A 72,089-nucleotide genomic window follows, 5' to 3' on the forward strand; every position below is an offset into this window, starting at 1 on the left:
GATTATCTTTTTCGTTCCTGTAAACCTTCTAACCCTCTACAGTTGATGTTCTTTGTCGAGCTCTTCTGAGGGTTGTTTTATAATCATTCGACACGTTTGATTCATTCTTGAGTTATTTATTGTTTTCGTGTTTTTGCTGTTTGTTCTTTATATCGCCTGTTTAAGATCTAATCGATCTTCTAGATTAAGTTTTAATCTTATCAATTGGTATCAGAGTAGGAGGCTGTGTAATCGATACACTTCTATTCTGTGAAAAAGGTTTCAATTAGGGTTTTCCGCAATTACTGATATTTATTGAGCCGTCATCTCATTATTGACGTATCTTGATATTTATTGTTTTGCCCTAATTTGATTTATTACAAGTCTGATCTTTGAACAGGTTATTTGATCATAATGGACGAGTCACAATCGAATCCCATCAATATTTCAAACAGCATTGGATCAACAACGAAGATTCCCATCCTATACACCCACGATTATGAAGTCTGGGCGCATCACTTTGAAGATTACGTTATAGGATCTGAGGATAATGGATACCTCATCTGGGAAGCAATTATTTCTGGTCCGTTTTCCCATTCTGCAACTTCAAGGATTATTAAAACTCAAAAGGAGTATAATGATCTTCTGAAAGATGTTAAAGATATTGCGCAAGATGAAAAAGATAAATTTCAGTGTAATATCAAGGCGTTAAGATTGATCAGATTCGCCCTTCAGTCCGACACTTTCAGGTTGGTAAGCTCATGCACGACGGCAAAGGAAATTTGGGATAGGCTACGTGAATTGTACTCTACAAACGAGGATCTTGAACACTCTATCCAAACCTTACTTTTGTCTGAGTTTGGAGAATTCAGGCAAGGAGCCGAAGAAACTGTGACCCAAACGTTTGATCGCTTCAATCATCTTCTCAGTAAGATGATCAAACATGACATTGAAAGGAAGCTTATTGAACAGAAGGTTACATTCATGAATGGTCTTAGACCAGAGTGGAGAGCAGTTGTGTCCACAGTTAAAGCCCATGAGCAATTTAAATCATATTCCTTGGCGAAACTGGTGGGTATTCTCAAATCTCAGGAGAAGATTGTGTTGCAGGAAAAGAATGTGGTTTCAAGCCTAGGTTCGTTGGCCCTCCTGTCCAAAAGTAAAGCTGTAATGGAGGACGAAGACCTCAACTTGGAGGATTATGACCTCACATCTGAAGATTATGCTATGATGGTGTCTAACCCCAAGAGGTTCATCAAGAAGAGATTCCCCAACAACAAAAACCGAAACTGGCAGGGGAGTTATAGCTCAGAAAAGGTTAAAGATGAATCGAAGGTTGAAGAGTCTAAGACGGAACCGAAGGCAGAAGGTGATTCTGGAGTAAGCTGCTACTATTGCGAAGGGAAAAACCACTATGCAAAGGATTGTGTACTCAAAAAGATGGCTGAAAAGGATGAGGATAAGGATGAAGAAGCTTTGCTGCAGAAAAAGCTTGATGAGATCAGGAAGAAGAAATCTACCGCTAACCCTTCTATGAATGCTCTAATTGTGAAGGGTTCGGTTGCTGATGACGAGTTCGGTGGCGTAGAGGTTTGGTCAACCGACTCTGAAGACGATGAAGTGAGGAAGCCTTCTCATGGAAAGGCTTGTGTGGCAAAAGAGGAAAGCAGTGGAGGAAGGTGCTTGATGGTGTCTGACGTATCTCAGATGAGGGGATACAATACTGATAGTGGGAGCAATGAACCGAAGGAGCAACAGGATATGTGCTTTACAGCCAAACCGCTCAGCGTACAGTTCAACGAGCTCGATGAACTAATCAAGAAGGTACAATCGGTTTTTGTCTCATTTAAAGTTCCACAATGCTCATATGAAAAAGAACTAAAAAATGTTAACTCTCAAATCTCTCATCTAGATAGTAGTTTAACTCAAACTCGAGTCACCAATTCTAACCTAACTGATCAATTAAGCAGGGTGTCTTCGAAGAGTGAGGAACGGCGCATGTGGATCGAATTGAAGGAGTCGGAATTAGTCAAAATAAAAGATGAAAACATTTATTTACAAAGAGACAATTTAAAGCTTTTAAAACAGCGAAATGTTTTTTGTTTGATTGCAAAACGTCTTTACACTAATATTACTCAGCTTCATTTGGATTGTGAAATAGGACAAAAGATTCATCGCATGATTTTGCCCTTCCTTGAGTTTAAGGGGGACGAAATTGATGCTGAAGCATGTAATTGTGAAAGTGTGATATCATCTGAGGACGTTAATCCGACTTATATGTATGGACTGGACAAAATAGAATCTTTCATTAAATCCAAGGACCATAAGGACATGCTCAAAAACCTTTTGGATGAAAATGATAGACTTAAACTGAGAACCGAAACCATACAAAAATTTGACTCTTTAAACTCCAACTTGAGCTCAGAAAACAAAATTGATGTTGAAAATGCATCTGAGCTTAATGAGGATGACAATATGAGTGAAATTTCTGTAGAGGACACGGTTGACTGCTCAGAATTTGTGAAAAGCGAACCTGAAAACCACAAGAATCTAATTTCAGAAAATTCAGTAGAGTTCGCTCGATTGTCCCAACAAAAGTCCCCGATCCTAGCAGAGAAGGCTGTTGTATATCAAAAGGTTAGGACCACTCCAAATCAAGTGTACAAGGTCACAAGAGTAACCGAACATCAGACTGCTGAACTCACAGCTATTGTAAACGAAGACAATGCTGATGGCTGTGATGAGTTCTTCTGGTCAGCTCCAATCGATAATGCTGATGAAACGGTTGGCTTATCTGAAAGGACCTCATGGAAAAGTAAAGGTAGATATGTGCCAGAACCCTTGAACAAGCCAGATAATTTTGATGTGCCAAGTACCAGTGGTACGAAAGACATTCCTCAAGAAAATGGAAGTTCGGCAAAAGAAGACATTCCCTCTAGTTCCTCAGTTCAAAGTGAAAAAGACACTCCCTCAGTTCAAAGTGAACCAGCCAAAGAAAAACCGAAACCAAAAGCCAACATCCATCATCAACCGAAGCAGATGAGAAATCAGAAACGTCAAAGGAATCAGAGATACAGGAAGAATCTCTCTGAAAGAAAACAATTCTGGCAATCCCAGAATGCTTATTTCTCACATCAAGACAAGAACCTAAAGTTTGAGAATAATCCTGTTGAAATGCAAGAGAGCAACAACAACCGAAAGCAGAGGTTAGGTTCGGAGAAAAACATCAACCGAAAGCAAAGGTTCGGTTCAGAAAATAATTCCAACCGAAATCAAAGGTTCGGTTCTGAGAATGACTCCAACCGAAAGCAAAAGTTCGGTTCAGAGAACAAAACCAACCGAAAGCAAAGGTTCGGTTCTGAAATCAAAAGAGATCAAAACTCTAAGGTCGGTCCCACCAATGATCAAAAGCAAAAAGGCCACCTAGAGTCTTCAGCCAAGAAGTCATCCCAATTTAAGCTCTCTCATTCTCACTCATCTAATTCTTCTAATTCTTCCAATTCATCTTCATCTCGCTCTAAAGTCCATTCTGTTCATTCTCAAAAATCTCATTCGTCAGCTGAACAAAAAGGCAAACAGAAGGTTTCAGCATCCAAACCAGAGTCTAAACCGAACGCACCTAATCCTAATAAAATCAAAGTTTTTACCATCGAAAAAAAAGATGAAACAACACTAATAAAACGAACATATCTTGTTGACATCTCTCTTACTATTCTTGTACCTGTGAAAGGCTCACGTGGACCCAAGAAACTTTGGGTTCCTAAATCTGCTTAATTTTTGCAGGTTATCAGTGACGAGCAGTTTGACGAAGAATGGTACATAGATAGTGGCTGCTCGCGTCACATGACAGGGAGGAAAGAAGAGCTCAGGGAATACAGGTCTCTTACAAATGGTGGCAACGTCAAGTTTAGAAACAACTCCTTCGGCACCATAAAGGGATACGGAATGATTACTAATGGTGATTTCACGATAAGAAAGGTTGCATATGTGGAAGGACTACAACACAACCTCATCAGTGTATCTCAGCTTGTTGGAGGTACCGGTCTCAAAGTCTCATTCGACGATGAAGGTTCTGAAATTATTGAGAAGAAGACAAATAAAGTTATTCTCAAATCAGAGCGTAAGGGTGAAATGTTTCCTCTAAACCTCAAACCCATCAAAGGAAACCCAGCTATATGCCTGTTATCAAAAGCACAATCTGACGAAAGCTGGTTGTGGCACCGAATACTATCTCATCTCAACTTTAAAGACATCAACAAACTTGTCACTGGAGGTCATGTTCGAGGTCTTCCATTGCTCAAGTATGATAGAGATCATTTGTGTGCTGCATGCGAAATGGGGAAACAGAGTCGTCAAAGTCATCCATCTATAATAAACACTAAAGTTGTTGAACCACTTGAATTACTTCACATTGATTTGTGTGGTCCATCATCTATCAAAAGCATCGGTGGTAGCAAGTATATTCTTGTTATTGTTGATGACTTTTCGCGGTTTACATGGGTGTTCTTTCTAAAGCTTAAATCTGAAGCGACTCATAAGCTGAAAGTGTTCATCAAGCAGATTGAAGTACAGCTGAAGAAGGTGGTTCGCAACATCAGGAGCGACAATGGTCTGGAATTCAAAAATAGAGAATTCGAAGAATTCCTGGCAGAAAAGGGAATAAGTCACAACTTCTCAGCTCCCTACACACCTCAACAGAACGGAATTGTCGAAAGACGAAACCGATCTTTGTGTGAAGCTGCCCGAACTATGCTAAGTTTCGCTTCCTTACCTCTTTATTTTTGGGCTGATGCTATTTTTGCTGCTTGTTTTACACAGAACAGGTCATATCTCAACAAACGATTCACGCTCACTCCTTATGAGATTCTCAACAATAGGAAGCCCAATGTGAAATTTTTCCATGTGTTCGGCTCACGGTGTTTCATCTTTAACTCTAAAGAACACCGCAACAAGTTTGATGTCAAAGCCGACGAGGGAATCTTTCTGGGCTACTTTCTCACCTCCAAAGCATACAGAGTATTAAACAAGCGTTCGAGGAAAATCAAAGAGACTTATTACGTGACTTTCGATGATAGTTATGTCAAAAAGCTACAGGCCAAAGAAGACACAGCTGGGGAAATCTTTCCTCAAACTGGCCAAGTCACAGTCTCGATCGCTAATCTATTCGAGAAGTTTATGGAACTATTTGACGAACCAGAGAAAGCTACTCTCTCAGAAGCAGGCGCAGCAGACAACAAGGTAGACCATATGAAGCAAATTGTCGAAGAAGCTGCCAGGAGAATGAATGAAGGGGGATCGAATTCTAACGAACCTCCGTCAAACAATGCTTCAATCGAGGGGGAGGATCAACCGTCATCAACTCAGTCGACCTCACATGTCGAGGGGGACCCAAGGTCTCCAACTGCTCCCGAAAGCACTTCTCCAACCGAAAGTGCTTCACCATCCGAAGGTGCATCAACGCCTGAAAGCCCAACACCACAAGAAACTTCTGAACCTCAAGTTTCTCAAAGCATTCCAGAAAGCTCATCTATCGAGGGGGAGCAAGCTGATATGTCATTCGACTACGAAAGCCAGTCCGAGCCAGAAGAAATGATAAATGCTGAATTAGATCCTACCTTTGATCCTCATTACCCACCACTCACCAAATGCACAAGAGACCATCCTGTCTCTCAAGTGGTTGGTGATGTCTCTGAAAAGGTTCTGACCCGATCACAATTAAAGGTAAAACAGACATCCTTATTTTCCAAAGTTGAATTTTAAATGTTTAACTCATTCGTATCAAAAGTTGAACCGAAGACTGTTAACACTGCTCTCGATCACTCCGATTGGGTTCAAGCGATGCAAGATGAAATGAACGAATTCGAGAGGAACAAAGTCTGGCGCCTCATTCCAACTCCTCAAGATGCCTCGGTTGTTGGTCTCAAATGGGTCTTTAGGAATAAAATGGACAAGGAAGGGAACGTTATAAGGAACAAAGCTCGTCTGGTAGTAAAAGGATATTGTCAGGAGGAAGGGATTGATTATGAAGAGACTTTCGCTCCTGTAGCTAGGCTGGAATCTGTAAGAATATTTCTTGCTTATGCTGCCCACAAAAACTTTGAAGTTTTCCAAATGGACGTCAAGTGTGCATTTCTTAATGGAGAACTCGAAGAAACAGTGTACGTGGAGCAACCTCCTGGTTTCGTGAACGAAAAGTATCCCAATCATTGCTACATTCTGGATAAAGTTGTGTATGGACTCAAACAAGCTCCGAGAGCCTGGTATGAAACGCTAACTAAATTCTTAAAGATGTCCAAATTCAAACAAGGTTCGGTTGACCCAACCTTCTTTCGCAAAAAGGAAGGTAACCACCTTATGATCGTTCAAATTTATGTCGATGATATCATCTTTGGCTCAACGAATCCTAGCCTAACAGCTGAATTCAGAAAGCTGATGGAGACTAAATTTGAAATGAGCTCAATGGGTCCTATTAATTTTTTCCTTGGTTTAAATATTAGACAGGGACCCGAAGGCATCTTTATCAATCAGGAAGCTTACATGAAGACTCTCTTAGCAAAATTTGGCATGATGGGAGATTCCAAAGTCAAAGTCCCAATGGCATTCGGCACCAAGCTAACTCCATCCCTGGACAAACCGGCTGTTGATATCACGCTCTATCGTCAAATGATAGGCTCACTAATGTATCTTACTGCTAGCAGGCCTGACATCATGTTTTCTATGTGTTATTGTGCTAGATTTCAGGCAAACCCACGCGAACCTCACATGCTTGCAGTGAAGAACATTTTACGATATCTCAAGCGAACTGCCTCCTTAGGTCTATGGTATCCTTCCAACTCAGGCTTCTTCGTTCAAGCCTACTCAGATGCAGACCTTGGAGGATGTGGACTCGACAGAAAAAGCACCACTGGTGGCTGTCAATTCCTTGACGGGAAGTTGGTTAGCTGACAATCAAAGAAACAAACGTGCGTGTCGTTGTCTACTGTCGAAGCTGAATACATAGCCGCTGCATCCTGCACCTCTCAAGTGATTTGGATCCAGAGTCAACTTTGAGACTATGGACTCAATATGAAGAAGATCGCACTATATTGTGACTCTGAAAGTGCAATTAGAATCTGTCATAACCCAGTGCAACACTCTAAAACCAAACACATAGCACTGAGGTATCACTTCATCAAAGATCATGTGGAAGATGGAAACGTTGAAGTGCACTTTGTAAGAACCACTGATCAACTGGCTGACGTCTTTACCAAAGCTCTTCCTAAAGCATCATTAAACAGAATTTTACAAGGGCTAGGTATGATGGAATCAGAGTCAGTACCTCAAACTACCTCTCAACCTCAAACGTAAGAAGCGAAATTGACCGAACGTTCAGGTTCGGTTAAATAATCTGACTCACTCATCACCACAAAGGTAGTTTTCTTGGTTGTACATTTCATGTTCAAAGTTGTTTATCTTATTGTCAAAAGTATTTTCTGATTGCATGCCTAAATTCCATGGTTTTCTAAAATTTTTCAAAACCGAAACCTACTGAAGGTTCGGGTTCGGTTTCTCAAAATTTTCCAAAACCGAAACCTACCGAAGGTTCGGGTTCGGTTTCTCAAAATTTTCCAAAACCAAAACCTACCGAAGGTTCGGGTTCGGTTTCTCAAAATTTTCCAAAACCGAAACCTACCGAAGGTTCGGGTTCGGTTTTTCAAAATTTTTCAAAACCGAAACCAACCGAACGCTCGGGTTCGGTTTTTCAAAATTTTCTTAACCCGAAACCAACCGAACGCTCGGGTTCGGTTTTTCAAAATTTTCTTAACCCGAAACCAACCGAACGCTTGGGTTCGGTTTTTCAAAATTTTCTTCAACCGAAACCAACCGAACGCTCGGGTTCGGTTTTTCAAAATTTTCTCAACCGAAACCAACCGAACGTTCGGGTTCGGTTACAAATTTTTTCCAAAGTTTTTTTAAATAGTTTTTAAGTCTTATTTTTTTCTTGCTAATTTTTTTTTATTATTTTATTATTTTTTTGAATATATCAAAAACTCCAAAAATATTTTTTATCTTTGATTTTTTTTTTGTGTGTTCACTCGTTTATGGGGATAAAATTGTTGGATTAGTTAAGTGTCCCTAGAAGCATGCTGTTGTATGTGTCCCAAGCCTCATAAGATTCTGAATAATAGCCTTAATGACTTCGTATACACAAACCTTGTCTTCCCAATTAGGCTATCACATTTATTCTAATCGTGAGCTATCTCACTCTCTTCTCACATGAGATAAGAGTTTTCTGCTTGGTCCTTATTTTCGCAGCAGAGGTACTTTAATTTCTTACACCATCTCCATTACATTTCTCCATTACATTCGTTTCATCAACGTAACCCTTGAGACTCTCAGAACTTACCACTGAGGTTTATGGTTACACAACAACTGTGTTAATGATCTCAGTTTCGTGCCACTACGAGCTGAGTGAAACCCAAAATTCAACACCAAATCTGAATTGACGGTGAACAATTAATTTGCTCAAGTTTTCACCAAAGAATTGACGGATGTATCATGATGAAATCTCAAATTTTATTTTGTGTGATTCCTATGAAATTGTTAAACACCATAACATTTCTTCCCTTGGGATCCAGTTTTTAATTTTTTGTTGAGATTTTATTTTTTCCAAGCCAATTTAAAATTAATTCCTACCTACTTGTTCAACAGACTACACCGGTCTCACAAGTACTTTGTTCACTTTCTATCTTATTTCAAGATTAGAATTGTTGAATCAAAGATAAAGCCACCCTAAGAAGCCTAATTAAAAAGAAGCCTTTCAACACTTATTAATAAGTGTTTGATCGTTATTCAACGGGAAACCACACTAACACTTTAACGTCTCTCTTGACTTTGAAGGAAGAGATCGTGCCCGGGATCATTTGTTTCGTGTCATTATTGACATCACATTTATTCCTAAAAAGAGTTGCTTTATTTCTTTTCTTTTTACACTCTTAGCACGAAAATCTTTGATTTTCCAAAATTCTGGTACTAATAATTACAGGCTGTTTTATGGCATTGGTGGTTAATTATTAAGACGTGGTCAAAAATCATCCACGTGGCAAATTTATTCAAAAGATGCCATTCAAAAGATAAGATGAAAGGGTTGCTGACTCAGGCGGGAGTTAAATGGATTGAATTTCAAACGGCGGTAAAAAGGGACGCATGTGAATTTGAAACGCCCATTCTATAACTGACATAATGGACGCGTGTGCGAATTTCAAGCGGTTCCTCTCTGGAACTAAACAGGCGCGTGTGGATTTGAAACGGTTTCTTCTAAAACGGCGCTTGTTGGGCGGCGTGTTCCAAGGAATCTGACACTCTCTCTCCTACGTTATCATCGCATGCCTTAACTGTCACGCATCTGTCATTCCGGAAAACCTTTTCGTATTTCCATAGAAGATTTGAACATATTTTTCTCTCTCCTTTCACCCACTATAAAAGGCAGTCTCCTCTCCCATTTACCTCTTTACTGCATCCGACTTCCCAAGAGAGCAAAAATCCCTAAAGCCTTTACTGTTCATCTTCTTCTTCCTACCTTCAACAATGGCAGAATCATCCTCAGTCCATGCCACCTCACACATCCTTCCCATTCGCCCTCAACAGTGTTTGGTGATTGACCTAACCCCTCAGGTGTACGATTCTTACATGTTTCCGATCATCGAGTGCCTGAAGTACTCATAAATCGCTCCTGCACTTTCTAGGGTTGAATCTGTGCCCATGGAGCTCCTATCGTAGGTGTATGCAACTGCACATTACGATAAAGCAGTCGATAGGGTTTTCTTCGAGGTTTCTGATCACAAGACCTCCATTTCAAGGCAACGATTTGGCGCATTGCTAGGGTTTGCTGCTGACCCTTCAAGAATTAATCCGGAGACGGTTCCGATTGGGCATCTTTACAACATGTTTTATAATATGGGGTACACGGAGGCGCTCACCTCCGTAGCGAAGTTTAAAAAATCCTGCTTGCCGCCACAGTGGAACGGCATGTTCACAGTCCTCTTCAAGGGCTTATCTGAACGGAGATCAGGATCCGACGGTTCTAGTCGACTCTTCTTGTCGATAATGTATGGCGTCTACAACGGTGTCAATCTTGACTATGGGTTTGTTCTCTGGCAACAACTCATCCAGAGCCTCTCTTCTTCTTCACGACATTCTGAGGTGTCGTATGCACGGTTCTGGACTCTAATCACCAAGTGGGCGATGGATAAGTTCGATGTCCCCACTGCTGTCGGTGCATCGATGTCTTCGATCGGTACTTTTCATACCACGAAGATCATCGTCTCAGATGCATCCAAGTTCTCTTTCATTGGCTCAATTCCGGAGACAATGTACGACGATGTTCCATCTGATAGCAGGATCATCAGGACTATTAAGGAGTTCAAGCAGTCAGGACCAAGGGAACTCACACAGGAAATGCTCAAGTCCATCCATGACGCTGATAAGCCTGTTAATAGGGGCAAAAAGGCAGATAAAGGGAAGCAAGTGACCAAAGGGGCTAAAGGTCCTTCCCCTAGGAAGAGGAAACCATCCAAAGCTGCATAATCCCCGTAGCCGAAGAAACGAAAGACTCAACCGAAGCGAAAGCTTATAATCGCTTCCTCTTCGAGTGATTCAGACGGTGAGAGTTCGGATTCGGACGACTCTCAAAGAGGCGAAACCCCTCCCAGAGGCAACACCCCACCCCGATCACCTACCACAGACATGGAAATCCATGTCTCACCAATTCCCTCTCCTACTCATACAATCCTTATTTCCATTCCCACCATAAACCCCTCTACCACCATTCCTAAAACCTCTTTCCCTATACCACCACCCATTTTCACTGATACAACAACAACAACTGCAAAGGTTACAACCAACGTATCTGATACGGGGGTTCATACCGATGCAACCGAACCACCTGTAACCGAACCTCCTCATACAACCGAAACCCAACATACAACCGAACCTATCCACACTCAACCACCACCCGAAACTACCCCCACCAACACTCAACCTGAACCTACACAAACCACCACACCCCCAGCTTCCCCACCCCCAACATCTCTAGATCATGCCTCTGATGGAGATAACCCTTTCCTTGGCGGGGAAAATATGACCTTTGATTCGGTCTACTTTAGTCCGTTTCAGGTCCAAAGCGACGACGAGGACGATGCTCCAGTAACAAAGAAGCATCTTAAGGAGCTAAATGAGAAGGTTGACTTGCTTCTTGCTTCATCCTCCAACACTCAGTCCTCTCTCTCTGAAGCCGCTCTTCAGAAGATTGTTGATGCCTTCTCCAGGGCTCAGCATGATTCCGTCGCCTCCGCCACTGCAGCAATAGACGCCTCCACAAAAGCTTGTGAGGCTGCGACCGCAAAAGTCGATAAACTATTCTCTGAAGCCTCTTCCCTGTTGAAGTCCTTACAGGAGAGCGCTGATGCTACAAAGACAACGTTGGAACCAATCGTTCAACAATTGGCCACGTTCGTCTCAACGGAGTTGAAGTCGTTCGCTACCCTTCGCCAATCCATCAGCGACGACAACTTGGCCCTTCGTGCCTCCATTGACGAGCGCCTCGCTAAACTTCAAGAGGATCTCGCTGCCGAAAACTCGTTAATGGACGTTCTTGCAAGTAAAACCACCGCCCTCAAGGTCAAGAGCGCTCAGCTTTCCAACTCTCAGCAACAGATTAAAGCTCTTCGATCTGAACGGGAGGTTATCAAAACATGTGTTTCGGATGTACACTCTGCCCTATCCAACATCCTGGAAGCACACGATCCGATTCTCAATCATTCGGTGAGGCGAACCCTTGCTGAAAAACTTGCTCCTACCCTGGACCTTCTCAGCAAAATTGAAGGGCTTCCTAGTTTCGTGTCCACTCCGAAACAAGGGGGAGAAGTGAAGTCCAGATCGAAACCACCTCCTTCCTCAAAAGCTGCTCACACAACCGAAACTCCTCCTACTGGTCAAACTTCGGGTTCGGGTGTGAAGGATAAAGGGAAGAAAATAGATGAGGAAGAGGATGAAGATGATAAAGAAACCATTGCTGACTTGCTGAAACGCAAAAATAGTCGCAATGTTGAAAATGACAACATTCGTGTGGCGCGAGAAGCTGAAGAAGCCGAACGCAAGAAGAAAGAAGCCCACGATCTCCTCGAGAGCAGGAAGACTCTTTTCCCTGCTTGGACTCGGGAGAGAATGATAAAGGAGGCCATAGATACTCCAAGCATCCCATGGCTCGAACCGGTGATCTCCTTCGACTGCTACAATTCTGTCGATTCGCAGTTCGATATGCCCTTGACCCGAAAGGCATTTATCTTCCACGCCTTCTCCAACATTTTTGAAGTCCCTCATCCTAATCCTGAGGTTGATAGGGAGTTAATCGAGTTCTATCTGAAGGCCGCTCAACCACAGTACCAAACATGGAGCGCTCAGAAGATCGTTAATGTTCGGGTTTTGAATCCATATACCGAAGGTAGATTCATCAACGTTCGGTTCAAGGTGATCAGAGGGTCTGCAAGAACCGAACATCTTATATTGTTAGCAGATCTACCGAACCTCAACCCCCATGATTGGATCGTTCTGCATAACATCCTTTTGACGAATGAAGCTGAATATGGTCCGATTATAGACCATCTCAAAAGGATGATAGTTTGTTACATCATGGAGGTCGCCTTGATGGATCAGGAGATAGCCACGGTCTTCAAGAAGAAACCTAAGATCTCTCCTGTTGGATCGGCCAGTGATCTCAATCAGATGAAGATGGGCAAGATTGACCCGAGGCGTAATTCGGTCATGTTCACTAGAGCAGAAGAACAGAAATGTCTCTTTGCCTTAGCGGATAAACATCTTTATACCACTGCTTGTCTAGAGCATGTGTTGTCGATCATCCATCGGTGTAAAGAGAATGCAGCGGATGATATCAAATACTTCAACGATATGATTCAATGGTACATCAGATTCAGACAAACGATACTCGCTCTTATCTCTCGTCTGTTTCAGACTGTAAAGAAGAAGGTACCTGCCGCTTCTGCTGGCCCAAGTAAGAAGTGAAGATCTCGCTCCAATTGACGCAAAGGGGGAGATTGTTGGGTTGCAGATTCGTTTAGTATTGAGTCATTGGGCTCGGTTAATAGTCTAATAGTTTTGTACTCCGGTTTAGGCCTGTCCAACCGTGAGCTGTTAGGTTTACTATATAAGTATATGCTTGCATGCATATTAGGTTAACGATCTAGAATACAATAGAGAGAATTACGATAGCTTTGATTATCTTTTTCGTTCCTGTAAACCTTCTAACCCTCTACAGTTGATGTTCTTTGTCGAGCTCTTCTAAGGGTTGTTTTATAATCATTCGACACGTTTGATTCATTCTTGAGTTATTTATTGTTTTCGTGTTTTTGCTGTTTGTTCTTTATATCGCCTGTTTAAGATCTAATCGATCTTCTAGATTAAGTTTTAATCTTATCAGTATGAAGAAGATATGATTTTTTGAAGTTTATTAAATAAATTATATATAAAAATAAATCAAAAATCCGATAATATCCGAAGGAGGAGTCAGCGTCCTCATCCGAGGTACGCGCCGCGTAACCTCGTACGCCCAGCGTACCCGAGGGCCTTGGTCTCGGACCGTCCACGTCGCCCCTATGCGAAGCTAACCCCTTTCCGTCCCATCCGAAGCCGAGGCAGTCGAGGACTCAGTCATGCATGACGTACGCGTACGCGCTGCGTACGCCCCGCGTACCGAGGCTTCTCAGACCCCTATAAATAGAATGCGAGGATTTCCGAAAAACTTGCTCATTTCTTCTCATTTCCCTTGCGTTTTGCCTCGTTTTCCGTGCCCGTTCAAACCTGAAGCCCTGGTCATTTTTACTCAAGTCCCAAAGGTCGATTTTACTCCCGAGATTCCCGAGAATCCCGAGAAAAATCCGTTTCCCGAGACGAAACTCTGCCCGATTTTCCATCTCGCTATCTTCAAACTTTCAAGTGAGTTCATACCCCTTAATTAACCTTTTTAAATATTCTAAATGCTTTTATATGCTCTCAAGGGGGGAATACAAGTAAAACACACGGGTATTATCGTGTGTTACATAAAGAATTATTTTATATGCTTTTATATATCCAAATCACATGTGATTTATAAACTTTATAGGGAACTTTCATATATATAAAATATGTTACAATAGCATTCTATCTTTTGAAATATAAATTGTTGTAATGCATGTATAAACTAAACATTTTCTTAGATTATATGTATACTTGCCTATCTTAGACTCTACACAAAAATATATGCTTTCATAACAAATGATTCCTTTTCTAGGTATTTCTAAACAAACGAGACACACTTTTAGAAAGCTATAATAGGTATAGTTTTACGAACAAATTCCTAACACTTATGTACTAGAAACATGAATTTCAAGAAGTCACTTTCGTATACAAGAACAAACGTAATATTTTAACAAGTAGATCTGTTTTTATACCATGGTTTTTGTGAGACACTAACTTCACGTACGTTCGAGTACACATTTCAAGTCCTGTATTATATACCAGAATCCCTTGGAGGGGGAGCATGGTGTTTGTGTATAGATCTATACGGGCTTGACAACCCGCGCCTTGACTGTTAGCTATAGTCCACCATTTGGGGTGACAAACGTCATAACATTCCAACGCCTGAAGAACGTTGTGTATAGGCATTCCGAGTCAATAGTATGGTTATAAAACTCACATGGGGTATTAAAAATGCATTGATTTACAAGGTTTTCAAACACATTGGTTATTTTACACTTACATACATTTTAGAAACAAACATTGGTCTTGAGAGAAGGCTACTTTTATACTAATAGAAAATATAGGATTTTCTAAACACAAACAAACAAAGACAAAACATTTCATTTCATACAAACATTGTCATTTAAATGCTTATGAAACTCACCAGCTTAAATGCTGATCTACTCTTTCAAAATTACTTGTATGTCCCAGGGAATCAGTAAATTTCAGGCATCATTATGCTTTTGATGAAGGGATGCTGCGGCGCCAGTTTAATCTCATATTTTGACATCATATTGTAATTGGTTTTGAACATGTAACTCTTGACAAATGTAAACTTTCAATTATGTATATGATGGTTGTATTGCTTTCTTTACTATGTATTCATTTGTTACGTTACCACATGAAGTCATCCGCCCCCAAACGTTTCCGCCGTTCAGGTTTGGAGGTGTGACAGATTGGTATCAGAGCAATGTTTATAGTGAACTAAGTATATCGAACCACATAAGATATACAAACTATAAATGCTTAAGGGACTAATACTCTCTGACAAAACATTTTCTTTTTACGCTTAAGCAGCGTTACGTTTAACTTAAATTGATAGTTCATTTAAGTACAATTACATGCATACAACAAATTATTTTCATGATATGTAACTATACAACAAGTATTTAGACAAGTTGACACTATGATTAAGACTCGATATATGTAATCAGATTTTGGACAAATATAGCGTGATCAACTATATTTGCCCGAGATCGGACCAATATATATCGAGGATTACTCGTAGTAAGCACCAAGTCAAAACTTACCAAACCGTTGCTAGAATCAAACACAAGAATTTAAATACTATAGGAGTATTTGCTACCTAAACTAGTTTAACTTACATGTTTTGCATGTTTCAACTTTATTCAATTCTTATAACCCTATTTCTCGTACAGTCAAATGGCTGGATTTCACCACCCTGGCGACCCCTACTTTCCCAACCAAGGCAACGGAGGATGGATCGAAGATGATCCCGAAGAGGACGAGGAACCCATAGAAGTGGGTGATGACTCCGGTACCGACTCAGAGCCGGAAGTGATCGATCCACCACCCATTCAACCTCCCGTCTTCGTAAGGAACTTTCAAGGACCGACTCCCGTATGGGGAAGTCACCTCCATCATTGGAGCCAACAACAAGGCATACGCCCTCCCTATGGCATGTGTCGGGACTTCTATGATGTCCGCGATGGAGGTTTGGCTGATCGGGCACTCTCGGTAATGGTGGGTAAGCTAGCCAATCAGTCCTATCAGTCCGGAGTTCAAGCTAGCCGACTCCGGGATGTCAACGTGGAAGTGCAGGTTCACACTTCTGACATCCGTAGGCTGGACAAGATACAAGACAATGCTCAACTCCAAACTGAGGCATTCCAAGCACAAATAATTGCAGCCCTCGCTGAACTGAGGGAACAACAAGCCGCTTTTGATAGGCGTCTAATGGAGTCGAAGCAATCAGATGCGGAGTCAAGCTCCAAGCGCAACCTACGTCACAAGTAGTGCTTGTCAAAGACTCAAATTTTGTTATAGCTTAGGACCTCGGCTAAAAGTCTTTAAATTTCTCGAACTTTGTAATCGGAGACCCTTATAGGGGTCAAATTTTCATGATCGTTGTATCAACTTTTATATTAATATAAGTGACACTATTATTACTACGTTGAGTATTTCGTTCAAACCTTGAAAGGTCTTTGAGAAACCAAATACTTGTTTCATACTTTCAATCTTACAAATAACTTTCATTCTTCTATTTTAAGACTCATACTATCATCTGTTGTTGAACTATAGCAATTTGGTTCATGAGACACATACATTTTCTATTCTATGGAATTCTTATCTTTACCTTTTCAACCTATAGTTGAAGGATGCCTCCGCATAGGAACCCAAGGCGGAACAACGGTGGGGAAACACCTGTACCACCACCTCCACCACCTCAATTTGATGCTGTTATGTTCCAAGCAGCAGACACCGCAGCGGTAGCAGCTGCCATGTCACAGATCAATAACTCGAGTACTAATGGATCGGGGTCTGGCACACACCCATCCAACCATGGCGTGAGTCATGGACCACCCCGAGAATGCACCTAAAAGGACTTTACTAATGCCAAACCTCGGATGTTTTATGGATCTGGTGGTGTGATAGCCCTGAGGCAGTGGATTGAAAGGACGGATGCAGTCTTTGAAATCTGCTCCTGTCCCGAGCACAGCAAGGTCAAGTTTGCAACTTTCACCCTTATCGATAGAGCTTTAACTTGGTGGAATGGCCATGTTAAGGTACTTACCCTGATTGTGGCAAACTCCATAAGTTGGGAGAGCTTAATGGTTATGCTGATGAGAGAATACTGTCCAAGAGGAGAGATTCCAAAACTCGAACACGAGCTCTGGACTCTTGGAATGGTTGGTAATGACATCGCTACTTATACCAACAGGTTCTGCGATCTGGCAATCCTTTTCCCAGATATGACTGCTCCTGAGAGCAAGAAGATAGAGAGATACATTTGGGGGCTGTCTCCCCAAATTAGGTCCAGCGTGTTAGCTTCAAAACCTGACACCTTTGAAAGTGCTAAGGAACTGGAACAATCTCTTGTTGATTATGGAGGTCATCAGAACTCAACGGTTGCTACACCAGAACCACAGAAAGGAAACAACAACAACAACAACAACAACAACAACAACAACAACAACAACAACGATAACAATAATAGCAAGAAGAGGGTGTGGAATAAAGGGAAGGGTGGGTCTTCCCAAGAATCTGCAAAGAAACAACTGGTTTCAGTGAATGCTGCCACTGTACCTACTACAGCTCCTACAAATCCCTACCCCACAAAGCCTTATGTAGGTAACCTTCCAAAGTGCACCAAATGCACTTACCACCACCATGGACCTTGTCGAGAAATGCAGTGCGCCAACTGCAACAAAAAGGGACACACAGCCCGTTTCTGCAAGGACCCCGCAAAGCCGATCACTCAAGTCCCTAGCGCGGGTGTAGGCCAAACTTGCTACGGTTGTGGCGAGGTGGGCCACTAAAATAGGAACTGCCCTAAGGCAGCAGGCACTGGCGGTGTGCGACGAGTTTTGGCTATAGGCCACGATGAAGTAGTAGCTAACCCAACTATAGTTGCTGGTACGTTCCTTCTCGATAATTCATATGCATGCATATTATTCGATAGTGGAATGGAGAGAAGCTTCGTGAGTCAAAAATTTATTCACTTACTTAAACCTAAACCTAACATGTTAGAAAAATCATTCACTGTAGAGATGGCCAATGGGAAAACCGAAAACACTAACTGCATATACATGGGCTGTGCGATAATTTTAGACGGCCATTCTTTTCCAATCAATCTCATGCCGGTCCAAATTAAAAGTTTCGACGTCATAGTCGGCATGGATTAGTTGAGTCTTCTTCGCGCCGACATCATGTGCTTTAAGAAAGCAGTCCGTCTTAATCTCCCTAACAACGAAACTTTAGTTATCTACAGCGACAAATCAAGTACAAGCCTTCGCATCATTTCGTGCATCCAAGCTCGAAAGTGCTTGCGGAAGGATTGTCGAGCATTCCTAGCGCACATCGTTGATACAAGTCAAGAACTGCAGGACATCAAGAACATTTCAGTAGTACGCGACTTTCCCGGTGTCTTTCTAGAAGAACTACCAGGATTACCACCACAATGCCAAGTCGAATTTAGAATCGACTTAGTTCCAGGGGCTACCCCAGTAGCGAAGTCGCCTTATCGTCTTGCACCAACAAAGATGCAGGAACTTTCTAGTCAACTTAATGAACTCCTTCAAAAAGGATTCATAAGACCAAGTTTCTCACCTTGGGGAGCACCGGTCTTGTTTGTAAAGAAGAAAGACGGATCGTTTCGTATGTGCATCGACTACAGGGAGCTGAACAAACTTACTGTTAAGAACCGTTATCCTCTACCCCGCATTGACGACCTATTCGATCAACTTCAAGGAGCAAACTACTTCTCAAAGATAGATCTACGATCCGGATATCACCAATTACGACTTCTAGAGGGGGATATTCCAAAGACAACTTTCTGAACTCGTTATGGACACTACGAATTTGTAGTGATGCCGTTCGGATTAACCAATGCACCAACAATATTTATGGACCTAATGAATAGGGTATGCCGTCCTTACTTGGATCAGTTTGTCATCGTCTGCATCGATGATATACTTGTCTACTCCCGAAGTAAGGAAGAGCATAGTCAGCACCTACGAAAAGTCCTAGAAACACTGCGAACGGAGAAACTCTATGCGAAGTTCTCTAAATGCGAATTTTGGATCCGAAGAGTCGAATTTTTGGGCCACGTTGTTAGCGAGAAAGGAATACACGTGGACCCCTCCAAAAATAAGGCCATTGAGAACTGGTCGGCACCAAAGACACCTACAGAAATCCGTCAATTTCTAGGTCTCGCTGGCTACTATCGCAGATTCATAAAGAACTTCTCTAGCATTGCGAAACCTCTCACTACATTAACCCAGAAAGGCGTGGCCTTTGACTGGGAAGCGAAACAAGAGAAGGCGTTCCAAACACTAAAACAAGCCTTATGCACCGCACCGATACTATCCCTCCCCGAAGGGATAGAAGACTTCGTAGTGTATTGCGATGCGTCAAATCAAGGACTAGGTTGTGTTCTTATGCAGAGAGGGAAGTTTATTGCTTATGCCTCCCGACAGCTTAAGACACACGAGGTGAACTATACGACACACAATCTCGAGTTAGGAGCAGTGATATTTGCTCTGAAGATCTGGAGACACTACTTATACGGAACAAAGAGTACTATTTTCACCGATCACAAGAGCCTTCAACACATTTTCGATCAGAAGGAACTCAACATGCGACAACGACGATGGGTTGAGTTACTAAATGACTACGAATGCGAAATTCGTTATCATCCTGGCAAGGCCAACGTGGTAGCTGACGCCCTCAGTCGAAAGGAATACACTGGTCGGAGGGTCAAATCTCTGACTATGACTATCCATTCCCACTTATCCACACAAATTAAGGAGGCACAAATGGAAGCTTTGCAACCTGAAAATGTGGCGGGTGAATCCCTGCGAGGAATGGAAAAGAATCTAGAAGTCAAGGGTGGCGGAGCCTATTATCTCATGGACCGAATCTGGACACCGAAACATGGTGGTTTTAGAGACGTAGTCATGACCGAAGCACACAACTCAAGATATTCCGTTCACCCAGGTTCAGATAAAATGTATCTGGATCTTAAGAAACTGTACTGGTGGCCTAACATGAAAGCAGAAATTGCTACCTTCGTAAGTAAATGCCTTACTTGCGCTAAGGTTAAGGTCGAGTATCAGAAACCGTCAGGATTACTACAACAACCAGAGATACCAGAATGGAAATGGGAGCGGATTACTGTGGACTTCATAACCAAGTTACCCAAGACGATGAGTGGACTCGATACCATATGAGTCATTGTCGACAGATTGACCAAATCCGCGCATTTCCTACCCATCAAGGAGACTGACAAAATGGAAAAGCTTACGAGAACTTACTTAAGGGAATTAGTGCGACTGCATGGTGTTCCGATATCCATTATCTCCGATCGAGATAGTAGATTCACTTCAAGATTCTGGCAGTCACTACAAAATTCCCTGGGGACTAGGCTAGACATGAGTACAGCCTACCACCCACAAACAGACGGGCAAAGTGAGAGAACGATACAAAATTTAGAAGATATGCTGAGAGCCTGTGTGATTGACTTTGGAAAGGCATGGGATATCCATTTACCCCTTGTCGAATTTTCATACAACAATAGTTATCATACAAGCATAAAGGCTGCTCCGTTTGAAGCCCTCTATGGTTGAAAGTGCAGATCCCCTCTGTGCTGGACTAAAGTTGGCGATACCCAGTTAGCTAGAGGAAGAGTTCCTGAAAGCACTCTCACCGGTCCGGAAATCATACGAGAAACGACAGAGAAGATCGTTCAGATTTGTGAACGATTGAAAGCCTCTAGAGACCGTCAGAAAAGCTACGTTGACCAAAGGAGGAAACCTTTGGAATTCCAGGTAGGAGACCACGTTTTATTAAAGGTCTCACCGTGGAAGGGTTTAATACGCTTTGGAAAGCGTGGGAAACTAAATCCAAGATACATAGGGCCTTTCGAGATTCTTGCCAGAATCGGCCCTGTGGCTTACAAGCTTAACCTACCGCGTGAACTTAGTAACATACATCCAACCTTCCACATCTCAAACTTGAAAAAGTGTCTGTCCGATGAGACTCTTGTTATTCCACTCGACGAGATTGAGATCAACGAAAGCCTCAACTTTGTGGAAGAACCAGTAGAAATAATGGACCGAGAGGTCAAACAAACAAAACAAAGTCGCATACCCATCGTGAAGGTTCGTTGGAACGCCAAGCGAGGACCTGAATTCACATGGGAACGCGAAGATCAGATGAAACAAAAATACCCTCATCTCTTTCATGTTCACTAGTATCTTTACTACTTTAAATTTCGGGACGAAATTCCCTCTAACGGGGGGATGATGTGACAACCCGATATTTCAACTCTTTGTAATGACCTAAAATGGTCAAGTATTGTAACCACTTTTGAGTTAATAAAATTAACTTGATAATAAAATATCCAAAAAGTTTCTATTTAAATTCCTTCTATGTTTAAATGTCATTAAACCATGATCGTACGTAAAAAGAACGCCCAAACCCGACTTCGTATATTGAAGTTATGATTTTTCCAAGTTCGGCTTAGCAACAGACAACTAAAAACTCGAATCAGAGATCGAGCGACTTTTGGCCGGAATGACCTAAACGAGAATCGAAGGTCTCGACAACGGTATTTCAGCGGTAAAAAGTCTGGCAAAAACCAACGTCAGATAAAGAAGTTATGAATTTTTAAAGAAATTCTTTAATCACGTCATTTTAATAAATAAATAATAAAAATAATTTCGGAATTTGCCAACGGAATCTAAACGAAAGTTGTAGAGCGTAGTCTCACCTACGTGTGGATATAAAGACCATCGAAAAGGGAGTTCGTATGAAGAAGATATGATTTTTTGAAGTTTATTAAATAAATTATATATAAAAATAAATCAAAAATCCGGTAATATCCGAAGGAGGAGTCAGCGTCCTCATCCGAGGTACGCGCCGCGTAACCCCGTACGCCCAGCGTACCCGAGGGCCTTGGTTTCAGACCGTCCACGTCGCCCCTTTGCGAAGCTACCCCCTTTCCGTCCCATCCGAAGCCGAGGCAGTCAAGGACTCGGTCATGCATGACGTACGCGTACGCGCTACGTACGAGCGTACGCCTCGCGTACCGAGGTTTCTTAGACCCCTATAAATAGAATGCGAGGATTTCCGAAAAACTTGCTCATTTCTTCTCATTTCCCTTGCGTTTTGCCTCGTTTTCCGTGCCCGTTCAAACCCGAAGCCCTCTTCATTTTTACTCAAGTCCCGAAGGTCGATTTTACTCTCGAGATTCCCGAGAATCCCGAGAAAAATCCGTTTCCCGAGACGAAACTCTACCCGGTTTTCCATCTCGCTATCTTCAAACTTTCAAGTGAGTTCATACCCTTTAATTAACCTTTTTAAATATTCTAAATGCTTTTATATGCTCTCAAGGGGGGGAATACAAGTAAAACACACGAGTATTATCGTGTGTTACATAAAGAATTATTTTATATGCTTTTATATATCCAAATCACATGTGATTTATAAACTTTATAGGGAACTTTCATATATATAAAATATGTTACAATAGCATTCTATCTTGTGAAATATAAATTGTTGTAATGCATGTATAAACTAAACATTTTCTTAGATTATATGTATACTTTGCCTATCTTAGACTCTACACAAAAATCTATGCTTTCATAACAAATGATTCCTTTTCTAGGTATTTCTAAACAAACAAGACACACTTTTAGAAAGTTATAATAGGTATAGTTTTACGAACAAATTCCTAACTCTTATGTACTAGAAACATGAATTTCAAGAAGTCACTTTCGTATACAAGAACAAACGTAACATTTTAACAAGTAGATCTGTTTTTATACCACGGTTTTTGTGAGACACTAACTTCACGTACGTTCGAGTACACATTTCAAGTCCTGTATTATATACCAGAATCCCTTGGAGGGGGAGCATGGTGTTTGTGTATAGATCTATACGGGCTTGACAACCCGCCTTGACTGTTAGCTACAGTCCACCATTTGGGGTGACAAACGTCACAACATTCCAACGTCTGAAGAACGTTGTGTATAGGCATTCCGAGTCAATAGTATGGTTATAAAACTCACATGGGGTATTAATATTGCATTGATTTACAAGGTTTTCAAACACATTGGTTATTTTACACTTACATACATTTTAGAAACAAACATTGGTCTTGAGAGAAGGCTACTTTTATACTAATAGAAAATATAGGATTTTCTAAACACAAACAAACAAAGACAAAACATTTCATTTCATACAAACATTGTCATTTAAATGCTTATGAAACTCACCAGCTTAAATGCTGATCTACTCTTTCAAAATTACTTGTATGTCCCAGGGAATCAGTAAATTTCAGGTATCATTATGCTTTTGATGAAGGGATGCTGCGGCGCCAGTTTAATCTCATATTTTGACATCATATTGTAATTGGTTTTGAACATGTAACTCTTGACAAATGTAAACTTTCAATTATGTATATGATGGTTGTATTGCTTTCTTTACTATGTATTCATTTGTTACGTTACCACATGAAGTCATCCGCCCCTGAACGTTTCCGCCGTTCAGGTTTGGGGTGTGACACTAGACCAGTTGATAGTTCTAGCCTTGGCGAGGGATCAGGCTCGGGCTCTAGAGTCAGGCAGCTCGATGATCAGATGAGGGAGTTCATCTCATATGAGATCACGAGCAGTATCATTGATCATACTCCTATGATCTCTGGCACGGTCAAGGAGGGCATATTGGAGATTCTTGATGAGAGGTTTGGTGCATTCTGTACCGAGATGGTGGCCATAATGGGGGCATGCACGATGACATTCAGGGAGTTCTATGCTTGTGGAGCTCCAGACTACCATGGGGCTGGGGACCCCATTGCTAGCAGCAAGTGGTTGGCGGATGTCACCACCGCCTTTCGCACCAGCCGCTTTCCCAAGGGGGATAAGGTCCGACTTGCTTTGTGTCTCCTGAAGGACAGGGAACGAGATTGGTAGGAGGAGATTGGGCATGCTATTGGTGATTTCGCCCTTGATACCATGACTAGGATTCACTTCTCAACCATGTTTAGGGCTGAGTTTGCACATGTGATCGAGGTGCAGCAGCTTGCGCGGGAGTTCCAGGATCTCCAACAGATGACTGAGACGGTGACTGAGATCACCAGCAAGTTCAGGGAGAGGGCCCTTCTTGTTCCGTAGTATGTGGCAGACGAGGAGATGAAAAAGGCCCGATAACATGAGATGTTGAGGAGCTACATTCGACAGTTTGTGAGCCAATCCAGCTGGAAGACGTTGGAGGATATGATAGCGATGGCTCGGGAGAGGGAGATTGATTTAGAGATGGAGAGGAAGAAGAAACCAAATGCGGCGTCTGGTATGGAAGGTTCGGGCAAGAAGCCCAATGTAGATTCCCGAGGGAAGAGTAAGCAGGGTTGAGGCCACTGCGACAAGTGTGGTAGGACGCACGAGGGGACATGTAGGGCGGGTAGTTTGGGCTGCTCTAAGTGCGGCCGAACTGGTCATGTCAGCAGGGATTATACTTATACCACCACCACCATAATATCTAATTTGATTTGCTTCCATTGCAATCAGAGGGGCCACAAGAGGTCCCAGTGCCCGAGTTTAGCAGAAGCAAGACAGGTGGTGGCACCCACTCCTGCTACATTGTTGATTAGCGATGGCCGTCAGGTCCGGACAGAGGCGCATGTGGCGAAGAGCATAGGCTTCCAGCTAATTGCATAGGAGGCATGAGCAGCTCCCGATGTTGTGTATGTATCTTCTCCTTATCTCTTTATTTATATTTATTTGTTGCTTATGTTTATATGTTTCATTATAGGATCGTTCTCAGTGAACATAATATCTGCTCTGGTCTTATTCGATTCAGGGGCTACCCGATCTTTTGTATCACTCGAGCTTAGCAAGCAATTTGTTGGAGCTCCAGGGGAGCTAGAATGTCCACTTGATGTAGAGATAGCGGATGATCGGACCGTGCGAGTAGCGAGGGTTCATCAGGGATTTACATTACAATTGTTCGATGAGCAGTATTCCATGGATTTAGTCCCTATTCCCCTGCGAGGGAATAAGGTTCTCGTGGGTATGGACAGGTTGAGCCCCAATGGGGAAGTGATCGACTGCGAGCGGCAGCTAGTGCACGTTTGGACCCCAAGTGGGGGAGGGTTAGTGATTCAGGGCGAGAGGCCACAGTGTGGACCGACTTTGTGTTCGACAATGAGGGTGAGACGCTACCTACAACAAGGTTGTGCAGGTTATGTCGCCTATGCCATGGATACCCGGGATAAGGGTAAGGCAATCGTGCATGATATACTGACCGTACGGGAGTACCCGGACGTGTTCCTAGAGGATTTGCCTGGGGTACCTCCGGAAAGGCAGGTAGAGTTCATGATTGACCTAGTTCCTGGTGTGGCTCTGATAGCCAAGGCACCATAATGGTTGGATCCTCCCGAGATGTAGGAGTTGTCTACATAGCTGCAGGAGCTATTGGATAAGGAGTTTGTCAGGCCGAGCAGTTCGCCATGGGGAGCCCCAATTCTGTTAGTAAAGAAGAAGGACGAGTCACATCGGATGTGTATAAATTACCGAGAGTTGAATAAGGTAACGATGAGGAACCGTTATCCCCTATCGAGGATTGATGAATTATTTGACCAGCTTCAGGGTGCATCTTGGTTCTCCAAGATTGATTTGCGATCAGTTTATCACCAGATGCGAGTTAGGGACGACACTGTGCAGAAGACAACCTTTCAGAATCGCTATGGTCATTACAAGTTCGTGGTGATGTCGTTTGGGCTCACCAATGCTACTGACACGTTCATGGATCTCATGAACCGTGTGTGCAGACCGATGTTGGACCGGTCTGTGATAATCTTCATCTATGATATCTTGGTTTACTCTAAGACTCAGGAGCAGCACGAGGAGCACCTGAGAGAGGTGCTCGAGACATTGAGGAGGGAGAGACTTTTCGCAAAGTTCTCCTAGTGCGAGTTCTGGTTACGCGAGGTGCAGTTTCTAGGGAACCTTGTCAACCAGAAGGGTATTCCGGTCGATCCGGCCAAGGTAGAGGACGTGATGCAGTGGGAGGTTCCGAGGTCTCCATCTGAGATTCATAGTTTTCTTGGTTTGGCGGGTTATTATCGGAGATTCATCCAGGACTTCTCCAAGATTGTTGTTCTATTGACCTGACTGACCAAGATGTCGGTGGCATTCCACTGGAGGCATGATCAGTAGGCAGCTTTCGAGACTCTCAGACAGTGGTAGTACGAAGCACCGATTTTGACTTTGACGGAAGGCGTCAATGATTTTATGGTTTACTGTGACGTTTCAATCATAGGTATGAATGCAATGTTGATGCAGCGGGGTCGCGTGATAGCGTACACTTTGAGGCAGTTGAAGCCTCATGAGGCGAATTACCCGATGCATGACTTGGAGCTGGGGGCTATGGTTTTCGCCCTCAAGATTTGGTGATACTACCTCTACGGGGTTCATTGTACCATATACACGGACCACAAGAGCTTGATGTATCTGATAGACCAGCCGAATTTGAACACGAGGCAGCGTTGTTGGTTAGATGTGGTGAAGGATTATGATTGTGTGATCCTTTATCACCCAGGGAAGGCCAATGTGGTGGCCGGTGCTCTTAGCTGCAAGGTGGTCGCAGCTCTGATTTAGGATATATGCCTGAGGATGACAGTGATTACTCCGTTGCTAGAACGGATTCAGGAGGCTCAAGTCTAAGGTATGAAGGAGGAACGCTAGAAGTGTGAGCGGATCATAGGTTGGGTGGCTTCATTTGATTATGACAGTCGTGGGTTGTTGAACCTGCATCGGTGGGTCTGGGTTCCCTATTGGGGTGGTGTATGCCTAGTTCTGATGGGGGAGGCTCACAAGTCAAGATTCTCCATTCATCCCGGGGGCGACGAAGATGTATCGCGATCTTCGTCCTAATTATTGGTGGCCCTGAATGAAGTGGGACATAGCTTGGTATGTGGAGCGATGATTGACTTGTAGGAATGTGAAGGCCGAGCACCAGCGACCTCACACCAAGACGCAACCGTTGGAGATTCTCGTGTGGAAATGGGAAGACATCACCATAGATTTTATCACAAAGCTTCCCAGGACTGCATGTGGAGTAGATTTGATTTGGGTCATTGTGGATCGGTTGACCAAGAGTGCACATTTCATCCCGATCCAGGAGAGTATATCGGCTGAGAAGCTAGCAGAGATATACATCCACAAGGTGGTGGAATATCATGGAGTGTTGGTGTCGGTTGTGTCAGACCAAGATGTTCGTTTTACTTCCAAATTCTGGAAGCGGTTTCACGTCGAGATGGGTACTCATCTTCACTTCAGTACAACTTTCCACCCTCAGACAGATGGGCAGATTGAGAGGATGATTCAGACTTTGGAGGATAAGGTACGCGCATGTGTATTAGATTTTGGTGGGAATTGTGATACGTATCTTCCGTTAGCGGAATTTTCGTATAACAACAGTTATCATGCCAGCATAGACCGACCTCCCTTCGAGATGCTCTACGAGAGGAAATGTAGGACCCCAATCTGCTGGAGCAAGGTCGGTCAGAGAGTTATGGGGAGTACTGAGGTGGTACTCAAGATTACTGAGAAGATCCTGCAGGTTCGGAGCAGACTTCAGACAGCTCAAAGTCGGCAGAAGAGCTATGTTGATAGGTGTCGATCGCACCTAGTATTTCAGGTAGGAGATATGGTTCTCCTGAAGGTGTCACCTTTGAAGGGTGTCACCTGATATAGGAAGCGAGGCAAGCTGTGTCCCAGGTACATCGGTATGTTCAAGGTTTTGGCTCAGGTGGGTCGGGTTGCGTATCGACTGGATCTGCCATCCGAGCTTAGTCATATCCATAATACTTTTCATGTCTCCCAGCTGCGGAAGTGCTTATTGGACGATTCTGCAGTTGTGCCTTTGGAGGATATCCAGGTGGACGACCGCCTGAACTATATTTAGAGGCCAGTGGCGATTCTGGATCGGAAGATGAAAATCTTGAGCTACAAGGTTGTACAGTTAGTGAAGTTGCAGTGGATGCACCGCAAGGGGTTACAGTGGACTTGGGAGCCTGAGGAGGAGATGAGAGAGCATTATCTAGAGTTATTCAAGACAGCAGACTTCAAGGACGAAGTCTGAGACAAGTGGGGAAGAATTGTGATGCCTGGTTCATGGTACACATTTAAACTTATAATTTATTCATGTTTACAAAGCAACTCGATAATTTGGAAGCCCCAAACTCGTTGAGTAAAGATTATTAGCACTGTGGATTGAGAAACCTACTCGACGAGTTAAGAGACCTCAACTTGACGGGTAGGCTGGCAGATATGAAACCCTAATTTACAGGGTTTGCATCGTATTTAAACGTCTTAGACCTTTCATGTAGGCCTCATTTCCAGCCTCCAAGTCCCAAACCCTAAATCTCGAAAACACTAAAGCCATTTGATTGTTTATGAGCTATTTTTGAGGGTTTTCGTGTGTATTTGAAGCTATTGGAAGAAGGAAGAGCTTAGAGACACAAGAAGGAGCATATAGATCTAGAATCCTTGCCTCATCCACGTCACTTTTCTGGTATAAAGCTTGAACCTTGCGTTTTAGTTGATTATATCTTCTTTTAGGGTTATTTTGTTTGTTCTTGGTCCAAATGACATGGTTCTTGGGATTTGGATGTCCCAAATAGAGAATACTTCGGATCTAAGGTCTTGAGAGGTTTTCATGGCATAAGTTGCCAACTTTATAGCCATGGAAGCCCCAGGCAACCTTTAGACCATGCATGTAGAGAAAGCTGGGACTTTATGTGATCTTCTTGTCCCTAGAGTCTAGATCTAAGACCTCATGGACTAACAGATAGGGGAACTCGACGAGTTTAAGGATAGACTCGATGATTTGCACAAAAATGTCCCGATTCTGTGATAGGGAAGAACTCGATGAGTTGGCTCGCGAAATCACAATTTTGGGATTCATGGGAACTCGGCGAATTGAAGGGTAAACTCAACGAGTTTAGTCAACTAGTAGCGTTGACTTTGACTTTGACCTAGACTTAACTTTGACCATAGTTGACCCTAAGGGATTATGGGTATGAAATGGTATCTAAGGGGTTGTTCTGATTAGGGGAGTAAGTAGAGCTGATTTCGGAGCAGAGACGTTTCAGGTAGCATCCGACATTTGAGGTGAGTTTCCTCCTACTTTGAACGGGTCGAAGGCACCAACGCCGACCCGTGTATGTTATGTGTGCAGATTAGTAGCTAAGTGTGGGCAGTGCGCGTATCTTAGTATTATTTGAGTATGGTTATGAATGGATTGGTAGATTTGATTATACTTGCTGTATGTATGATACTTGTATCTGTTTTTTAGTTAGCTGAGTGTGGGCGGGACCCATATCTCTTAGGTAGCCGAGTGTGGGCGAGGCCCGTATCTCCTAGATAGCTGAGTGGGCGAGAACCGTATCTCACCAAGCGTAGGTGCGGCCCGTATTGTATAGGACGGGGCCTGTATCTCTTTGAGTGTGGGTGGGGCCCATTTCTCCTAGTTGCTTGTTATGTGGTAGTTTGGGGAGAGTCACTAAGTTTCGTGCTTACAGTTTTCCGTTTTGGTTTCAGGTACTTCTGGTAGCAAAAGGAAGAGCTTGGGATGATTACATTGCACACACCATGATGTTTACTCTGAGATGTTTACTATGATATATTTGACACATGTTTTGATACGGATATACCATTTATGATGTTTTGAGATACTATGACTTATGTTTTGATGAGATGATTTTAATAGCTATGGTTTAATTATGATTTAAAAATGAAATTTTAGTGACCATATTTTATGAGTGTTATAGTTTCGCCTTTAGCTTCTTGCTTAGGCTTTCTGTTTTTTTATAAAAAATTCAGTCGTTCCAAAAAAATGTTTTGCCTATGAAGATTTTGGTTATTAGGGTGCACTCTTGAAGATTACCACCGGTAAAGAGGGAGGGAGAGAAAATGAGTTTCAACGACAAATGATGAGAGAGATAGTGGTTGAAACATACCACATGTAACCTACCACCGGTAAATCAAAAGAGATAGTGGTTGAAACATACCACCGATAACCTATCACCGGTAAAACAAAAGGAAGAAGGATGTATTCAACGCCGATAAAAAATGCCACATAGGCATACCGGCGGTTAAAAAGTCACGATACCTTTCAACCTTATAGATATGATCAAGTGTTTCTACCGTTGTTAATGTACGGAATTTCATACAGAAAGTCTTTAGAAGTCCTTGACAACTAGTATATAAAGAGATGTATCTGAGTGAGATTATCACACTTAGTTAACCTACTTGTTAAAAACTGGATGTTGGTTGATATATTATACTGTTTTAAAATATGGTCGTTTAGGAGAACAACTCTACTCTTTATCGTTAACCAGAGGTTTGGGGCTATATTATTATTATTGTTATTATTATTATTACTAGGTGTGAGACCCATGTATTACATGGGTTTATTTAAAAAAAATTAAATATAAAATTTTAACAATTTGAAAAGTTTAAATTTATAAGAAAAATAAGAAATTTTTTGAATTATTAAAATTAATGAGACTTTAGTGCATTGGATACATTACATATATAAACCATTTTCTAATAAATAACTTACATATATATTACCTTTTATATTAAATGTGGAATTTTAATTTAATAAAATCAAAAATACAATAAAATGACAAGTGGAAAATACAAAATTTAAAATTTCTAGAAAATGTCATGTGTCTAAATGAATAAGAAGAGGACATGTGACAAAAAAATTTCATTTATTATAGTAGATTTTGAAAGGTTTTGCCTTTTGGGACACTCCTGATTCTTGAACTATTTATAAATTATAACTATAGTTATACTTATACTCGCGTGGGCTTTGCATGAATGTTTATTGGGCTCTAGTTAGCGGACATAACTATTGGTGGGCTTAACCATTAGTTCTAATCTAATTAAATTTAAATTTTAAGATTTGACAATGGTAGACAATTAGATTTTGTAGCTAAAATGCCTAATGTTTTATTAACAATAAACAAAAATATCAATAAAAAATATTTGGAAGATGAGTTTACATTCTAGTGCTTATAGAAGAAATATAATGGGCTGAATTATAATTTATCGTCCAATGAAGAAATAAAAAAACAAATCTCTATACAATGCAAAACTAAAAAGAAAAAAAAAAAAAAAAAACAAATATTTTAATATTACATAAAAATAAGTTATTTAAAATTTATATATTACAGTTGTTAGTGTTATTCAATTTTGTTACTAACCATTACAGACAACATTAGAATAACCGTAATTTTTGTACAAGTAGAACTTTACTAGAACAATGACACTTGGGTAAGATAATCGCATAAGTTATAATTACACTTTACAATTAACAAAATAATAAGTCCAAATTCGATCATATAAGTGAAAGTGTATCTCTTTCATTCCAGAATCTAACAAAGATTATTGTTGGTATTTTCTTTTAAGCGGAACAATATCCGATATTCGTTTTATGCGAAAATCAAAGTGATGTCTTATAAAAGAAATTATTGTAAAATATTAGTAAATAAAATTTTATTGTTAAATTCAAATTTTAAAGGTTTCCAAATTCCAAAGGGCACTTAAAAAATTGAACATTTAAATTTTACTTAAAAGAATAATAAAGGGAAAATGCATTATGGACATTCATTTAAACATATAACCCTAGTATTAACATGAGGGTACAAAGGAATCAATGCAAACCACCAAACGAGTGGAAAAAATAAGTCAAAACCTTATTAGAAACAAAAAATACGATTAAAAATAAAAGTTGTTGCTACCAGGCTACTATATAAATCATTAAAAGCCCCTTGTTAATAAAAATTGCAACATGTGACGACAAGTTAAAACAAATTTAGTTATATCAATAGAATAATTGATTACCAAATCATATAAGATAAAAAGTAAAAAAAAAAAAAAAAAAGTTTATTCATAACATATACTTACTTATCGGCATGTTGTAACATGCCAAGAAGAATGAAGATGATATGTTCCTAATGTGTAGTGAATGTCCCTTGTTTTAAAAGTGATATACTTTAACATTCTAAGTAAAAAAAAATAAGTATTATTGTTGATTACAACATATGCTATTCCTTGACTCCTAAATTTCATTATTAGTTTTGCTTGATAACGTTTAGGTTTTAATTACTTCCTTATGATCTTGAAACATTACTACAAAATTATCAAAAGTTAACAGAGTTGTAGATCAACTATTTGGACCATTTTGACCATTTTGAGCTTACATATGTTTTTCCTTTATTTTTAAATTTCATGATTAGCTTTGCGTGATCAGGTTGAGCTTTTCCATTATTTCCTTATGAACTTGAAAGATGAGTACAAAATATGATGTTTGTTGTGAAAAGTAAACAGTGTTGGAGATCAACTTGATCTTTTACCAATTTGTTGTTAAGAAGTAACTTAGTAAATAGCATGAAAGATTGTAACCATTTTGATCATTCCTGTTATCAAACTCTTTCTAGGACTCAGGATAATGACAAACAACCCATAAATGCAAAAGAGGTCAAAAAGATTGTAGCCATAGGTAGTTTTACATGAAAGAACAAAAAACCTTTCAAGTAAATACCGAGTTGACCTCGCTAGTGGTGCCAAAAGAAAGTGAGAGTTCCCTGATTCAAAGAGTTGCCTTTTGTAGTTTTTTCCAATAGAAATTCCAAAAATACGTTCTCTTTTTATTCAGTTATTTAACTTTACATAACCAATATTTTATCTAAAGAATTTATGAGTTAAGGTCTATAGACCAAATTTAGTTCCTTCCATACATGTTTTCCAACGCAAAGGGCTGAACACTGACTTTGACAATTTCAAAATAACGGGATCCAACATATAACACCTAGCAAAAAACATCAGGGGCTTAATACTTCATTTTTTGATAAAAACCAAAACTAAAATGGTTGACTCTATGATTAAAATAATAAGTTATATATATGTTTAAGCATACAAAATTGACACCTTATTCGTCTCTCTTATCTATTTAAATTACCTGGAAAGAAGAGTTCAACAATGTCTTACTTCAAACATTTGCTTAAAATATGCATTCTCTAGAGGTTCAAAAACATGAACCCATAACCCATTTCTCCTTATCCAAGGCTATCCAAGTAGATAGCATAATCAATACTTTCTCTCAAACGCTCATCAAAACTTGTAAGCCACTGCATATGATTGAAAAAACACATTTAAATTGTAAGAATAACAACCAAATATATATATATATATATATATATATATATATATATATATATATATATATATATTCAAAAAGATAGTCACCCACCTTCTGAATTTTTTTTACTTAGTCTTCTGGTTTTTGAACAAAAGAATCATCCATAGTGAAAATTCCACTTCAAAACTCTCTCCTACTTTAGTAAGAACCTGAGAAAAAAAATTTCATCCCCAAATCCATCAAAAGTTAAGAAATTTGGTGTAAAAGTGGGACACAAATTAAAAAACCCAACAATTTCCAAACATACAAAAGACCTAAATGCAAAAGCAATGTACTTTCATTTATTTGTTTATTATAACATCTTACTTTCATTTCTTTCTATTAATTTTCTTCTTATGAAGACATTTTACTTTAAAAGTATTACCCAATTAAGGAAATGTACTTTCAGGAAGTATACCATCCTCGTTCTCTCGTCTTTCAAGCTCAGTTTGCAATCCTATAATAATGGAAAATAAGTTTTATATATCACCAAGAAAAAGGGAAAATAATTAGCAAGAAAGATTAAATGGGAGAAAAAAGTACTTTTATTTTTGTATTATGACATCTTACTTTTCTTGTTTTTGTTTTTATTTTTGTTTGTTTGTTCTTTTTTTGTTGTTGTTGCAACATTGTAATATAAAATTTTCTTCTTCTTAAGGCATCGTACTAATAATCTAATATTTAATTATAGCATTAAAATTTTATTTTCTTTCTTATTATGTCATTATACTTTTAAAAATATACCTAAATATAGCAGTGAAAATTGCTTTGTATCCAGATAATACAATAAACATTTCCATGAAAGTACTGTGTTATTTCTTGCGTTTACTCTTTATCATGAAATATGATATAAGTTTTATGAATCACCATTATAAGATCATTTTCCTTGGCACCTTGCAGAAAAGTCAAAGTGTTTCTTTTACTGTTATTTGTGCTACATGAACATCATGTTGGCTGACATATGCACATGTCCTCTGTGGTACAAATTCTTTGAGTGTATGCCCATTATATGTTACTTGACCTTCAACCCGTGCCATCAATTTTATCAAACACAATTTTGAAGACCTAAATTAGTTCTAAGTGAAATAAATAACAACTTAATTTCATTTATTTGTGTATTATAGCGTCCCACATTCATTTCTTTCATTTATAACCCCGTACTTACAACTTACTTCTAATTAAGTCATTGTACTTCCGTTCATTTTCATGTTAAGACGTTATAGTATGAAAAATCTACCTAATTATATTACTGAAAAGATATTAAACAAATCAATGAAAGGGAAGTTGCAATTTCTTCCCTTTAGGGCATTTTTGTTAAGTTTTCTTTTGAAATTAACATATGTTGTTTATATTTCTTATGTATAAGTAAATTTACCTTTAAGCTAGTATCTAACTTTCCATCCAAAGCATGTAGAACTATTGTCTTTCCAAAGGAGGGTGGGCCCAATAGAAGTGTCATCTTGTTGAGAGGCGAAATTCTAAGTAAGATGTTTTTGTTTGACCTTTTGACTTAATGGAGACACAACTTAAAATAGAAAGAATTTACAGAGAAAGTCAAGGAAAGAGACTTTCCCTATTTACTCATAACCTTTTAAAAAATTTAATTTAATTATTTTCTTCTCTTTTACCCAAATTTACCTTGAAGGCTTAATGATCCCAGAAGCATCAAAAAGAAGTGTGAGTTTTGTGCTTTTCGATAGTCTAATTCCAAGAAAAGTCATTGCAACCAGCTTTTATCAGTAATTAAGTGTGTGTGTGTGCATGTGTGTGTGTGTATATATATATATATATATATATATATATATATATATATATATATAATTAAAACCAGAAAAAAACCTAAATAAAACTGCGACAACTGTTATATATAGCTTATCTAACAAATCAATGATCCAAAATCTATAATAATATTCAAGCTATATAACAAACATATAATGGCTAGACAAAAGAAACCAAGGAATTTATTACAAAAAACTAAGTCAACATGGCATTTTTGGCATGTGTCCTTGAAATTAACGGTTTGGAAAATGCAACAATATTTACAAACTATTTCATTAACCACATGAATTGTTGTAATTGCAATATTAAATCAACACCATATGAGATTCCAGACGAGAATAAGAAAAAAATTTGTACATTTTTCTTTATTTTTTCCAAAAATGGAAAATAAAAGGGGAAAGGTTCGTCTTCTCAGCAAATTTACACAGTTGATGGCACTTATGCTATGGAGACACCAGTAAAGCCAAGCAGATCAGAAAACACGATCACAAACACTGGCTACAAAGTTCAGATGCTACAATTGATGAGCCCCAACTCTTTTATCTGTAAGGGAAATTGAAGATTAAACGAAGACAAAAGGCGAGGATGTGATCAATAGACACATCAAGTGCAATGGAAAATAGAGCTATGACTCAGTTTTCCCTAAAAAAGTTAAAAAAAAATATAAAACCACTTATTTATTTATTTGGATCGGTTTTTCCATTAATGGTGTGCAGAAATAACATACCCACGCAAAAATAACGGGGACGCCAGTAATAGAAACCAACTTACAGTGGACTTAATATGAATTCTTGTGTCACAAATTGGTTTTCTTTACATATCTTAATCGTCTTCTGAGACCAAATTGTAGATTAAATCCACTATGCTGTGTAACAGTTAAAGTCCTATTCATTTTTATGCAAAGTCATAAACAAACATCTAATTACCTAAATGCATGGATTTTTTATGCATTGGATTTGGATATAATATCGGTTCTGGGTACCACTTTCCACCTCTTTGCTACATCCAATTTCAGTTGTTTCACAGGTAGCCTCGAATCTGAATTCAATTTCTCTCTAGAACTCGTCATGCATCTTATGTAGATTTATGGTTGTTAGAAGTTTGAATATAGGGAAGATCACATGGAATATAACAAAGATTTAATAAATTATTTGAAAACTAAAGCAAAGTAAGACACCATACTTTCTTTAATTTGCCTATTTTAGAAGTCATTAAAAAACCCAAACTAACAACTTTTATTAACTAAAAATTGAATGTTACAAATAAAGAAAAACAGGATTTAAGTTTTACTTAAAAACTTCAAAAGAACATTATGTTCTTAATGTTGAAATTGTATTTAAAAAAACATTAATGAAGCACAAAACTAAAACAATTAAACAAAAATAAAACTCTAATTAATACATCATAGTGAATTGCACTATGTAAAAGTTTCCAATCTAATTTAGCTAAAACTCCAAACTTATTATAGTCATTACAACAATTAATAAAATTGATTCTAAAGTTATCAAATATATAATAACAGAAGGTGAAAAGCGATGTACATTGTGTAGAGCTCGAGATATAGAATGCTAATCGTAATTTTGGTCTTTTAATCTCCACGTATTCATGTATCCAGCCTTGTATATTAAATCGAAAAGTGGAAACTGAAGAAAATAAAAGTCATGAAAACCATGAATGAAGAACTAATTAACACTTGATTATAAATTTACGAACTCGAGTTATTAAAATCATAAAAATACTACCTAATTCGCAAGAGAAGACAAGAGGAGGGAGAAGAAGGGAAGGGGAGATAGGGATTAAAAAACTCGCTTAACCAAATGACGGAACAGTTGGTAGCCGAATGAAGATTCAAGAAATTGTCAAGTTTAGGTCCTCTTGGCATATGAACATCATCCAACGCTTTGCATATCTGTTGTTTCACCCATCAAATGGATTCATATGAATCAATCATCTTATAAAATAGTAATTATTCGATTTTACTTAATTTTAAAATTAAAATTCATAACTTCACCAACCTAAAAAAGAATAGCATTTGTAATCGCAATGCTTCCTTGTTTCAAAAATTAACGTCTCAATCTTCATCATCGCATGTCTGCCTAAACTTGGTTGTGCAAAAAAGAACCTAAATCTTAAACCTGGTAATTATCGGCCAAAGAGAAGCCCGCTTTGACCGCGGAAACACCTACGCCAAACAGGGCAAAGACAATGATGGTGCACTGATCGTGGTGCTCCATGAGAAGCAACCACGAAGAACAACGGAATCCCCAGAAAACGGGGTGTGTGAAGAGAAACGTGGGTGCGATGGACATCTAGATTCATCTATAAATCGTCGGCAAACAAAAGGTGAGAAGCATTAGAGAACGATGGAAGTGGAGAAGCTAACGTTGCATTTAGTCATAGTAAAACGGGCCGTTTTCCGGAAAAAATTTTTCAAGAAAAATGAAAATTTTGAAAACGCGTTAGTTCGACTATTTTCTAAATTTTTCACTGAAAAGGAAAATTTTTCATTTTCTAAAATTACAAATAAGTTGAAAATTTTTGAAAAACCCGTAATCATTGTTTTCCACAATTTTCTAATTCCAATTTTTTTCTAAAATATAAACACACACCCACTCCCACTCCCACCCACCTCTACCACCCCCACCTTAGCACCCCTAACCCACCACATCCTTACCTACCCACACCCACACCCACCCACTCACAAACCCACCCTACCCCCCACCCACCCATACACATATCCACACCCACACACCCAGCCACACACCCACATATACACACCTACACCTACACCCACCCTCACAAACACACACACCCACACCCACACCCCCGCCCCCACCCTTATAAAACACACACACACACAAACACACCCACAAACACAAACACACGCACACACATACACCCACCTGCCAATTCAAGAGTGGAAGCAAGAATGAAGCCCCCAATTCAAGGAGGTTACGGTTTTGGGAAGCAAGAATGAAGCCCCCAATTCAAGAGTAGAAGCCTCATATTTATATTGTCTTAAAGTGAAGTCTTTAACCATCAGGTCATTCTACTATAAAATATAAACTTTAACTTTTTGGTAAAAGACAAAAGAGCTTATCTAGTCCAAAATGTTTTGTATGACATATTAATTAATACCATATGAATAATATATAATGTTACCTGCTAATGAAAATTATTATTTCATAGAAATAAATAATTTCCAATTTAATTATTAGAGTTTATTGAATATTTATTAAAATCATTTTCTAATAAATAATCAATTATATCAAGTTGTTGTTAGTGTGACCCATTAGTATCATATGTTAATTAGCAATATCACTTAAATATGATTCTTGAGCATACCAGATCTTTCAATCTCCTAATTGCACAAGATTCATATTAGACTGATATAGACAGTGGTGAACGTCTAGCAACATTTCACTTCCCCCATCAACATATGACTTTGTGCAATTCTATCAACGCCCAATTTCCATAATCCTAAGGCTACAATTGGTGTATAAGGTAAGTTTATCAGTTATTCCTTTGCCAGGGGCGGAGCCAGAAAATTTGATTAGGGGGCACAACAGGCTTCTTAATTTTGGGTTAGGAGAAACAATGGTTTGATTAATTACGTTGTAAATTAGGTTTGATTTTAACAATCTTATATTATATGTTATAGATTGGGATGATATACTTTAGGTGATATGTATTTGTTGGTAAATCAAAAATTACAATTCAGTCGTGTCCAAATTTATGGAGGTGATTGGTGTTTTATATTGTTCGTTACGAATCTTTATTTTTATTTTTAAATCTATTCACTAAATGTTTATTTGTAATCTTACATAAAAGTAATAAAAATTTAAACAACTAACATATAAATGAACTAAACAATAAATTTATAAATAGACAAGCCATTAAACATGAATGAGACAATTTTTTATATAAGAAAAAAAACAAATACACAAGTAAAACGAATTAACGATTAACACATCAATGGAAAATCAATACCAATAAAGTATATCAATTCAAAAGCCATCAGAGAGCACCACGTGATGGCTATCATCTTGGTGTGCAGAAAATTTATAATAAAAAACAAATATAAAAAATAATAGTTTATAAGAGGATAAATGAATGTCATAATAGAATTATTACTAGTTACTACCATGGATGAAGAGTGAGAGAGAAACTCACAGATGCTGCGAGAGAATAAGCTCCACAACTGATGTCGCCGGAGGCCAATGACAGCTACAGAGAATCGAGGTCGGCGACAGAAAGAGTTAAGGAAAATATCCACAAACGCAAAGATCTATAAATGGCTAAGTGGAGGAGGAGATGCCAAGAGCCTCAGTCGATAGGGTGAGACCGGAGACGTGAACCATAGTTGCAATGATCAAACACGATTTGTGGTAGTTTTCTCTAGGTTATTTTTTTAATAGATCTATCAAGATGTTGTGTATTATGATTGAATGCCTTCAATCATTTTGTGGACTTTTTAGACTTTTTGGATTGCATTTCAAATGTGATATATTTAAGAGTTTATAATAGATTTGATCTGATTTTTTCTAACAGATTCTTCAAATAAAATGTATCACTTCCTATTTAGTTCATGTTTTTCCTATTTAGTTCCTATTTTTCCGGTGTTATGCTTAAAAATTATCATCGTCCCCTTTCTTTTTCATATGGAAATGGGTATAAAATGTTTGATATGGTATGAGCTATAATGGACTGTACACAAGTTGGTAGGGGCTGAACACTCTCAAGCCCCTGTACTATCTCCGCCACTGCCCTTTGCTACAGACATCATGTTGAACATGAGATACGGATCGCGATCAATCTCATTAGTCATTCAACTTTTGGTAAGGTGTCTTAGATGTCTAACTCTCAACACATAAGAGGAACAAATCACATCTTGACTACATAAGCCTCTTGCATAGTTCACACCATACCTGAAAAAGGCTTTTATAACTACCCGGTTAAGGAACAACATTTGACCATATCAAAGCATAGTACTCCCTACACTTAAGTCCCACTGTGTATCTCAGGTGTTAAGGATACAAAGATAGTACCTTTTAATCAAGTATCATTCATGATAGCGATCCATGAAATGATCTTGATGCAAGTCAGTTCAATACTAGTTCTTTGACAAGTATCTATGAAACTTGGTTACAACCACTTGCCTACTTTCATTTAGTGAGAGTCAACCAATCAAATTCATATTAGTCTTACTTCATAATTGCTCCCACAATTATAACCGACTATGAACTTTTAGAATAATAGCATTATTTATGGATTAAACATGTTAATATAGAACACAACAAGTATTAATGTGATGACTATATCCCAATATATGAAAACATTATCTAATAGTTGTTGTCATGATGTTCCAATATCCAAATACTAAATCCAAATCAAAACTCATTTCTAGAATAATAAAGTCTTATAGTTGAAGTGTGACAATTTATACTTAGCTCAAAATAATGACCTTATCATCTCCATACTTAACTTTACTTTAAGTATAGTTAAATATCTTGGAGAATATGATTGGTGTTCTTTCATAACATAGAGTCTCTTAGCTTGATTAAGTATATTCTCGAAGTCACAAAGATTTCTATGTGATCCTTGAATGGCAGAAATCAACATAGTTTTTCAGTTATCCCATTCATCCAATCATATTTGAAATCAACTTCTAAAGCAGTGTATTCTTATTTTGTAGTAGATTGTGTCATTATGTTTTGCTTCGACCTCATTCCCACAAGACTTACCCTTCATTCCATAATGAAGTCAAAATCCAATTATAATTCATAATTATTTATATCTGTTTAGAAATTAACATATTGTGTAGCTCTTTCTATAAAGATGCTTTCTAAACTGATTGTCTCATATACATTCTCTTAGTTCTTCTAAAGTACTCTTAGAATGCTCTCTTAGTCATCCAATGAGTTAACCATGTATTCAATTAGTATCCTATTGCATGCTTACAACATGTTCAAATACCATGTCCAATGCATAATATGGCGTAACTGATGAATTCATTTGCTAAGCAAATAGAATATAAATCATTTCATCTAGTTCAAGCCTATGGGTTATGTACTTTTGAAGCTAGCTCAAAATGGTGCCATATAAAAATGCCAAGAATTCTCCAAAAGAATCTTGCGTCTTGATCCCTTTCAAGATATTGCCAACATATGTATAAGGATATGAAACTTTTAACTATAACACCGTAAATTTTCAAAAACATGTGTTCATAATTATTTGAATAAAATCCAGGATCCTTGAACACAACTCCATCTTGTGTGTACAATCAAGTCGGCGCCTTCCCGTGATCCTGAGAAGTACCTGAAACACATAACACATAACACGGTAAGCACGAAGCTTAGTGAGTTCCCCAAAATATCACATATATCTCATTAGCCTCTCATGGCTATGCTTAAATAATACCCTCCGATCAATGTGTCTCAGTGGGACCCTCCGGTCCCACAACATGGATGGACCCTCTAGTCCTATCCCAACATTGCACATGATAATACACAACACAAATCATAAGACAGAATGCATGATATCACATATCTCAGTATAAGCACATAAGATCAACATATACACAAAGTACTATAACAACATAAGTCACAAAGACAATATGCACGATAACACATAACACATTATAAACAAATAAGACCCTCCGGTCGATAATGTACTAAGACCCTCCAGTCTATATGTACTGAGATCCTCTGGTTAATAATGTACTAAGACCCTCCGGTCAATAGTGCGAATAAGACCCTCCGGTCAATAACACGAATAAGACCCTCCGGTCACAAACAAATCCCCACACGGGTAAGTATAGTGAGAAGACTCACCTAGGGTGGCGAACAGATCCTATAAATGTTGTTGTTGTACTCCAGCTTCTAACACTGACCGAAACCCACAATTAACCCCATTAGGATCTAAGACCAAACCTTCACATATTAGGTCTAAATATGGTCCCCCATTCCGGTCAATAAATAACCCAAGCCCAATGGGCCCACCAAGGCCCAATACCAAATTGGTCCATAAAAGTCCACTAATGACCCAACTATGGCCTAATTTTCCAAATTGGGCCAAAACCCTCATATGGGCCTTTCCTTAAAGCCCATATAAATATTCTAGTCCACATGATTGCTCTTGTATGGCCCATCAATAGCCCAATCACCAAAGCCCAATAGATAGGCCCAACTCAAGGCCAAAGCATAATTAGGGTTTTCACATAAAATGACGATTAGGGTTAAATGTTTCTCACTTAACCCATTAAGTCCATTTTTCCACTAAGCCATCATACAACGGAATCGGCATGAGTCATAACTTCAGTTCACTGGTACAAACACGGGTCCCAATAGGCCCAAACCAACAAACCCAAAATTAGGGTTTTCTAAACCCTAATTAGGGTTTCTAGCCCAATAACCATCCACCTAGTCCAGATCAAGCATTTGGGCTAATTAGGGTTCACTATGCCAAGCACCACCCACTACCACCTCAGGTAGTGGTGGTCAGTGTCGGCTCACGGCGGCGATCACCACCTCACGGTGGTGGTGGTTTTTCCCTCAATCCCTCCACCAAAAAAAATGCTAACACAAGTCCTATTCCACAAGACATAGTCATAACATCACAACAAATACAAATATCCACCATCATATGGCGACTGGTGGTGGTGACGCAGCGGCAGGAGGCGGCAACCACCATGGTTGGCTTCCATGGTGGGTTTTTCATGCCAAACTCACTCGAATAACCCTCTTGAACACAGAAATCAACAACTATACGAATATGCAACCATACAGCCGCCGCCTAGGCGGTAGGAGTCATCGGAAAAATGCACACAGCAGCCCCACGGCTACCAGCGTCGCCCATGACGCTTCTAACATCGTACCCACAGAAACAACGAGGGAGAGAAAAGAAGGTGGGTTGCGGTGGACTTACCGAGTGCCTCCGGTCATTCATACTCAAACAGCAACGTTCACAACCTCCGTCGTAGGTCTCGGTGGCTCTTCCAGCTTCCTTTACAACTCCGGAAGTAGGTGTTGCAATGGCGATGTTCGATGGCGAGGCTGCGGCGGTAGGGTGGTGCTTGATCACAGCAGGGGCGGCAACAGAAGAACACTTCCAAGGTGGTGGCGGCTGGTTAGTCCTTAGGGTTAGGGTTTGTTTAATGGCGCTCTATCACAGCGGAAATGGAAGGCACGATGTAAACCCGCTCCACACAAACTTGATAGCGAAAGTGGCAGAACCAGTCCCTCCCATTCACAATCTCTTCATTTTAAATCCAAAATTTACCTTTTAGCCCTTACTTCTATAATTCTTTTCATAATAAATCCAAAACTTACCATTCAGCCCCTGAGCCTCACAAATATCTTCAAATTAAGTCCCAAACATTTACCAACTTCTCAAATTGTATCAATTGGCTCCCCAACACCAACACCCCACTAAATATTATTTACTTTAGGATTATTATTCGTATTAACCCTTATCTATTTATTTATTTAATATACGGGATGTTACATTAACATTCATTTTATCTATCCCTTATATATTTTACATTCTAAGAATGTATATTCTCCTTCCTAACTTTTTCATTCTAGAAACACTTTCCAAATTAAGGTGAAAATAACCTTGCTTAGTCAGAATGTGATTTCAAATGATTAAATATGTCTCATTCGCACAAGATTAGGAATTTCACTATGCTCCCACTAGTTCTTAGTAAACACACATGTTCTATTCATTTTGATATAAAAACACCCTTGTGGTTTTATATAAAATGGTGATTATAACAATTAGATGTTTACTTTATATCCACAAGTGGATATCAAGCTCTACACATTTTGTTAGGATAACACGGATTAAGAAAACTCCAAACTAATCTATTCAAATATCTTCTAGTAGATGACTAATAAGAAAAGCGGTCTTTCTTGAAATATATTTACTATGTCTCATATTAAGAATATGAATTTATAGCAAATAATATCCTTGTTGATCTAATCATAGATATTTGTGAAAAAAAGGTTTGATCGCAGTCAATGTCATGAGTATGATGAGGACCATAGTCAATGACATGAATATAAGAAAATCCTTTTACTACAAGTCTTGCTTTAAATGTGTATGGTTATCTATGTAATTTATTCTTTCTAGAGTAATTATTTACTCCTTCTAGCCTTGCTATAGGGATAAATTTTAATCAAACCCATACTTGATTCTCATACATGGATTACATCTCATGTTCATGACTCTAAGTCATTTATTAGATTCGAGATCTGACATAACATCTTGGTATTTGATGGATTTTCCAGAAATCATCAATAAAAGCTCAACAATGATAGATTCCATATTTCTCAAGTCATAGATGATTTCTACCATTAATGCGAACAACTTGTGTTTGTGAATAGTTATTATTAAAATTTAACAATCCTTTTTAAAACTAGTGCCAACTATTACTGCATAAGGTTATGTTTCTTGAGCTGCTTCAAGTTCCATGTACCTCTCACTTGCTTTGTCATTAGAAGCTTGCTTTCTACTAACTTAGCTTTCACAAGAATAAAGGGACCTATTCTTGGTGGGTTTGCATATAACAATCTAAGCCACATTTAGAGTATTATATATACAAATATGTATTTATTAGATTTTGGGTTTAGAAGTTTTAGTCCAACATCGACTTCAAATCCATAAAACATTAAGTAATATGAGGATGGAAGCTTTCCATACTAAGTCTTATAATGTGTTTAATCCACTTATTAGTTGGTATTTGTACTCAAGGTACAATTAATAGTGGTATATGTGTTATCCCAAGGAAATAAAATGAGGATATTTCTACCGATTAAAAAGTAAATCTTACCAAGTAAGATTTAATTCATCCTTTATTATCATTAAGGCCTCAGATGGTTCTGACCGATTTGTATCTCAACTTTTGAAACATTCAATAAAGGTTTCCCAATTATGCTTTACCACGTAAAATATAAATAAAACTACTATAGTTGTTAATAAAGTTGATTTGATATCTAGTGCTTAATCCCAGACATTCATTTTAAAGGAAGTCATACACCAAAGTGTATATTTCATTAATTATTTTCTCTACACTTTAGTGAAAATATCATTAGGAATCCTTTACATATAAATAAGGTTCACATATGTCAAATAAGATTCATCTATGTGGGCTTTAGTAGATTTCTTGGGCTTAAAGGTGTTCAGTCCATAGAACATGGGCCTCTTATATCACACTGGGTGACTCTTTTCGTCTTGCATTATTCCAGTGTTTAAACTATCTTTAAATAAAATTGCATTGTATTTATTGGAATATTGCTTGACCTGTTATATCATCATATATATGTTTAAATTATCCAAGACTTCCCAAAAGTCATGAATAACTATTCCTAGCCTGATGTTAGAAGCATCTTTAGCATCACGGTGATGCCTTTACTAGGTATCATTTTCAGATTATTGCTCAAAGAAAATAGTTTAGGAGTAGGACCTTTAAGTGTATACAATTTCATATCTCTCACGAGATTGTCTCTTAAGACATGAACCCATTCATTGAAGTTGTATCTAGTGAATGTTATTGTTTCATTAAGTCATTAAAGAAAATGACAATTCATGATAATGAGAATAGATTATATAACTAAATTTTTTTTAACAAAATTCATTTAGTATTTTCAATATTTAATCTTTAATAATTAACACCCTTTTAGTTTCCAAAAACATTAATTATCAAAGTCCAGGATCCAAGTTGCAAAACAAATAAATGGTTAGGTATCATTTATCCCATCCATTTGAATTCAACCTGGTGGATATCAATTATCAATTATATATTGCTATATAATTCCTAGATTTATGGGATCTCTAATAACAAATTTAATTAGATATGTTTGATCACATCTATGCCTCGGAACTCTATTGCTTATGTATCCTTTATCATAAAAGATTTTCGATCGAATCACCCAACTTGAAAAACTTGTGTAATCGACCTATAACTTGGTTATAGAAATCGCGAAGACACCTCGGCCATCAAAAGACAACACTATGTGGTTAGGTATCCTTTATCCCACTAGTGCATATAAGAGATGTGCAAGTGTTCTTCAAAAGGATTGCATAGATTTGAGGTTTGTAAAAAGGGTCTTTATATGTTTTATAATTCTAGTTTAAAAACATATGGTATCATGGTTATTACATGCATATAATAAACCATGGTATCAATTTTCAAAAGAAAATCACTTTTAAAGGTTCTATATAAAAAGCTAGTTTTTATATAATTTGACGCAATTTAATTTTAAAAATTGGTATTAAGTTTAAGTGCATTTGAACCTTTTATATCTTTAGTAAAAATTCATTTTATCATTTATATATTTGGAGCTTGTATAAGTTACAAAAATCACCATTTTAAAACTTATATTGAAGTATTTCTAAATTTGTCGTTATCAACGATTTTATGAAACCGAGTTTTATTTTTAAAATAATAACTTGTTACATCTTATGTCCAATTTTGAAAACCCAAACTCTATGTGATGTTTATTTTGTCCAAAATTATTTTAGCATGTGAAAAACTAATTTATCAACCACACATAATAATTGCATTAAATAAACAACACAAACATGCATTAAAAGATATGTGCATAAACATAACCAACTAATGACATTTGTTTGAGTCAGCACAAAAGATGCCAAGTCCATTCCTAAAGGGACATTTAAGGGGACCAAAAAAATTCTTGTAATGTTGTTGTAGAAGCTCTCACTTGAGTAAACACCCATTGCTTGCAAAGTATTTGAAGAACTTCTTGAATGCTAAAATTCAGCAACTGTCGCTAATAGTCCAATAGCCCTTTGTAAACAACATTAATGACACTTTTCAGAAAATGTCACTGAAAATCTTGCACACCTTTTAGACTCGAAAATTGCTCTTTTGTCTTTAAAAAATGGTTCCAACTTTATCTCTTGTTACATTTTTATACAAATAAATTATTTTTAAAAACTAATCTATTACTTACAAAAATAAACCAAGAAAACTAATCTATTTAATTTATTTGTAACACCCAGAATCGGAAAGGCCAAGAAAGGGAAGGAAAACCCTAAGTCAAAAGGGGATCAACTCGTCGAGTCTAAGGAATGACTCAGCGAGTCGAAGCGGACTCCGTGTCGCAGATTAAATGACCGACTCGGCGAGTCGACGAGTGGACTCAGCGAGTCTGGTCTGGGTTTGGAAAGCCCTAATTCCGGGACTTGGTACCCTATTTAAGCATCTTATTCTCTTCCATAGGGTTCATTACATCCTCTTTCGTCCAGAACCCCAAAACCCTAGCTACCCAACTTCATTTTTGGAGCTTTTGGGGAAGATTAAGGTCAACTGGAGTGGATTTTGAAGGCTTGGAAGAAAGGAGCAAGGAAGGAAGTGTAGATCCGGCCTTCATATCGTTTTAGCAACTGTTAGAAGGTAAAAAGTCTGGACCTTGAGCCTTCAATTGATAGATCCCCTTTCTAGTTTGCTTTTGGTCACATTTGGATCATTTCCAAGATTAATCCGAGTATTAAACTCATGAGGATGGATTTGGACAACAGATCTGGACACTCTTGAGCTTTAGGAGCTCAGAGTTGTTGGCTTTATCCAGCCAAGATCCCATTTCATGACCTAGGTTTTCTTTGAAGCTTGGATTAAGTGTTTTAGCCCCATAACACCTTGCATGCACGTAAAGTTAGCAACTTTACGTGCAATGCTAGCATAAGGAGTCCAGATCTATGAGTTGAAGGTATTGGGATGGATTGTAATTGACAAAACAAAGATGTCACAAGATGGACTCGGCGAGTCAGTTCATGGACTCGATGAGTCGGGCCGCAAACCCAAGCCCTTCTGTTTATGAGTCAGATCAGCGAGTGGGGTTAGAGAAGGGCTCAACCAGTCTATGTCCATATTGTGCATGAAGATCATGGTACTTGGCGAGTTCAAGGAGGAACTCAGCGAGTCCTAGGCAATCTCCGTAGCTTATGAAGATGGACTCGATGAGTTGTTCTACAACTCGGCGAGTCAGTTGAAGATGGCCCCTAATGTTAGTTGAAGGAGAACCCTTCGAGTTGTTGCTAGAATCGACAAGTAGAGTCGAGGTTGTTTTGGGATTTGAGGAACATGGATTCGACGAGTTGGTAGAACAACTCGGCGAGTTGAGTCAACTGGAAGTTGACTCTGACCGTTGACCTTGACCTTGAGAAGGACCTTGACCAGAGTTGACTTAGTTGGCTTCTTGAGGATAGTTAGGCTAAGTGTTGTTATTGGAATTAGTAGCTCGGGGAGCTAGAGGAGCAGCAGTTCGGGGAGTTGTTGGATGGAAGACAGAGGGTTATCAGCAGAGTTCAGCAGTGCATGTGAGTCTCCTCACTGTGTTCATGGGTCTACGGCCACAAACACAATGTCGGCCTTTTATGTTCATGTTTATGTTTATGCTTATGTATAGAAGGAAGACCCGGGGGTTAGCCCTAGGCGCTTATTGATATATGTTCCGGGTTACGACCTGATGTCGAGAGAGGCCCGAGGAATGTTAGGATGCTAGAGGTCTTTGTGATTCTTGCATGTGTCGGTATGATAGGATCCGGACCGAGGGTCCGATGTCGGGGTAAGCCCGAAGTACGTTAGATAATAGTATGCTTCCAGGCCGGGGGTCCGATGTTGGGGTATTCCCGAGGAAGATTCTTATGTTGTGCGTTAGATTATACTTGTTGTCTTCGTGATAGTTGAATGTGCCTGGTAAAGAGGTGAGTGTGGGCGAGGTCCCGTATCTTATAACTAGCTGAGTATGAAAGGGTTTCCATATCTCGATATTAGCAGAGCAGGGGCGAGGCCCGTGATAGGAAGGATGTGAGTGTGGGCAAGGGCCCGTATCTCACTACTAGTAGGAGTGTGGACTGGGCTCCACTACTTCAGTAGATACCCAGGGCAGGGCCCAAGTTAGGTGAGGCCTGAGAGCAGGGTATAGTTAGGGAATGTTTATCTATGTTTCAGTGGGTTATTTGATCGTATGCATGTGTATGGCGGGCGAGGCCCAAAGACAGGCGGGGCCTAAGGGAAACAGATATGTATAATGAGCGGGGATCGATGACAGGTAGGGCTTGATGCCGGGCGGGGCTTGATGACGGACAAGGTCCGATGGCGGGCGATGCCCAATGTAGTGGGCGGGGGCCCAATTTGTGATTATGTGCTCACAGTTATATATGGCATGTTTGGATCAGTAGATATGTATGGTATGTGGTAGGTTGGGGAACTCACTAAGCTTCGTGCTTACGGTTTTCAGTTTTGGTTTCAGGTATTTTCGATAGCGGAATGAAGAGCTTGGGATGATCGCATGGCACACACACCAAGAAGTTTATCCTGGGATGTTTACTCTGATAAAATGAATAAGTGTTTTGGAAAAGATACTCTCATTTTCCAGATAGCCCCTTTTTGTATGTTTGAATGACTTAATGCTATGGAATAGTAATGTTTTTTTTAAAGAAATTTTTGGTCTTGATTTTTGGGATGTTACAAGTTGGTATCAGAGCCTTGGTTTGAGGGATTCCGGCACACTCTTGGGTGTGTCTGAACTCAAACTAAGGAGTTGGTATAGAAACTTTCAAAAGAAAATCATTTTTACAAAAAGGGTTTTGAAAATAGAAAAGAACTTTGAAAAGAGAAAAGGGTGTGGTGCATGCAATCAGCCGAGCTCAAGTAAGTTCTCCCAATTTACCCATACAAGTTTATGTTGTGATATGAATATGTGACCAGCATGCTAGATTTAGGGCTAAGGATCTAGGAAGATGCCTTATGTGCCTTTTATATGTGCTTATTGAATTATATCCTATTATTGAATAGACAGTGGTAGGATAGCCTGCTTAGGTTATGCCTGATTACATGAGCTTATATTGCATGCTAGTGCAGATTCTTGTTGTGTGGATAGAATTGCTTGGTTATGTTCTGGTTAGATTTCCCTTTTATCTGAATGCTAGTTGCTTTGTGCTGTGTGGGACTCTTAGTGATGGGAGTTAGTCATTAGGTGAATGCGTTAAGTCACATGTGATTAGGATTGAAAAATCTCAGAGTGTTGGATTTGGCCCTATTGCGCAGCTCTTGTCTGAGTCCAATCATTGTAGGGACGAGTCCTTTACTCGAAGGATTATATGAGCCTCATCACATGTGATGGTATTTAGGTAGTGGCTAACTAGCATTGTGATGATGCCTTCAGTAGCTGAGGACAGAGTGAGTTGGAGGATACCATACGACAAGCCTAGGATGAGCTTAGTGCTAGGAGTAGTAGTAGTAGTAAGGGACTTAGTGGAGTTGAGTCAACTCTTGAGGAAAGTACGGATAGATGTGGAAGGTAGTATGGGCCCGTACTACTGAAAGCAGAGGATCCGTACTCGATTCAAGAGGGGCCAAGATAAAACCAGGGAACTTGTAAAGTGTGTGTGATCCCTCAGCAGGGATGTGTATTTTGATGATTGTTATGGAATGTTTTCAGTATGGCGACATTGCAAGATGGACCAGTGGATGGGTCGGGTGTCAGAGAGGGATCGGGCTCGGGTTCAGGGACCGAGCAGCTCGAGGATCGGATGAGGGAGTTTGTATCAGTAGAGGTTACGCATAGTATTTAAGACCAGACTCTTGTGATCTTTGGCACGGTCAAGGAGGGCATCCTGGAGATTTTGGACGAGAAAATTGTGAGCCTTCCGCACAGAGATGATGGCCTTGTTGGGAGTGTGTACATTGACATTCCGGGAGTTTAGAGCTTGTGGAGCTCCAGACTATCATGGGGCTAGGGACCCCATTGCTAGTGGCAGATGGTTGGCTGATGTCGCCAATGCTTTTCGTTCTAGCCGGTGTCCCGAGGGGGACAAGGTTCGAATCACCTCCTGTCTTCTGAAGGATAGAGCATGGGATTGGTGGGAGGAAGTCGGTCATGCTATCGGGGATGATACTGCGTTAGACACGATGACATGGAGCGAATTCTCGGCCAGGTTTAAGGCCGAGTTTGCACCGGTGATTGAGGTGCATCAGTTAGCCTGGGAGTTTCAGGATCTGAGACAAACTACAGAGACAGTGGCAGAGATCACCGCCAAGTTCAAGGAGAGAGCCCTTCTGGTTCCGCCGTATGTGGCGGACAAGGAGATGAAGAAGGCTCGGTACCAAGAGATGTTGAGAGCTAACATCAGGGAGTTTGTGAGTAGGTCCAGATGCAAGACGCTGGAGGACATGATTGCTCGGGCTAGGGAGAGAGAGAGATTGATCCGGAGCAGATCAGGAAGAGGAAGTCGGATGAGATTCAGGTAGCCACAGGTTAGGGCAAAAGGCCCAAGGGGTCATATTCAAGATCGATGGATTATCAGAGTCGCATCCGGTGCGGGAAGTGTGGCAGGACGCACGATGGTGCGTGTAGGGGTGGTAGTGGTGGTGATTATGGCTGCTTCAAGTGCGGCCAGACTGGTCATTTCATCAGAGATTGTACTGCTACCACCACCCAGGGATCGGACCTAATATGTTTCCATTGTATTCAGATGGGCCACAAGAAGGCCCACTCTCCGAGTTTGCATTCAGCAAGACATGTGATAACACCTGCCCCTGCAACCTTGAGGATCACCGATGGCCATCAGGGCCTGGCAGAGGCACCTGCAACAAGGAGCAGGGAGTATCGGTTGGTTTAAGATGAGGTGTGAGCAGCCCGATGCGTCAGGTACATATCTTCTTTCATTTTTCCCTATCAGCTTATGTTACGATCTTATTGTTATGGTGCTGCATCGGTATTGATAATGATATTTTGGAATTTTGTGGCCTGCTTGTGATTGAGTTATATGCCATCTGCATACCTTGGATTTTAGAAATATAGTAGGAGGTCGCCTCCTTTAGAGCAGGTTACTTTGGATGCAGTAACTGTAGCATGCATGTGTGGTGCTTGGTGGTGTCTCGCTAGTTTAGGAAGGTGTCATTAGGGGATAGATCGGTTAGATGCCCAGCTGTGGTGCGCTCGGGTTTTCAGCAGAAGTAGATAGAGGATGGTAGGGAGAATTGGTAATTCTCTCAAGCTGCAAGCTGTAAGGAGCTAGACGAATTGAAGTGGGGGAGAGCCACTTGTGGGGGCCAGAAACAGAAGAAAGTGCAAGACTGAGGTGGCTCCACAGTTTTGGTGAAGTAAGAAGCAGCTCAAGTGGTTGTTTGGTTTGAGGAGCAGTTAGGTTGGAAGTTGGGGGAAAACTTCCCAACCTTGAATTCGCGTCTTAGCGAGTAGTTGATGACTGGTTCGGTGAAACCAGGTCGTAGAACCGTCGGCAGGTGCGAGTTTAGTCGGGATATAAGGTTGTGAGGTAGTCGCAGCATTCCCCAGCAACGAGTCAGTGAGAGAAGTGATGTAAGACTGCGGGTAAGCCGTAGCATTCATTAGCAGCTTAGCTAGTGGAGTGTGGGTGGGGGCCCATATCTCTGAGTTAGCATAATAAGAATCGGGAAAGCTTAGCTAGTTGAGATCAGAAGAGGAATGGGTCTGCATAGCCCTGGATAAGTGAGACCTGTGGGAGAGGCCGCTCCAAAGTATAGATTGGTGGGACCTGTGGGCGAGGCCCGTGTTCTTTTAACAACAGGTAGGACCTAGTAGAGACCTTAAGGTAAGGTAGGGGATCGGGGATCCTAGATCTTCTAGAGCCAGAGTGGGCTGGGTTGGTATAGCAGTCAGGTAGTCGTGGTATCTTCCTGAGTCGTTGGGAGCGACTGAGGGAATGTTCTTGCGTTTGGTAACCAGTAGGGGACTGGTGTTTCGGGTAACGGTGGATCGGTTGGGACCTGGGTGGTCTCGGTTCATCCGGAAGGCGGATGGGAGCCGAAAAGACTTCAGGAAGGAATGATGATAAGGTGTTTGGTGCAGAAGGCAGTGAGCTGATCGGGTAATGCTAAGTTGCACGCTGCGGAAATCAGGTAGTCTTGGAGGATGGTCGGAATTCACATGCTGGGTGGAGTTTTCAGTATTGGAGCATCGTATGAGGCGATATTTCGTGAGTGCGGATATGATGGTCGGCGCTGTGAGCATCCAGGATTGCGGTTTCAGCAGGAGATTTGTTCTTGGTGGAGATCGGAAAGATCGTGCTTATAGAAAGTTGCCTAGGAAAGGCCAATAGCAGTGCAAGGAAAAAGGGGGGAAACCCCTTGTGTATCAGTGTAAGTACACTGGGAGTACCGGTAAGGCTACCGGTTGGGTAAAGGGTTGTACTCGAAGGCAATAATGATCGAATTATTCTGAGGATGATGTATCGAGGAATGGACCAATTAGGTGAAGTGCATAAAGTTGTAAGCGGATTGTAAGATAGTTGGTTGTGGCGAACTTCGAGGACGAAGTCTAGTTTAAGTGGGGGAGAGTTATAACACCCATAATCGGAAAGGCCAAGAACGGGAAGGAAAACCCTAAGTCAAAAGGGATCAACTCGTCGAGTCTAAGGAATGACTCGGCGAGTCGAAGCGGACTCCGTGTCGCAGATTAAGTAAACGACTCGGTGAGTGGACTTGGCGAGTCTGGTCTGGGTTGGGAAAGCCCTAATTCCGAGACTTGGTACCCTATTTAAGCATCTTATTCTCTTCCATAGGGTCCATTACAGCCTCTCTCGTCCAGAACCCCAAAACCCTAGCCACCCAACTTCATTTTTGGAGCTTTTGGTGAAGATTAAGGTCAATTGGAGTGGATTTTGAAGGCTTGGAAGAAAGGAGTAAGGAAGGAAGTGTAGATCCAGCCTTCATATCGTTTTAGGAACTGTTAGAAGGTAAAAAGTCTGGACCTTGAGCCTTCAATTATAGATCCCCTTTCTAGTTTGCTTTTGGTCACATTTGGATCATTTCCAAGGTTAATCTGAGTATTAAAATCTTGAGGATGGATTTGGACAATAGATCTGGACACTCTTGAGCTTTAGGAGATCAGAGTTGTTGGCTTTATCCCGCCAAGATCCCATTTCATGACCTAGGTTTTCTTTGAAGCTTGGATTAAGTGTTTTAGCCCCATAACACCTTGCATGCACGTAAAGTTAGCAACTTTACGTGCAATGCTAGCATAAGGAGTCCAGATCTATGAGTTGGAGGTGTAGGGATGGACTTTAATCGACAAAATAGAGATGTCACAAGATGGATGTTAGAACTAAGTTCAATTAGGATCGTTAGATGCTATGCAAGTAAACAATTATGAACGTAAATATGAACACGAGTATGGATTTGAATATGTCGTATGATTAATACTTCAACACCTCCGAAGAGCTCGATTAAGAACTTCGATTGTAGAGGTGTTTAGGGTTACAAAACAATAAACGTAATGATCGACAACGTATAATGTATACATGCATGCATACTTATAGTATAACCCTACTAGATAATCACGGATGGACATGCCCAATCCGGATACAAAATATAAAGCCCATGACGCAACACAACTATACTCAACAATCTCACCCTTTGCGTCAATGGAACCGAAAGCTCACTTCGATTGAGCTCCAGGAGACTTCCTTATTGTTTTGAACACCTTCGGAATGATAGCCAAAAGATGATGACGGAACGTTATGTACCACCGAAGCATGTCCGTGAAGTTCTTTTTGTCTGCTTCTAAGTTCTGCTTGCACCGATGAATAATGTTGATGATGTGCTCCAAGCAGTCAGTTGAAAATAAATGTTTATCAACAAGAGAAAATAAGAATCTGTGAGCTTCACCTTTGGTAAACATCACAGTGAGATGTGTTGAATCTATTTGGACCATCTTCATCTTATTTACATCTCCTGGTTTTGGTGTTGGCTTGATGGTCGGTTTCTTATTCATCACTCTCGTTATCTCTTGATCCATAGCTGCAACCTCATAGATTTAAGAAGCCAACATCCTCTTCAAGTGCTCCAATATCGGCTCATATTCCCTCGGATTTGTGAGCAGAATATTAAACAAAAGAATCCAGTCGTGAGGATTTAGATTTGGAAGATATTCTAGGGAGATAATTGACACCGAGTTTGCAGAACCTCGTGTGATTTTGTAATTGACATTTACAAATTTCACAGCAGGCGTAGCTTTCAATACCTTGACAGTGATTATCTTCTGTGCGCTCCATGTCAATTACTGAGGTTGCCCATACTTCAAATAGAAATCAATAAGCTCTCGGTCAACCTTTGGATGAGGAAAAGGAACCTCGACAGTCGAATCAAAGCAGTGAAACGTGAATGCCTTTCGTGTTATCGGCATGTCAAACTGCGAGTCCTTGGAATTGTCACCGTCAAATGAAGCAACAGGTTCTAACCAATAAACACTTGGAAACTCTAAAGCTTTATTGATAAGTTCCTCTTTTGTCCATAAGGGAAACAAGGTCTTCTTGCAGTTCAAGGCTTCTTCTCTTTCCTTGTTTCTCCTTTCCCTCTCCTTTGCTTCCCTTGCAATTTTTAGAGTTTCATCCAACTCTCGGTCTCTCTTCTTTCTTTTGAGAGCCTCAACAATGGTTTCCTCAACATCATCATCGCTATCATCTTCAATCTACTTTCGCTTGGCTTGTGAACCAGAACCTGAAGCTACATTATCCTTCAGTTCGGTGGTAACTTTATCCTTCAGTTGAGTAGGATCAGTTTCAGTTTTAGCCTTCGGTTGATGAGCACCCTCTCCCCTTGTTTTGGATCAATAAATCTCTCTGAAACACTCTTCATCTCGTGTAACAGGGCAAGGGCAGGAAGAAGTTTGGTAGTGAGATGATTTTGAATGGTCAAAGTGAGGATAGGATCATGAGCACCAAGAATGTTGGTGAGCATATCCGTCACATCCCCTGCACAGCAGCGAAAAATAGCTCTCTCTGTCTTCAACAAACCAATTTCTTTTTTAGCTTGAGCTAGCCGAACCTTCTGAACTTCAATCATGGAGGCTTGTAGAGCAAGTTTTTCTTTCAGAGCACTTTCTTTTGCGAGATCAGCATGAAGAGATTCAAGCCGAGAAGACACTAAACTAAGAAGTGAAGTGTTCTCTGCTTGGATGGAAGAACGAACATCTTCAAACTTGGTGTGCTCTTCTTGAAGGGACTTGGAAAATGAATCCACAGAGTCTTGCACCCTGGCTGCACTTGTATCAGCATGCCCTTTAAGAGACTCAAGAAAAATCTGAGGAGTATGAACAATGTCCGCAACATCAGCAGAGGCCTTTTGACGGGAAGAAGTAGATTCATTAACAGCCTTAGTTGATTTGTCAATGGAGCCAGTGTATTGCTCAAGGGCAGTGTCCAAAAAGGCTTTTAGCACAACACCACTATAGGACTTGCTATCATCAAGCAATTTATCCAATTTCTCATGAATGCTCTGCAAGTGTTGGCTGGTGATTGGAGCATCATCATCCTCATCAGTAGGAAGCCAATAGGGACTAAAGTATGTAAAGTCATACTCATCATTAGCACCACCGAGAGTGGCACCAGAATCGGTTGAATGTAAGGGTGAAAGAGGTTTAGTGATGACTGGAGGTTCATTTTTAGAAGTTACCCCCGTATCAGATACGTTGACTCTTATTGTCGGTTCAGGAATAGTAGTGGTGGTGGATTGGGAAATTATAGGAGGTGGTAAGGAAGTTGTAAAAATAGGAATGGAAGAAACTGGTGGTGGTGGTGGAAAAGAAGTTGTTGTTTGTGATGTGGTAGGTGGAGGAATAGGAACAACCGAAACTGGAACAGTCTGTTTCGGTGATGGAGGTGGGGTTGGAAGTTTGTTATGAGGAGATTCGGTTGGAGTAGGAGATCAGGGAGGAGTATTACCTCTCGGTAAGTCATGACGAATTTCCTCTTCTTCATCTTCCTCGTGATTTTCTGAGCTAGGAGGAGTAGGACTCTTGGACCTTTTTGCCATCTTTTTAATCTTCTTAAGTTTAGAAGAATCCCATTTCTCTGACTTGCGCTTCTTTGACTTAGAAGACTTAGACTTATCCTCCTCTATTGTCTCCTTCTTGGTTGTAGCCCATTTCCCTCAGTTTCCAGGCTTGTCTACAGCCTCCAGGGCAGCCTGCTGTTTCGGAGATAGGACTCTCGGTTCCTTAGGAGTAAGTTTACGGTAATCGGCCATAACATGACTCTCGGTTGTGACACACCGATACATAGACTTAGGAATAGAGCCATTGTGAGGGAACTTTGTTGGATCAGAAATGATGATCTTCTTGGTGTGAAACGTAGCAATTGACGCGACTAGGGAATCCTTCATTACAGGAATATCCAAAGTATTAATCGCCCTTTGTGTAATAAGAGTCCAAAACCGACCACATGAAATTTCTAAATGCCTCGTAGAAATGTTGAGGCTTTGCACCACTTGAGACCAGATAATTGTCCCATAATCAAGATTGAAACCATTATAAAGGCCATCGAGAAGGACAGAAGGGTCAGGAAACCCTTGTTGGTGCCATCAGATCCAACACTCCTCTCTGCCAAACTCTTGATGAGAAGAGTAAACAATACATTCCACTGAGATGGTAAACACGACTTCATAACCTTTGTAACTGTGGTGAGCACATCCGTATAACCCATCTCGTAGAGCATTGAAAACAATTGAGTAATTGTGATGAAGTCTGGTGAGATGACAGAGGAATCCACAACAAGATGTAACAACGAACAAAATCTCCCTTTTGAAATAGAATCCTTTTTAGAATGGATTTGAAAGTAGATTCGTTCTTTGTTCTTGTCATATGTGGCAGTAGACTAAACCTGGGATAAGAGTGACATCGGGACGGCTTCCACCTGTGTTAGGGCTAGAACCAGCGGTGAATACTTCAAACATTCAACTACGTGCAACATATATGAATCATACAAAAACGGGTTGAGTTCGATGATCATATTCTGATTTGGCTTGATCGAAAGCAATGTGGACGAAGTAGTCTGATTGTGAACTGATGAAGAAGTCGCCATTGTTGATCGAAGAAGGAAGATGAACAGTTTGAACTTGCCTTGTAATTTGAGAGACTTTGTTGCTGGTAAAAGACAAATAAAAGTAGAAACCCTTTATATACTGTTGCCACGAGAGAGAAAAATCATTATGATAATGACGTGATCACTAAAACGTCGCCTGAAAAAGCGCAATGTGACAGGTTGGTTACTCCTAGGTATACGTTAGCATGTGTGGGTATAGAGACCGTTCAAATTCACGCGCCCAAATGCTTATCCTCAATCATCATTTCAAATTCAGTTTCGCTACAAGAAATAGGATTTCCCCTGTTTAGCTAAAAGATAAACAAAAATCGAACTTACATCCACCGGAACCTTGGAAAATTAAAATTTTCGTGCAATAGAGTGACAAAAGATAAAGAAATAAAGCAAATGTGTATTGAATGTGAGTGATGTCTTATTATAAGACAGAAAGCAGGTGATTCCAGGCAAGAATCGCTTCCTTCAAAGTCAAGATAGAGTTGAAGTGCTTGTGTGGTTTCCCGAAAAATATTATCAGGTATTTGTAAAGAAATATTGAAAGGATTCGTTTTAAGTCATAGGCTTAAGGTGGCTTATCTTCAACCGAATGTCGATTCTTAATGTAAGACCGAACATTGGAAGAAGTATTTGTGAGACCGATGTGGTCTGTTGAACAAGTAGGTAGGATATATTTTATAATGACTAAAGAAGTTATAGAAATCTCAAAAACAAAAATAAACTGGATCTTTATGGGAAGAAAAGCCTTGGTGTTAGACAAATTCATAAAAGATCACTAAAAAATAAAAAAGAGAGTTCAATAGGTAACCAGTAAGATCTTGAATATAATAATTCACCGTCAATTCGTTATAGGTGTTGAATTTGGGTTTCACTCAGCACGTGGTATATGTATCTAAGATCACAAACACAAATTTTATGCAACCATAAACCTCAGTGGTAATAACCGAGAGTCTCAAGGGTTACAGTGGTGAACTGAAAGTTGATGGAGAATGTAAGGAGGATGGCTAAAGAACCGAAAGTACCTTCTGCGATAAAGACATGACTAAGTAGAAAAACTCTTAACTCGTATGAGAAGAGTAAGGTAGCTCTAGACAGAGTTGATATTAACAGCCTGATTGGGAAGAAACGATAGGTATAGATCGAATCATTAAGGCCTTGCTCAAAGTCGTAGAGGCATTGGTCAACATGTAGCAGCATGCTTCTAGGGACCCTTAACTAGTTCATAAAAGAATAATCATACCTGCCTCAGCTCCAAATTCTGTTGTACTGGTATACTTAGAACCTATTTAAAAGAATGAGCAAACAAAAACACTGCACAAACAAAACAAACAAACAAACAAACCGAACAAACCGAACAAACCAAAAAATATTTTTGAGGTTTTGATATTTTCTAAATAAAAACATAAATACAAAATATTTTTGGATTTTTGAAGTTTTCTAAAAAAATAATAAAAACAGAAAGAGAAAATATTTTTGGATTTTTGAAGTTTTCTGAAAAATAATAAAAACAGAAAGAGAAAATATTTTTGGATAATAGAAGATACAACCGAAACCTTATCTTTATTGAGTGAAGCGAAATAGACCGAGCGTTCGGTTCATTTCGGTTCCTTAAAAATTTCAGAGCCGAAATAGACCAAGCGGTCGGTTCATTTCGGTTCCCGAAAATTATGGAGCCGAAATAGACCGAGCGTTCGGTTCATTTCGGTTCTCGAAAATTTTGGAACCAAAATAAACCGAGCATTCGCTCCATTTCACCTGTCTAATTTTTAGTGCAAGATTTGAGGATTCGGTACCGACTCTGCTTCCATCATTCCCAGGCCTTGTAAAATTTTATTGAAACATGCTTCAGGTAAGGCTTTAGTGAATATGTCAGCCAGTTGATCAGAGGATCGAACAAAATGCACTTCCACGTTCCCATCTTCTACATGGTCCTTGATGAAATGATATCTAAGTGCAATGTGCTTAGTTTTTGAGTGTTCCACTGGATTTTGATAAATCCTTATTGCACTTTCTGAGTCACAATAGAGAGGAATCTTCTTCATACTCAGCTCGTAATCTCTCAGTTGACTTTGAATCCATATTACTTGAGAAGTACAAGATGTTGCAACTATGTACTCAGCTTCTGCTGTTGAAAGTGACACATAGGTTTGCTTCTTGGACTGCCACCTAACAAGTTTTCCGTCAACAAATTGGCAGCCACATGTAGTGCTCTTTCGGTCCAGACCACATCCTCCAAGATCAGCATCAGAAAAAGCTTGAATAAAGAATCTAGATTTAGCCGGATACCAGAGACCGAGAAAAGAGGTTCGCTTTAGGTAACGGAAGATATTCTTCACTGCCACCATGTAAGATTCTCTTAGATTAGCTTGAAATCTAGCACAATAGCAAACAGAAAACATAATATCCGGTCTACTAGATGTTAGATGCATAAGGGACCCTATCATTTGACGATATAGTGTTATGTCAATAGCAGGTTTTTCAAGAGATGGTGTTCACTTAGTGCCAAATGCCATAGGAACCTTCACTTTTGAGTCTCCTGTCATGCCAAATTTTGTTAATAGGTTCTTTATGTACGCCTCCTGGTTGATAAAGATACCTTCTGGTCCCTGTCTAATATTTAAACCAAGGAAAAAATTAATTGGACCCATTGTGCTCATTTCAAGTATAGTCTCCATCAACTTTCTGAATTCAGCTGTTAAGCTAGGATTCGTAGAGCCGAAGATGATATCATCAACATAAATTTGAACTATCATTAGATGTTCGCCTTCTTTCTTTCGGAAGAATGTTGGGTCAACCGAACCTTGCTTAAATTTCGACATTTTCAGAAAACGAGTTAAAGTTTCATACCAGGCTCTCGGTGCTTGCTTCAAACCATAAACCGCTTTATCCAGCACATAGCAATGATCAGGAAATTTCTCATTCACAAACCCGGGAGGTTGCTCAACATACACTGTTTCTTTTAGTTCTCCATTCAAGAAAGCACATTTGACATCCATTTGGAAAACTTCGAAGTTTTTATGAGCAGCATATGCCAGGAAGATTCTACCTGATTCCAACCTAGCTACTGGAGCGAAGGTTTCCTCATAATCTTTCCCTTCCTCTTGGCAATATCCTTTCACCACCAACCGAGACTTGTTGCGAATGACGTTTCCCTCTTTGTCCAATTTATTTCTAAAGACCCATTTCAAGCCGACCACAGAAGCATCCTTTGGTGTGGGAATCAGCCTCTAAACTCGGTTATGTTCGAACTCATGCATCTCATCTTGCATTGCTTGAACCCAATCAGAATGATCAAGTGCAACATTAACTGTTTTCGGTTTGATTTTGGAGATGAACGAGTTAAACATACATAATTCAACTTTAGAGAATAATGCAGTTTGTTTCGCTTTCAATTGAGTACGAGTAAGAACTTTCTCAGAAGATTCACCAATAACAGAGGATAATTTGGGTCATAAGCTGGATCCAATTCAGCATTCACTTCCTCTTCAAATTCTAATTGATCACCCTCGCCTTCGTCAGTTGCATTTTCTTTCTCCCCCTCGATTGGCGAAGTGTAACCTGTGGCAGCATCAGATTTTGCATCCTTTGTGGGAGTTGGATTCTCCCCCTCGACTGGACCTTTATGAGTTGGGGACGGTATTGAATTCTCCCCCTCGAAAGATACTTCGGTTGTCTTTGGTGCTGATGAACTCTCCCCCTTGAACATTGAGCCGTTGATTGGAGAGTCAGTTGAGGGTTGAGCGCCTGTAGTTTTAGGAGGTTCACCTTCCATTTCTTATGCATCTTCATCGATGATCTTTTTGAGATTATCAATTTTGTTATCTGCTGCTTTCGCCTCTGAGTGTGTTGCTTTCTCTGGTTCATCAAATAACCGACTGTACTCTTCGAACAAGTTGGATATGGTAACCGAGACTTGTCCTGATGCAGGAAAAATTTCCCCTAAGTCACTTTCGCTCCTTTGAACTTTCTTCATGTAATTATCGTCAAAGGTTACGTAATATGTTTCTTCAATCCGTTTGGATCGTTTATTCAAAACTCTGTAAGCTTTTGAAGAGAGTGAATAACCAAGAAAGATTCCCTCATCTGCTATGACGTCAAACTTTTTTCGGTTCTCCTTTGAGTTAAAGATGAAACATCTTGAACCGAACACGTGGAAAAATTTAACATTGGGCTTTCAATTATTTAAGATCTCATATGGAGTGATTGAGAATCTTTTGTTAAGGAAGGAACGATTCTGAGTGTAGCATGCGTTTGCAACTGCATCAGCCCAGAAGTATAACGGAAGAGAAGCGAAATTGAGCATATTTCTGGCTGCCTCACATAAAGAACGGTTTTGTCTTTCAACAATCCCGTTTTGTTGTGGTGTATAAGGGGCTGAAAAGTTTTGAGTTATCCCCTTATCAGCCAGAAAGTCCTCAAAATATTTATTCTTGAATTCCAGCCCATTGTCACTCCTGATATTCCTCACCGTCTTTGTCAGCTGAACTTCCACTTGCTTCATAAATGTCTTCAACTTGGGAGTTGCATCTGATTTCTGTTTAAGAAAGAAAACCCAGGTGAAGCATGAAAAATCATCTACAATGACAAGAATGTACTTACTACCGCCGATGCTCTCGATAGCCGAAGGTCCACATAAGTCAATGTGAAATAGTTCAAGAGCTTCAATAATATTTGTATTGACTCGTGAAGGGTGGCTCTTTTTGCTCTTTTTGCCCATCTCACACGCTGCGCACAGATGTTCCTTGTCAAACTTGAGAAGAGGGAGGCCTCGAACATGATCACCAAGCACCAACTTATTAATATCTTTGAAGTTCAGATGCAATAGACATCTATGCCACAACCAACTTTCATCTGTGTTTCCTTTTGACAGCAGACATATTGCTGGTTTTCCTCGTATTGGGTTGAGATTTAAAGGATACATCTCTCCCTTGCGTTCAGATTTTAGCAGAACCTTTTTAGCAGATTTCAAACCTGTTCCCACAACTAATTGTGACACGCTGATGAGGTTATGCTGCCATCCTTCCACATACGCCAGTTTTCGAATCGAGAAATCTCCATTAGTTATCATACCGTATCCCTTGATTTTTCCATAGGAGTTATTTCCATACTTTACACACCCACCATCTTTTAGGGACCGAAACTCCCATAACTCTTCCTTCCTTCTTGTCATGTGACGCAAGCAGCCACTGTCTATATACCATTCATCATCGAACTGCTCGTCACTAATTACCTGCAAATTCAAGTAGATTTAGGAACCCAAAGTTTCTTGGGTCTTGGTGACTCTTTCACAGAAACAAGAATTACAAAAGAAATATCAACCAAATATGTTCTTTTTACTAGAGTGGTTTTATCTTTTCTTTTAATGGTATACACCTTGATTTTAGTTTTATCTTGTTTAATGTTTGGTGCGTTAGTTGGTGTGTTGTTAGATGGTTTAGGATTTTTCTTTTGAATCCTAGGGTTAGCTGACTTTTTCTTATTATGGAACTCAGAATCTGATGCTAGCTTTCCCTTTCCTCACAGAATTTATTTTGCATTGTGAGTTAGGTGGACCGAAACTAGTCTTGGGACTGAAACTTGACTTTCGATTTTGAGAGCCGATGTAGGGACCGAAACTTGACTTTCGGTTTGGTACGCTAGTTTGGGAACCGAGAGTAGATGTTCGGTTCGGACATTTGGAATAGTAGGAATTTGGGCTGAAATTTTCTTTTACTTTTAGTTTTTCCTTCCCTTTATCCGTTGATTCTTTCTTAGCAGGTACGTAATTGGGATTTTGAGACTCCCAGTGACGTTTTCGCTCATTCAGGTTCTTTGCGTATCTTTGATTTCTTAAGCGTTTCTATTCCGCTAACTCCTTTTGTGATTTTTGGATATTGAAGCTAGCCTTTGGCTTCTGCTTTTGACTTTCGGTTGTATTTGTTGGGACATTTGGTTCGGTCATTGGTTCTTCAGGAATTTCTTTAGTTCCACTTGTGCTTGGTTTGTCGAAACTTGAGGGTTTGTTGATGGGTTCAGCAACATATCTTCCTTTAACCCTCCATGAAGTTTGCTCAGATAAGCCTACGGTTTCGTCTGCGTTGTCAATAGGGGAAGACCAGAAGTAATCGCCGCACCCTTTAGCATTGTCTTTGTCCACCAAGACTCTTAATTTTTCCGTTTGCTTTATAGTGACCGCTGTAACTGCATAGACCTGATTTGGCACAGTTTGAACCTTTTGATAAACCATAGCTTTTTATTTGAGTTTTTGTTGCTTGTCTGTTGACATGCGAGCGAATTCAACTGAATTTTCAGAAATGAGGGGTTTCTCATTCTCAGTTTCGCTCTTCATAAACTTAGAGCAATCAACTACGTCTTCTATTGAGATTTCACTCATATCACTTTCCTCATCAAATTCAGACGTATTTTCTAAGTTCATTTTATTTTCTGGAGTTAATTTGACATTAGACATGTCAAATGATTGAATAGTGTCTGACTTAATTTTCAACCTATCGTTTTCATCTAAAATATCTTTTAGCATACATTTGCATTCCTTAGAATCAATGAAAGTTTCTATCTTGTCCAGTCCAATTTTGTAAGACATGGATGTCTCTTCTGATGACACTACTGATTCACATTCTGCTATGACCTCATCCTCCTTAAATTCAAGGAAGGGTAAAATCATCTTATGAATCTTCTTTCCTATCTCACAACTTAAATGTAATTGATAAATATTAGTGTATAAACACTTAGCAATTAAACAAAAAACATTCCTTTGTTTTAAAATTTTTAAATTGTCTCTTTGCAAATAAATACTTTCATCCCAAGCCCTAATTAACTCCGCCTCCTTTTGTAACAATCAAAAATTTGAGCCAATTTAAAACATTTTATTTCATTCAAAAACCATTAAGTTCATACATTTATTTTCACAATAGTTTAAACAATAGAGTATTCCCCAGAACCATATGTGACAACCCGAAATTTCCGTTTGTTTTAACTCCGTAATTAAGCACGTCAAAAAAAAAATTAGCCAAATTTATCCCAAAATATTTTTGGCCGGATTTAAGCCCGTTGGAATATTTTAAATAATATTCGTCAAGCGAACCAAAAATAAGAAAGTAAAATTTAGAGTTGCCGTTTTTAGTGTAAGTCGCGGAACTCCAAAATTTGGAAATTACGGACAAAAACTCGAAGTTTTTGACCGCGAACCCCCGAGAGTATAAATATGACACTTAGTCATTTTCTCTCATTTTCCAACTCCCACCTCAAGAACACTCAAGAAATCCTCTCAACTATCATAAGTTCATCCCGTCAAATCCGCCAAAAACGATCATCCAAGCTCCTAGAACGTAAGTGAACTTATCCTTGCTTCTTGTGTGCTTAATAGAAACTTTTTTATACTTGAAATCATCCAAGAACACCAAGAACAAGGTGTTTACGGTCCAAGAACATTCTTGGACTGTAAACCCTTAAATGGGTACCAAAGTGTGCCTTGGTTCATTCTAAACCTTGGCAACTAGCGTAAATCCCTTCCTAGAGGAGTTTAGCATTCGAAAATAATCATTTTCCCCATGTTTATATGAGTTTACGGTTTGGGGAGTTCATCCCAAAATCGTAAACACCTCCAAGAGGTGTTTAGATGCCCCTAATGCCTTCTAATGGTTGTGAGATGGAATAGAACCTTACTTGCATGAATTAAGGACCCCAAGAACATGAATTGAAGGGAAAACATGAGTTTACGGTTTGGGAAGGCCTCCCAAAACCGTAAACACCTCCTAAGGGTGTTTAAGTGCCCTTAACACCTTCCAATGCTTGTATCAATAACTAGAACCTTGCATGCATGACCTAGAACCACAAAAGCACAAAAGAAATGGACTAACATGAGTTTACGACCGTAAACTCATGTGTCTATGGCCGTAAACTCCCAAGGGAGTGGTCCAAGGACCGTAAACTCCATAAAGTGTCCATTTCAAGCCCCAATCACTTCCATAGCCCTTGATTCGAGTCCAACATAATTCGTTGAGTGACATAAGACCTTCAAACACTCAATGACACCACCTCTATGAGTTTATGGCCGTAAAATCATGGGGGAAGTGGTATGTGTAACACCTGTGTTTCTGGGCCTGTCATTAATGTTGATATAATAGTCTAGGTTAACCTTTGTAACCCGTTTTGAAATAATAAGAGTGTATTATTTGAGTATTATGTGTTTTGTGCTTAATTGCTTAATTATGTGGTTTGATTAATTAAGAATAAAAATAAGCGTCAAAATTAAAGTATTAGATATGCTTGATATCTTTAGATAATGTTGTAGTAGTTGAAACGAGGTTTCCGAATATATAAAGAACGCCCAAATCTGACTTCGTATGAGGAAGTTACGATTTTCTGAAGCTTCGACTTAGCGGTATGCAGCCTAAAATACTTGATTTGAGATCGAGCGGTTTTTAGCCGAAACAATCTAAACGAGGATCGAAGGTCTCGTTGTTGGTATCGAAGCGATGAAAAGTTAGGCGAGAACGGACGTCAAACGAAGAAGTTATGAATTTATAACGAAGTTTTTCTGTCTCGGCCTATTAAAAATAAATGATAAAAATAAAGTTAAAATTAGCCGACGGAGTCTAAATGAAAGTTGTAGAGCGTAGTCTCACCTACGTGTGGATATAAAGAACGTCGAAAACGGAGTTCGTATGAAGAAGATATGAATTTTCGAAGTTTATTAAATAATTAATAATTAAATTTAATTATTAAACCCGGTATTATCCGAAGGGGAGTCACCGGGCTTATCCGAAGTATGCCCAGCGTACTGCTGTAGGCCCCGCGTACAGCGAAGCATGACGACTTTCACACTCGAGTTCTTCGGATGACGAACGCCATGACGATTTCGGACGAGTACGCCCCGCGTACAGGCATACGCCCCGCGTACTCCGAGGCTCCAGCCTCCTATAAATAGGATGCGAGGGCAGCCGAGTTCTTTGCTATTTTTCTCTCTTCTCTCTCCCGTTTTGCATCGATTTGCGTGCCAGAAATACCCCGAAGCCCCGGTATTATTCTCGAGCCCCGAAGCAAGTCCCGAGATCCCGAAGATCCCGAGAAGTGCGGTTCTCGAGCCGAAGCTCTGCCCGCGAGAAGTTCGATTTTTGTAGAGATCTTCCAGATCTACTGAGGATTACTACTTCTGCAAGCCGTAGTGCTGTTTGATCGTCTTTTGATCAAGTGAGTGTATACTACCTTTCATAAACACGATAATAATACAAGTATGGTTTGAGTGTATTAAGTATATTGTTGTTTATGTGTATAATTTTTTTGTTATAAGTGTGAATGTATATTCATTCTCTTCTATTTCATAGATCTGATTTACTTTCTATGAAATACGTGTTATGTGGGTGTGCCTCATCTGTTATGTGGAATATGTATTGAATGAAAATGATATACAGGTTTTAAACTATGTATGAAAATATATATTTTTATCTACTAATATTTTGGGTAGAACATGGGTAGATAGTTGGTGTGTAATAAACAGATGAGAGGCCTCGATGTTGTTGTTGTTGTTGATCTAGTTATTCAGCGGAGTATGGATAACGACCACGAACTCTTTCTAGACAGTCTTGTGGAACGCTAGCAGGTTCATAACCTGTAGGTGTTGTGAACGATGTGTTCACCGGTGTACTCTATCCCCCTCATGGTTGCCTTTAGGATATCTATTGTTGAGGAAACCCCTTAGCAGTAATGTCCGTCCCGATGAAAATCCTAGATTAGGTCCCTTGAAATAGATGTTGTTTTAGGGACGTAAAGTGAGGATAACGGGAATGGGTAATCGGGATAGTGATTGGTTGGTGAAATTAAATATAATTTATTTATTGTGGGTTGAAAACCCTATATGATCACCAGGCTCCCAAGCCTGGCCCACTCAGTTTTATTTGTATTACAGGAAGTGGCGCAAGGGCGTAAGATGGATGAATCATCGAGTTGTTTTGTTTACAAGTCTGTATATGTATATATTTGTTGAATGACTTGTAATGTTATCGTTTATGCTTTATGGTCTGTATCGAAACATGACATCCCGAGTTTTGATTATATAATGAAAATGCATCTCTTGATGAAATGCTTTGATAAATATTATTTTATCATGTTTTGTTTTGGGAACAAATTCCGCAACTCTTTTAAATCAAAAGGATTTACTCTGAAATTATTCAAAAAGCATAAATGAAATCGGTCTTTTCTGGCCGAGATTTTTGGGACGTCACAGTATGAAAACCGTAAACACCCCTAACTATTACCATTTGAGGAGTAAACTCCAATGTGAGTCCATACTCTCCTTATATGCAACCCTTAGTACTCCTAACACTTGTAGCAAAGTGTTTTCATGTAGTTGGACATCCTTACTTGCTTAATTAGTTATTAAATGATTAATTATATATTTAAATGTATCATTACATGTTAAATAGGGTCCGGGTGTGTATTCAAGTCTTCACTTGACACCTAGCGTCCTATATCGTCCATTCAACCGAATCTCCCACGACAGGTGAGTTCATACCCCTGAATTAACCTTTTAAATGATTTCAACTGCTTTTATAGGGGGAATACAAGTTGAACTGTACAGTTATTAGATAAATCACACGTGATTGATAACTGTATAGCAAAATAGATTTTTCATATTAAACTGTCTATCCTGCTTAAATATTTCCAAATCATGTTTTCGAATCTTGCTAAAGAATGAATATCCCTTTTTAGATCATTAAAGGTTATCCAAAGTTTTCAAAGTTTGTTTACTTAAGAGACATCCAGTCGAAATTTCTTATCAAAGGTTTTCTTCCCTTAAACTGTTTATTAAAAATCATTTTCAAAGCTGTTTATGAAAGATTTTTCAAAGGATTCCAAAGATTTTCAAAACTTGTTTTACAAAATGACATCGAGTCGTAAATTTCTTATGTATGAAAGTTTTCCAAAGGTTTCATCAAAGTTTCCTTCTATGCTTTTACTTGTTAAATGCATGTCTGTATTTGTATAGTTATATAAATAAAATTAAAAGGACTTAGGAAGGCTAGTTCGCCCTATTTCCTTTTCCTCGTTGGGATGTGGTCTGGTGGGTATCAGTTATCCATCCGAAGGTCGTTTAAACATTAGTTATATATCATGTATACATGTATAAACATAAAGGTTTACATCGACCAGTTCATTTCCCTTGGGTAGCAAGGGAATTCTTCCATTCATCATTCATAGACCAGAAACATTAGTAACTATTATAGGACTAGTTAGGAGATTCTATTCACTCTTTCTAGTACGGAGAATTCCAAAGGAGTCAGTTCATTCGTGAGTCTATATCATTATTCCAAGTACTTATAATAGAATTCAAAATACGAGATGCATCTTCAGGACACGGATCTCCCTGTTGTCAAGTTGGTAACCAGAGTCTTTTGGAGGGAGAGCGGGCATTGTGTGTATAGATCTATACGGGACTGACACTCCCACACCCTGACTGCTAGCTACAGTCCCCGACCTACCAAGCCAAGGGGTGACAAATGTCACATTTATTCCGACGCTTGCAGGGCGTCAAGTATTCTATTGTCAATCAGTATGGTTACGAGTATCTCCATGTTTACCTTATAATTCATGGCCTTAAGGTAACAAGAATTAACACAGTATTTTGAAACAAACCACTTAGGATTACCGGATGTTTTAGACTTTGCTAGATGTGTCGTTCATTCGATACTGCCTGGATTCTGTATTTCCTTGTTTTAGACTTTGCTAGCTGGGTCGTTCATTCGACACTGTCTGGAGTCTGTACTTCCTTTTGTTAGACTGAGCAAGGCGTATCAGTCATTTGATACTTTCCTGGAGTCTATGATTTCTTTTGCCTTAGTCAGCAGTATTACTGCTGAGGCATATATTATTTTTCCCCTACTATTTTTACTAGTGATATTATCATATTATCCTTAAAGTCAATACCGTATTTTGGTAATGATAGTATTTTGGGGAAAATTACTCTCTAAAACATAACTCTGTCGGGTCTTGGTAGAATACTGCTTTTATTTAGAAAATATAGGTGTTTCTGGAAGGGACGCTAATACACCGTAGATTCTAAACAACTATCTTTCATAAAGTTATTTTGAATAAAAATGCGTATTTACACAAATGACACTAAATACTTATGGACTCACCAGCATTATAAAAATGTGGATACTCGCTTTCAAAATAACTTGTATTCTCAGGTCAGCGATAGACAGGTACATCCCGGGAGCTTTTGCGGAGACAGCTTAGTACCGAGCTGCATCTATGTTATGTTCTGTAATTACTGTGATATTACTATGACATGTAAACTATGTAAAATTATTACTATTAATGCAATGGTGGTTACACTTTGATTACTATACTGCATATGTTGTGATACTTGACATGACGTCATCCACCCCAGAACGTTTCCGCCATTCCAGTTTTGGGGTGTGACACCATATCATATAAATCATAAAACATGAGGAGCGGTACGATCACGCCTTCGCCTTGCCACGTTCTCCTGAAGTACCTGAAACAAAACACTGAACTGTAAGCCCGAAAGCTTAGTGAGTTACCCCCAAATACCAACCACACACAAACATACTCATAACATATCGCAAATAGAACAACCATGCACATCGGGTCTACAGTGTGATTGGTCCGCCCGCACTAGGCCTTCAATCCACCTGGTCCACTCTCTGAGTCTACAGTATGACTGGTCCGCCCACACCGGGCCTTCAGTCAGCCTGGTCCACTCTCTGAGCCTCGGCACGTCTGGTTCGCCCCCTTGGGGCCTTCAGCCTATCCGGACCGCTCGCTGGGCCTTCGGAATATCCGGTCCGCCCTGGGTATGTTGGCCTACAGCACAAAGCAAGACCCGCCTCAACCCAACCCCCGTCAACAACCATATGCACAATAAACAATTAATCGCATAACAATCCTTAACTAGACAAACAGTCTAACAGATCACATACCATATCAGTAACATAGCAACCATACTAAACCAGGATGTATCTAGCATATCAGTAACATATCAACCACCCTAAACCAGGATGTATCTAGCATATCAATAACATAGCAACCATCCTAAACCAGGATGAAATCTAGCATATCAGTAACATAGCAACCATCCTAAACCAGGATGTATCTAGCATTTCAATAACATTGCAACCATCCTAAACCAGGATGAAATCTAGCATATCAATAACATTATAACCATCCTAAACCAGGATGAAATCTAGCATATCAATAACATTACAACAATCCTAAACCAGGATGAAATCTAGCATATCAGTAACATTGCAACCATCCTAAACCAAGATTCCGACCTAACCAGTCACTAGCATAACATTACCCTAAATACCGGGTACCGACCTTAACCAGGTCAATAACATAACACCATCCTAAATACCAGGATGCATATCTAGCCAAGCAACAACATAACAAACAATACTCGGATTTCCATCCGATAAAGGGCCGACTTGGTGCCGTAGACCTTGTCGATATAGTGAGGAGAACTCACTTGCAATTGCCGACTGGAAAGATAAGACCAAGCTGCTCCGACCACCGACACGATCTTCACCACATAACACTACCAAACAACCAATTCCATAAATACCCAAAATTACCAAAATACCCTTGGAAGTCAAACTGGTCGACTCTTGGTCAAAGTCAAAGTCCTCATTCAAAGTCAACCTTCCTGGTTGATTCTACTCGCCGATTCACCCCGATGACTCGTCGAGTTCCTATACTCAGAAACTCCCATAATACGACTCAACTCGCCGAGTCGCCCCAAGACTCGTCGAGTCCAACGATCTCTGAGTCCCATCCTGACCGACTCACTGAGTCGCCGACCGACTCACTTAATCCAAGGCTTTAACCAAAAGAGGTTGGGGTCTGCGACTGGACTCGCCGAGTCCAAGGCAATCTCCAACAGACTTGTCGAGTTGTTCTTCCAACTCGTCGAGTCCATGCACATGTTCATACAACTCGTCGAGTTCACCCATGTGACTCGCAGAGTCTCTCTAGTTCTTAATCCATTCAGAAGGTTTTTGAGCCAAGCACGCGCTCCAATCCATAGATCCACCCTTCTACAATCTAACCCTCACATAAAGTTGCAAACTTTACGTGAAGCCACGGAGATATAGGCCCAAAACATACTAGGGCTTGGGTTTTACACAAAGGGGCTTCACCAACAACTCAAAGACTGAAGCTTT

Source organism: Lactuca serriola, chromosome 8 (genome assembly GCF_051521515.1).
Source record: "Lactuca serriola cultivar US96UC23 chromosome 8, Lser_US96UC23_V15, whole genome shotgun sequence".
Taxonomy (NCBI): Eukaryota; Viridiplantae; Streptophyta; class Magnoliopsida; order Asterales; family Asteraceae; genus Lactuca; species Lactuca serriola.